Raw genomic sequence first — 72,089 nt, 5'->3', positions numbered from 1 at the left:
GTAGGCATCATCATACGTATTCAAGCCCAGCCAGTCCGGAAGGCCGATCCCAATGGTGGAGAAGGGGTCTACCGGAACGGCCGCACTATTGTGGATGTTGTGCAAAATGATGGCGGTATTCGGCCGGAGGTATGCAAGCCAATCTTCGTTGGCACCGACCCAGACCTATATATAAGACGGTGGGCAGCGGAGAAATTACGGGATGGAAATGCAATAACTAAGTACTACATGATCAAACTCCATTACTGACCTGCTCATCGGACAAAATCCGACTACCTCTCAACGTCGGCAACTCTAGCGGAGTCAATGTGCAACCATGGCCAGGGAGTGGTGGACTGTTTGAAGGATTGTACCATAGAAGAACCTTCTCCTCGAGGACGCATGGAAGACCAAGAAGCATGGCCTGTTTAAGTAGCGTCTTGAAAAAGTTGGTGCAGGAAGCACCGAGTCTTGCGGCGGTGAGGACATCGGAGCAGCGTGCGATTTCTCCCACAGGATCGTCGTCCAAGGTCTCCCAGCCCCGATGAGGAGGAGAACCGCCTGGCGAATCCATGGGAGCAGCGACGAACTACCTTCTCTTCGGGGGGAGGGGAACTGGCGAGGAGGAGATAAGAGCGTAGTAACCGCAGGGCCTCGTCCCTTCCAACTGTAGATCGTTCCTCAGCGAAGGGGTGAAGCTATTATTTACTACTAGTACTCCCTCCGTCCAGGTGCATAGGGCACCTAAAAATGGCACCGTGAACTAGGCATATGTTGATTGGACGCTCATCACGTCTTTCTCTCCCTGTAGTTAATCCCGCATTAAGTGTAATGATGGTAGGACTAACCATGCAGAGGCTAACGGATTGTTTCACACAATTCTTTAGGTCCAGCTTGCATGCATGCAAAGAAAAAGTAAATGGTAGAGGCGGCTGATTGGTTTGCATATGGAAGGGAGGTAAATGTGAAGCTGAAAACGCTAAGTGCATTGGGGTAGGCATACGAGTCATTAGTGCTAACTAATGAAGGGCGACTAATATACTTGAAAATCCTAAATTCTCTTAGGTGCCTTATGCACCTGGACAGAGGGAGTACTAGCATTATGGAACATTATGGGATTGCATTATACTGTAAATAATAGCACTAGTAAGAAATTTTTGGCACTAGGTAGTAGTTTTTGGCGTGGATTAAGAAATTTTGGGTATGTTTTTGCCATTTTTTGTACACGCCAACTAGTGTCAAAAAATGTCTTACATTATGTGACAGAGGAGTACGTACTCGTACTGTAGCAGTGCTAGTACTAATTTTCTCAACTAGTAGTGCGATGTACTGTACTTCTAGTCTAGTCTAGTATAGTGCACCCGTTTTGAACTCTTGAATCTCAGGGCCAAGGAGCTACAGTTGGAAGTGGAGGGTACTACTGTTCTCTAGAACCATCGTTGTACTATCAATGTAGGGGAAGTACACCTGCGTAGTGGCCCAGTGGGTACTCTCGGTGCTCTATTCAGTTGCTCCTCTCACGTAGATGGCCTACTCAGCCGCTCCTCTCACACACACACTAGCAGCCTGTTTATCAGCGACGGTTACTGCGGGGGCAGAACATTTGAGTTATTTGATACAGCGAGACTAGGCTTTTCGCTTCCATTTGTGGAGGTGTAATGGATCTCGTCGAACTTTGTTAGTAGTTCCTTTTATGAATGAGATGAAGCAAAGCTTTTGCCTCCGTTTCAAAAAAAACACGTCAAGAGGAATTTCTTTTATAGTAGAGCCGATAATGGAGTGAAGTCCATGCGTGCAATGCCACAAGCTACAGAGTAGTAGTAGAGCACTTTACGTACAGAGCCATATTGCACAGTTCCCAATGCACCGCCAGGCTTTTCCGGCTCCTCGGGCTTAATTGGGAGGCACTAGTTTAAATATGCTACTAGCTGACGAGGAAGCTGCAAGCGAGGTGCGGCTAGGGCGAGCACGCGAGCCACAGGATGCTGGTAAGGAAAACCCGTTCACGTGGCTAGGCTGTCCAATGCACCCAGATTGTGGGGCCGCATGTCCGTTTGACTTCAAAACTCAAACTACCCATGTAAAATATTGCCTCGCAGCAAAGTGTAGTAGTACTATTTTTTTAAAGGCCGCCGTGCGTTCGGCCGGGATCGAACCCACAAAACGAGGTATATACTCCCACGACCACTAGTAGTACTCGTTGGAGTACAACGCAACCTAGAATCGCCTTTTGTCGCTAGTAGTACGTACATTGTTCCTTACAAGAAACCCCAAAGAGCATGGTTAATAGTATAGCCAGCTGCTGGCTATAAGCCAGTGCCATGTCATCTACAGCCCATCTTATAGCCAACATGTACAATAATAGATCAAAAGAGTGTACTACTTTTTTATTATGTGGCCCACTTCTCATTCTCACAAAGTTCCTAGGAGCACGTGCTAGAGCTGGCTCTTCACGAAGAGCCCGCTTACCTTCTCTCTCATCTTCTCTTTCCTCCAACTAAGCAGAAATATACTAGTTTTTTTCTTATAGCCCGCTGACTCAGCTCTATTGTACTTGCTCTAATAATGCAAGAAACCACTAAATGCCAAGAAACTACTACCACTTGCATACGTGGCAGACTTAAGATAAGACTACCTTATCAACCATTGTACATGCTCTTACCAACAAAAATCCTCGAGTGACCTCCTACCTCCGGCCCGTCCACCTAGTCATCCTCGGCTATGGGACGCAGCTACCACCACCGGCAGAAGGCGAGGTCAAAATCGCCAGCGGTGTGTAGCCCATGTTGCGGCAGCCCGGATGCCAGCTTCGTCCGGCGCTCGCGGCCGCTAGCTAGCCAAGATAGCTCCGTCCAGCTGCTTGTCTGCAAGGTTTGCTAGCTAGATTGGCACGACAGCGCAGTGGCTTGCTCGCGCGCGCCGCGCTCAGGCCAGCCATCTGGCTTGAGCGAAGGCCAGCGCCGTGGCTTGCTCGCTCCTGAGTCACGCTCGGGCCAGCCTGCCAACCCGTGCGGAGGCCAGCGCGGCGTTCGGCCTGTCCGGTGGAGCAGCGGCCAACTCGCTCATCACCGGCGCCACCGACGAACATGCATCGTTACTGTTTGAAGTAATGTTCAGGAAAAATAATGATTTGAGGGGGAATAACAGGATAGAAGGTCAGATGTGGGTCCCTCGTGTCAAAGGTCAAACAAAATGTGTTGGTTTAAGCTGCCTCGTCAGCACGGACGTGTGGGCCAACCCTGTCGTAAATGGGTTTAAACGAACCTAATCGGTAGGAGTATTAGGTAGTTTTTGGCGTGGATTAAGAAATTTTGGGTATGTTTGTGCTATTTTTTGTACAATAGATTCTTCCTAGGGCTGGTTGAAAGTGGTAATTTTTTGTTAAATACTCTACATATTGTAAGTAGGAGTGAAAGTTAAGCTTTGGAAGCCAATAACAAGGCTAGTTACATAGTGCATATGTGTACATGATTGAAAGTAAATATCAACCATGAGTGACTAATATCTTGATGGAAAACTTGAAACTATGGAATACTAGGAAAAAAGGCATGGTTGGAAATACTAGCAATGTTCATGTCCGTTGCAACGAATCATAATTAGAATAATACTTATTCACAAACTTGGTACAAAACACTCTAATTTTGATATACATATGTCACTAGAGATATATTATGTTTCAATTAGAATATATTCTTTGGGCTGTTTTGGTGAGGTCAGGGAGGGATGTGGTTGGTTTTAAGATTCTAATTATCGGGTTTTCTGCAAATTGGTAGACAAGTGGGATGTTGGTGAGAAAAGGCAACAACTTACCTCACAATCATTAGATCTAGATCTAATGGTCAGAAACGACGGATGGCAGACACACTAGCATCACCAACTTAGTCTTGTGTAGGAGTACTAGCAAGATCCGTGCATTGCACGGAACATCAAGATGCATTTAAAAAAACACTTGTTGTGATTGACCCTTGCAGGAGTAATCCCATGTGTAAAAACTAATGATATCTCGAGAAATATGAGATAAGGTGAAGAGGAGTGGGGTGTGGTGGTGGTTGGTGGTCGGACTGAGTGGAGGCATGGGGATTGACGACGCCGGCAGCGACCACCAGGCCAGTTTGTTCCAGAGGCTTCCTTTCTTAATTGCTCAATAATGAGGTTTGTTGGAGATAATAATGAACGAGGGAAGGCCTTGTCTGCAAATGTGGAGAGGTGTGCGGGTATCTTTTAGTTTAATTTCCATCCGTCAAATATAGAACGGACGGTCTATATTGAAAGATGGCACACGTACCATCATCACCAACTCGGTTTTTTATAAGAGAAGAAATATAAGTATGGAGATACAAACGTATTATCGATACTTGCTTCCGTAAACTAGCATCTACATTCTATTCAACGCCTCGGCATGTGGGGCCTTAGCACAATGACTTCTCGACTGTGTAAAACAAAGATTTTCCCGTCGCCGACAAGGAGGGGGTGACGGCGGCGCGCTTTTTGGCTTGCTCTAGTCCTAGTAGTCATACTGGGTGGTCTAAGCACGTGTAGATTTATTCTTTTTCACGTCTCGTGTTCGCCGTACTACGATGATTGTTGATGAATAGACAGTAAGTTATTCACGGGGAAACCCTTGTTGAGCGTGTTTGCGAGAGAGAGAGAGAGAGAGTGTGCGTGTGTGATACGTTAGAGACCGAGGCAATGATAACAGATTCTTTGTGTCTATGTGTGTGGAGGATAGAGAGACATGTACATGGGGCTTTGTGTTGTGTAACGTGGAGAAACATATACATAACTAGAGAGTGAGTGTGTGAGATACACATGCGGACATGAGGAGAGATGAGGATCCAGATAAATGGGTGTTTGTGCGTGTTTGTGTGTGTTTATGCACGTGTTTGTGTGTGAGAGGGAGAGAGTGTATGTGGAGTAGAGAGACCACTGATAATGTAAACCTAGTATCAGGGAAGGGGGAATGGTGGGACATGTGTAGTAAAGAGATAGCACGGGTGCGGGCGGGGGGAGCAGACTATTTGGAAGAGACATCGAGTGTGTGTGTGGGAGAGGGGTGTGAGAGCAAGAGAAAGAGAGAGCTAGCGATGGAGAGAGAGAGAGAGAGAGGATGAGAGGGGCGAGAGGGGTCGTTTGTGTCCATAAATGGCGTATAGATTGGGAGACAATGTTGATGCTGTCCGAAATTGGCCTATGTACGGAGACGCAAGGGAAGCGAGTCATCGTGTGTGTGATAGGGACTTCATGAGAGATCTAGAATAGATGGTGTAGAGAACAATGTGCGAAATCGAGAACGATTATACATTAGGGAGCTATGCAAAGAGTCACGACATATATGTATACAGGGAAGGAGCTGGGGCGGATCCGCATGTGGGAGAGATAGAAAGAGGAGAGTGGTACACAAGGAGACAAAGTGTGCTTGTTTGCAGTGGGGTGGTGTGTGAGGTGAGTGCGCGAGAACCACATAATTAGGGAGATAGACATTTGGGGGCGACGTTTAGTGTGTATGGGAAATATACACTCTACATAGTGCATGTGCTTGGGTAAGAGAGATAGCAGGAGACCTAGAGAGTGAGGGAAGAGATGTGTGCATGCCCGAGAGACAAAGTGATAGAGACCTATGTTGGGGTCCGGACTTTACAAGAGAGAGGGGTGTTAATGTGCTCGTGTGTTGGTGTTTGGGGGAGAGAACGACTTCTCTATGTGTGTGTGTGTATGGTGGTGGGGGGGGGGGTTGACTTCAGATAAAGAGTGAGGTGTCTATATTTGAGGAACTTTAGCGTAATTGAGATATTGTGCACTCATGGTTGATCAATTTGTTTCACAGTTTGTACTATGAGATAATGATACTTTTGAACATGCGTGATATACCTTGATGACCAGAATTACAAACCTAAGATTGGAATTTTGGAATTCGACTCCATCATTAGATTTTGTAATTCATTTAAACGGAGGTACATTTTTTAAGCCATGATTTCGTGATTTCAAATTCATATATCAAACCTAGAGATATACACATACGGGCATGTTCAAACTTTATAATCATCCACTTTATTCATACACATACACAATTTTGCTTTTGTCATCATATTTAGGATAAACGCATTTGGAATTTCATTTGAATTGGACTGTATGATGGTATTTGTTTGTAGTAGCTCAATGATCCATATTTGAATTGAATGGACAATCTAAGTTTCGAGTTGGAGACATTGATTTCAAAACTTGCATATTTTTTTGCATGCAAAACAAACAAATTGTCGGCCATGATATCATAGTCGGCCGTACGAGAGCAGAATACTTATAATTTTAGGCGCCAAAAGCTTTCAAACTTCCCGCTCACATCGAAATATCACGCGCCCGAAAGTTTAGCCCTACGATATTCCTGTTTTACTGCTGCCACATGAAAAGAAAAGGGCTGCTTTGGTAACTCCACTGTTTCCCCCTCTTTGCCCCCAACATTCTTCCCCAGAGCCCTTCCCCTTCCCCTCCCCGACCCCCCAACCAAGGCAAGCCGCTGAATCTAGTCCTCCGCCACAGCGGTGGACCTCACACCCCGTCAGATCTACCTTCCGCACCTTGGAACCCCCAACTGCCAACTCACCACTTCACCAGAGCCGCTTCAGCGACTGGCTTGTCCATGCTCCAGATCTCCTTAACCGCCATCATGGTCCACCGCACTGGATCTACTTAACCAGCGCCCTCGTCCACCATAGCGTAGGCCCTTCACTGACTCCCTCGTCCGCCCCTTCGCTGGCCCTTCATACAAGCCCTCGTTCGCCGCAACAGATCCGCCTCACCGAAAGCACTGTACAATGCGCCCGCCAAAGCCTTAGTCCACTGCACCAGACCCGCTCCACGGACACCATATTCAACTCCACCGGCCCTGCTTTACCGACGCCTCAGCCCCTTTCAACTCGGCCCCTAGGGATTTCAACTCGGCCCCATTTAATCCCGATTAAAGTCCACTAGTGGTATGATAGTTCAAAAGATTTTTTGTTTTTTGAGGAAAATGAACTAGGGAGGTAGCAAAAACTAACTAGATGGGACTGGCGGATGTCATTTATTTGCCACTTACATCCCTAGTTTCATCTTACCATTTTAATTTCTTTTCGGCTGATGCTGCTTCGAACCATTTAAATATAGTTTGCCATGCTCGGCAATAATTCATCCGTCGTTTACCATGTAAGCTTACTGCCTGGATCATACGATAACTATCTCTTACTGATGTCTAGTGGAAACCTTTTCAGGATGCTGTTCACACTAGGACATAATGTACAACCCCAGAATCTATTTGTGGAAGCAGTGCACCATCCATGTTACTAGATGGTAGCAGTTCAGAGGCAACACCACCGGAGAGCAGTCTGAGCACATATATTATAGTGCTTGATGCTCTACTAGAGGCAGAAAGAGATCGTGTGGCTGTCATGAATGAGGTAATCTTTATCTTGAGGCTGGAAATTACGGAATTAGCGGCACACATTATGCAAGCAACCCAAGAATTGGAGGAAGTAAGAATGTTACATTTGAAGACGGAGGAGGTCCTGCTGTTTCTGCTATCTGAAGCCCAAGGTAATCCCGGTTCTTCTTCAGATACCAGTTGAAATTGTCATTAGATTATTGTACTTGCATGTTGTGTCATGTCTCTAAATGGATTATGTTGCAAGACCCCCTATGTTGTCCATGTGTTGTAATGATCCGAATTTTTTAGGCGAGGTAATCCTCAGTACTTGTATGATTGACATAAGGCGAACTGTTTTTCGTGTGAGCATATTGTATTGGATGAAATAATTGTTTGACTCAGAGTGTAGCCAACCTACTGAATTCGAAGATCACGGCATTTCTAAATCATAATCATATATAAAGGTGGAATAAATCTTTGTTGTGGTTTTGAAGAAATAAATAACAAAATGTATAATTATCTGTGGATATTCGTAATCGAATACAAATTGGATTTGAATTTAGTTTGCCAGTTCCCAGGGCAAAACGTGAATGCTAATTCTCCCAAGTTTTGAACGAAGCGGCTAAACACCCACTATAATTTGTGGGCTGCCCGAAGCAAGTGTTTGCGAGATGGAAATTACTGTCTACCCCTGACACTTGACATCCTTATCGACCGGATTTACACTGCTGTCGATAGGGGTAGACTAGTAACTTCAATCAGACATGACACGACGGCCTCTGAGCCCATTCAGACACGGTGGGCGCCAAACTTGGGCGGCAAAACACATTTGATTCAAGCTCGTCCGAAAGACATGTGTCTCTTCCTCCATTTCCCCATTCATACACGGTGGGCGGCAAAACAAACTCTCCTCGTCCAAAATCGGTGTAGGCTAATATTTTAAATAGGGGCAGATGTGTAACTTCCATCAGACGTGACACAACCACCCTACCTGTCAGCCCTGTTCATACACCGTGGGCGGCAAAACACCCTCTCCTCGCCCGAAATAGTTACCGGCAAATATTTGGGAGATGCGAGATTACCGTCCTATCCCCAACCGACACGATGTTCGAAATTTTAAACGGGGTATAAGTTCGTAACTTTCCCCCATTTCAGAGAAGCGCGTCCCAAAGTTTGAGATCCCCCCTCCCCTCCATTTCCCCATTCATACACCAACGGCGGCACGACAACCTCCGCACTGCGGCCAGCCTCCTCCGTCCGCCACCCCATCCTCCACCTTGCCGGAGCCGCTACCCCTACCCCGTCGTCCACTGCAAGAGATGGACGTCTCTCATCCACGGCGCTGGACCAGGATCCTTTCATTGCCTCCTCTCACTTCATCGGCGCCGTCGTCCACCTTGTTGTTGCTGCTCCTATGACCGCCTCGTCCACGGCAACAGGATATATCCCCCGACCCGGCCGTCTGCCGTCTAAAGTCTTCTTCCCCACCGCCGACAGCCATCGCACCCGCAGCACCCTCGACGTATCAGCACAGGCCTACACGGCGTCGCAGGAGAGGTGGTACTCTTCCATATGTGCTTAAGTTATTGATCTCACCCGGAAAATATATCATAATTTGTTTACTGTACTTTTCTTGTCTGTACCAAATCGTAGTGGCTAGTTGAAAGCAAACATTGGTTGCGAAGTAGCTTTGTCTGGTTTGCACCTTCAGATCCGCCATGGCACGGGCACTATACTCATAAATCTTATGGTTTCCCCCTATATATTCACTACCATCATCGTAGGTGCTTCGTGTCGCGCTAGCATTGCTCTTCAAGACCTCAACCCAAAGCTTACATGTTGAAATATGAATCTGATATAATGCTCATATCACTAAAACAGAGAATGTGTAATTGGTCACCTAATGTTCCCATATTCATTTCAAAAAGCATGTGCGCCACCCACTGGTCCAGCTAGTTCCACTTTCCTGATTTTACTCTTGATGCTTAGGGTTTTCCCCTTTTATCTACTCTACTATGATATGTGTAGGTGCTTTCTGTCGTACTAGCATTACTCCACCCTTAAAGCTAAACAACACAACACTCAAAATTTCGAAGCTTAGTTGTTCAAATATGATTGTGATATGATACTGATATTAGTTAACAGACACATTTAATTGATTAGCTAAAGGTCCCACTTGAGTTTCCAAATGCGTGTCGCGACATATAGAGAGACAGCAGAATTGCATTTCTTTGTCACTTGTTGACTGTACTTTCTTGTCCATACCAAATCTTAGTTGTTATTTCAAATCAAACATCGGTTGCTAACTACCCTTTGTGCAGTTTGCAGCTTTAGATCTGCCATCCCATTGCCACGGTCAATACTATACTCATCATGCTTACGGTTTCCCCATTTTATGATGACCACGATCAGCCTACGTGGTTTATGTCGTAATTGCACTGCTCCACCCATCGAGCTAAACAAGCTTAGTTGTACAAATTCAAATTTGGTATTATGCTGATATTAGTAAAACTAAGAGATGTTTAATTGGTCAGCTAAATGTTCCTAATTTAGTTTCGAAATGCATGTGAGCCACATATGGAGAGACCGTAAGGAATAGTATTTCTCTGTTTGCTTTGGTTCATCATGGGTGGCCAACCGACATTGTATTGAAAGACTTGTAATATCTTCAATCTGCTTGCTCTTCTGCTCTTCTTTAAGACGATCCTCTTCTCTTGTGGTCGACTGGTCAGGTCGAGTTGTTCTCCCTTAGTATATTCTGAATCTGTTAGGTCAGGTCGACTTATTCTTCTTTACTATATGTTGAAGTTGTCATCTGCTAAGTGTCGTCACTTCTCGAGGTCTCATATTTTGAGTAGTAAGCCACATTATATTAATGCACACACCAAATTACAGCATGCATGGCATCTCTAAGAAGAATTGCAGAGATAGCACAAAGGGGTTACAGGGAGGTAGTATTGGATTGGAATCACTTCTGCATTACAAAGATAATCTCACTTGTTTTCATGTTTTCATGCATGTTAGATATTGAACATTATCAAAATGAATATGAGAATGGGCGCACGAGAGGAATATTGCGGAATAGTCCACTGGCTAACAAATTTGGCATGGTGGAGGATGGCCTATCTTATTCACCCATCAAGGTGCTTGCTCTAACTTGGCAAGGTTGTATTGGTCGCACATATTTTGCATCTGACCTCTTGCATTGCTTCTACTTTGTTACACCATCTTCTTAGTTTAAGCATCATATATGAGTATATGCCATACCTATCCATTTTCTGTACCTATTCCATGTGTCGTCATACTAGGTTTTTTCCAGTCAATGTTGTTCTTTCGTAATAGATGTCCAAAAGGAAGAGGGTGAGTGTAGATACTCAAGGAGTAAAAACTAGGTATTTGGAAAAGGTAGTGATACTTGTTAAATTAGATAGATCAACAGCCACAGAAAACACAGGCCCAACTGTACCACACTTTACCCCTACTCCAATGGCCAAACCCCTATTAGACCTGCTGAGAGCCCAGCGTCAGGTATTGTCTATGATATCAATTCAAAATTTGAACTCCTAAATTTTTGCATGTGCCTTGCCTTCTATCTTGTATGAAAACTAATTTCAGATGAATCTCCTTGCTCAAAGGATCATACGATCTCACAACAATACTTAATTAATTAATTGCTCTTGTCAGTACCTCTCGCCCTTTTGCTTTGTAACGCTGTACTTAATTAATTGCTATTTTATTATGTACCATCAGTCTGCACCTGAGCTTCATTATCCTCTGTTTCTTCCAATATTATTTGATCTATATTTACTCTTTCCAAAATGTAGAATAATGGCAATGGAATTTATTGAATTATCCTTCCATCACCATGGAGAAGGGCTTTGTCTAGCCCGTGTTAACATGTAATGTAAGTTCATCCTTCTCAAGCCTTCAAACTTTGTTCTAGTATAGATTTGGATTGGCATCATTTCCTCGACTCATGTTTACTTTGCAGTTTACATCTGATTGGATGTTTGCAACAACTACCAATTTTAAATTGTAGTTGTAAAAACATGTTCCTTATGCAGAACAGATCCATTTATTTGCTTATATAACTGTGAAACATGTTACATGTCTCCTTGTTTCTCTTTCAGAGTCGTATCTCTTATGCCAGACAGAACTTTAGGGAAGATAGTGAGCCAAACCATCTTGAGGACAGCGAGATGACCCCAAGGTCCTGTCTTGATGAAGACAGTGAGTTGAAGCTACTCACCAACAGGTGTGAGACAACCTCTATGCAGTCACTGCCTCAATCGGTTCAACTTCTTCAGTCTCAACTTAAAGCGGAAAGACTTGCTTCAGCTCAGCTCCGACTTGAAGTCAAAGATGTAATGAAGATGTCAGAGGATTGCCTTGTGCACTATCGTGCCATACAGCTAGGGATGAAGCATCTATGTTGACACAACTAAGATCTAATCAGCTTCTTCGGCTGTTTGCGGGGCCCGACCTGGCCAGCCTAGTGCCTTCTGAAGTGCTCTCAGTTTTGTATATTCTTTTGTCGGCGCGTTTATTTGCAGTGGTGGCAAACTTTGATGACCAGTGGATGTAATATGTGTAATAGCCATGATAGCCTAGCGTAAGTTGCTTGCTTATTTATTTCCTGTTGTCTTGTTTATTTTTTTGCTTGTAGTCAGCGTAGTTCTTTTTCCGCGGTTTGCTAGTGGCTGCAATAACCTATTTTTTAAAACTAGGACACAATAACCATGGCTAATATTTACTGTAGTGACACTGGCCTCCTACGGGCCGTAGAAACATGGGCCTTCTACGGCCGTAGAAACAATGGCCTTATACGGGCAGTATGATCGATTGGCCAAACATGGGCCAATAACAGGCCGCATTATGGCCGTAAACGGGCTAGAGTTGGAATCGTCCCTTCATGGGCCGACCATAACGGGCCATTGTTAATAGGCCGTATTTGATGACGCTATGAAAACGGCCCAACGTATTAACAGACCACAAACGGGCCGACTGTAACCACAGGCTGAATTTGGCCCACAAGCGGAAAATGACAGTAACGGGCCGTAAGTAAACGAATGCTGGAAACTCTGAGAAGGCCGAAAGATAACATGGGCTGGAAATGGCCCAACGGAATAATGGGCCGTTAATGGGTATAACGTGATACACTATTTATTACGGGCCAGTTTCACCACGGGCCGTTAATGGGTGTAAAGTGATACACTATTCATTACGGGCCAGTTTCACCACGGGCCGTTAATAGGCCAAGAGTTACATAGGGCCTCATATGGGCCGAAAGACGTCATGGGCCAGAAGTGAAAACAGGCTGGAATCATATTGGGTGGCCCAGATGACGCTACTGGGCCTAATTTGGATAGGGTGTAACGGGCCTTGGGTTAGCGGGCTGTAAATGGGCTATATGCGAACAGGCTGTTAACAGGCTTTACATGGGCCGACCATTTCATAGGATTGGGCCTCTGTTGGGCCGTGCCACGTGTCGACGTATCATAGGAGCCTTCTGTCCAATGAGTGGATGCCATCTGTCCCAACGATGAGCCGACACGTGTTTCCTCCAGCCAATGATGCTTTTAGACGTGGAAAATCCCCATTGGTCGGGGCTGTTAACGGGTTATCGGATCCAAAACCCGATGGCTTAACGACGTTCCATTATGGTGGATGCCACATGTCGGTCACCCTTGACGAAAGCACTTCTGTGACGCGGGATTTATCGTCATGGAAGTGGACACTTCCGTGATGATAATTTTGGTAATGTCATGGAACACTTCTATGACAGCACAGGTATGACTATCTTGATTTTGTCATAAAATCGTCATGGATGTACATGCATGACAGAAAATGCGACCTACTGTGACAAACACGTATCATCACAGAAGTGTATTTTTTTGTAGTGAGTGTACCATCAAGAGGAGCCCACTATTGACCTCTTTCGAGATTACTTTCACATCAACCTCCAGACTGAGATGTCAGATGGGCCCAGCCTTGAGCTTGGAGGTGTTTCTATCCAAAGGCGGAGAGACGTAACCGTTTCTTCTGCTGCACTGCCCAGCCATCCCAAGGACTAGAACTATACTTGGTTCTACTGCAGAGACACATCCCCAGCTGGAGACAATCCCTTGCCGGGTTACCGCCCCTACCGGCTCACCACCAACGGCATGCTTCCAGGTCAACTGACTGCTGCAGAACGTGGTCAATATGCTGCTACTTTTTCAAAATTAAGGGCTTTGATCGCCAATGGTTTAACTGGAATTGATCTAGTCCACTGTTGGGTTGCCTGGAGGATTTTACCACTGAGCCGGCGGGGCGGCTTAATGTACCAACATACCGGCAATACAAAAGACCCACAACGCTTCAACCAAACACGATTGACTGATAAAGAAATCAATGTCATAGTTAAGTCGCTGCTCGAGAAGTCATTGGAAAACTGCAGCAAGCGGGTTTGTACCCTTTCTGCGCTCTTAACTCGGCTCCTCCTGTAAGCATTCCAAACCTTCATCTTGTTTATCTATCTTTTGTGCTTCATATCCTTTTAACCTTTACTTATGTTCACATGTGTATAGGCCGACTCTCCTTTCTGGAGCAAGAAAGTAAACACCGCCCAGCCCATCAAGAAGACTAGGGTAGTTAAGTCTTGTGGCAGTAATCGCAGCAAGAAAACATCACCACAAGAACTCCTTGAGCTAGATGAGTCAGAGGTAGAACTTGACTCCCTTGGCCTTTTCTTTATGCAACTTATTGATGCCGATTCCTCTCAAGACGAAGTGGAGACAAGTCACGCTGATGCTCCATAGGTAATTCCTGTCTCCTCCGACTCAGAACCTTTGCCAAGAAATAAAACATGGCGGGTCGTCCGGAAAGTAAGATTTTCACACCCTATTGCTTATTTGGATCACAATTTTCTTTTGAAGAAACAACAGCATGAATCAATGCACCCGACTCGGAGTGGCGGCTTTGAAGATCTTGTCTCTGGCTTACCCAATACACCAGCTCCTCGCAAGTGTCGTAGTGAGGTGCCCCACAGCCCGACTCTGTCTCTTCCAAAGGCCGGTCTCATGCGTCAGCCACTTAGCCCTTCTGACTCAAACTATCAGGGAACACCACCATCATCTGGCGACTCATGTGGAATCCAAATGCCCGCCTTCATTGTTTCCCACGGGTAAATATTTTCCTTTATTGATAAAGCACTTGTGGTGATATACTCACAAACTTTGCTATATTTGTCATAGGGACAAAGCCAAGACTGGTAAGAAGCAAAAGGTGGGCGATTCTTCCAAAGCCCCTAAATTTTTGAGCCAAAGAAGAAAGAGACGGAAATTGCTGAGGCCCCCATCCAAGACCCCGAAGAGCCTGTCAATGACCCGCCATCGCAAACTGACGCTGCGGTCTTTGAGCCAATGGACACTGATATTAACCCGGCTGCCCATCAAGACCCGCCAAGTCCTAGGACGCCCACTCCTGCCAAGTCCAGTGACAAGAGCCCTGCCACTATTGATATTGATGACATCACCATTACCGGGCCTGCCTTTAATGCGCCCGAGGACTCCAGAGTCCTAACCAAACATTCGGCTAAGGAAGAAACGCCTTCGCTGGAGAAACGCAAGGAAAAATTGGACTTGGAGAGTTAATCCTCTTTTAATGCAGGCGAATTATATGCGGGCTATTTAAGCTACATGCACATAAGTCAGGGACATGGAGGCTAGGTTGATCCAATTGATGAAGCAAAAGTATGAGGTATGAACACATCAACCCTCTCTTTAGCCTTACACACACACATATATATATATATAGTAGCCCCCAAGTCTTAAGTATAGGAATGGTATTGAGTATGCTTGAGACTTGTGAAGAACTCAAAAATGTAGCCCCCAAGGGGCGTCTTATCTGAATAAGATGAGTCGGGTCTTATATTCATTGCTAAGAACCGAACCTATAACCCCCAAGGGCCGGCTGATAACCCACAAGTATAGGGGATCACAACAGTTTTCAAGGGTAGAGTATTCAACCCAAATTTATTGATTCGACAGAAGGGGAGCCAAAGAATATTTGCAAGTATTAGCAGCTGAGTTGTCAATTCAACCACACCTGGAGATTAATTATCTGCAGCAAAGTGATCAGTAGCAAAGTAGTATGATAGTTTTGATAGTAGTATCAACAACAATAGTAATAGTAATAGTTATAACAATGATTTTGTAGCAAGTGTAACAGTAACGATAGCAGCAGTAACTTAGCAAGAACAATATGAGAGAAATTCGTAGGTATTTGATCGGTGAATTCATTGGATGATATTCATCATACAACAGTCATAACCTAGGGCGATACGGCACTAGCTCTAGTTCATAAATGTAATGTAGGCACATATTCTGTAAATAGTCATACGTGCTTATGGAAAGAACTTGCATGACATCTTTTGTCCAACCCTCCCGTGGCAGCGGGGTCCTATTGGAAACTAAGGGATATTAAGGCCCCCTTTTAATAGAGAACCGGAACAAAGCATTAACACATAGTGAATACATGAACTCCTCAAATTACGATCATCACCGGGAAGTATCCCGATTTTTGTCACTCCGGGGTTTACGGATCATAACACATAATAGGTGATTATAACGTGCAAGATCGGATCTAGAACATAGATATAATGGTGATAAGATAAATGGTTTAGATCTAAAATCATGGCACCCGAGCCCAAAGTGACAAGCATTAAGCATGTCAACATCATAGCAACATCAATCTTAGAACATAATGGATACGAGGGATCAAGCCCTAACAAAACTAACTCGATTACATGATGTATCTCATCCAACTCCTCACCGACCAGCGAGTCGATGAAGTAATTACTCACTCCCGGTAGGGAGCATCATGGAATTGGCGATGACAAAGATTGAAGATCCCCCTCTCTGGAACCACAAACGGGCTCCAGATCTGGCCTCCCGATGAAGAACAGGAGGTGGCGGTGGCTCCGTCTTGTGAAACACAATGATCTTTCTCCCTGATTTTTCTCTCTGAAAATGTGATTTTATAGTATCAGGGTTGAGGTCTACGGGGCCACCAGGTGGGGACAACCTAGCTGAGCATGCTAGGAGGGGGAGGCTCCCTGGTGGGTTGTGCCCACCCAGGTGCCCCCCTCCGGTGGTTCTTGGCTCCAGAAATTCTCTTTTATTGTATAAAAAAATCCTCGCAAAGTTTTGTTCCAATCCGAGAACTTTTATTTCCGCACAAAAAACAACACAATGGTAGTTCTTCTGAAAACAGCGTCAGCCCGTGTTAGTTTCATTCAAATCATGCAAATTAGAGTCCCAAACAAGAGGGAAAGTGTTAGGAAAATTAGATACAACGGAGACGTATCACCGGCTCATCTGAATAAGATGAGCCGGGTCTTACAATCATTGATAAGAACCAAATGCATTGCCCCCAAGGGCCGACTCATTAGTATAAGATGTGGTGGGTTTTATAATCATTGATAAGAACCAAATTCGTAGCCCCCAAGGGACATCTCATCTGAATAAGATGAGCCGGGTCTTATAGATTGAAATGACTTACATTTGCCCCCAAGTGCCAAGCATATTGTTTGCAATGTGCTTGGGACTTGAATACTATTGCTGATTGTGAAATGAATCATCTTAACATTATGCACCACTCTTTGCAGGATGCATTGAGTGTGGGCGAGTCAAATATCACCGAGCTGAAGAGAAGTCTGGAGACCCAGCAAAGTGAACACGCCAAGGTTCAATTAAGCATGTAGTCATCATTGGAAGATATTAAGAAGATCAAGGCTAGGTTTGATGAAGAGAGAGCCGCCTTGGAAACTGAAAAGGCTAATCTAGTAAAAAGAGTAGAAGATGCTAAGGCTCAGCTTAGGCCGACGACTGAAGAGTTGTTCGGCTTAAAGCAACATATCTCTCGCATGACAGCCGCCATCTTTGGTAAGTGTAATATGCAACTCATCATCTGTTTGTCAAATTCTTTAACTCGCCTAGCAACTTATTATATATATATATATATATATATATATATATATATATTGTTAACTCGCCTGGTGACTCTTACGTAAAATCTTAACAGGCCCCAGAAGTACTAGTATTGGCCAAGATATGTTGTTAAAGCTGAAGGCGGTTTATTCACTAACTGAGTAACCATACTCTAGAACTCTACCCAGCCTTGCAGCTTTGTCAAATGGAAAAAAGCCTCCGACCCTCATCAAGACTGCTTTGGACCAGCTTTCAATGGTGCCGGCTCAAATTGAAGAAATTAAACTATCAGCCGCCCGCGCAGGAGCCATTGTTGCTCTAAGCCAGGCCAAAGCATGGCAATCCAAGCTAGATCCGAATGAAATGGCCACCAGGTGTCCAAAGTTCAAAGACGATGGGTTGATCTTTGAAGAAGAAGACTTCAACAAGTGCGTCAAAGAGATGCGGCCCTTGGCGTGCAAGCTTACACAGGAGTTGGATCTGAACAAGTACCAGCCGGCTTATGATAGCAGCAATGCCAAGATTAAGCCGCCAACCCATGATGTTGTAGACCTTACCCCGCCAAGGCATAAGCATACCTTTGCTCCTGATCTCGATCTGTCTCTTATCTTTAGTGATGAAGCTACCTTCGAAGTGTAAACCGACATCGACTGGACATCAGCTACTCTCTAGATGACAGACGAGGAAGAGCTGGTACGGGATGACCCGGAGGCCTCTACCTCAAGGTGACAACAACCCACCAGGCTAGAACCCGTACGACGCTGACACCCGCTCAACGGAGTGATGTAACTCCAAGAAAAACTTAGTCAAAAACTCCTTGGGCTCAACTGTAGCCATGTAATAGGTAGTTAAAAACAATTATCTATTCTGCCATACCTTCGTGCATGTTTTTCCAATCATGCTTCAACAATGCAATCCTTTTAACTTGAGTATTTTAATTATGCCAAAATATCTTCAAAGGCTTGACATGTAATTTGTAATAGATCCAACTGTGTCTTGTTCTGGCGACTTGAAGTCAAACCAGGGCGAGTTAAATAACCCAACAATCTAGGGCGACTTATAGTCGTATCCAATTTTGGAGAAAATAACCTCGGCGGCTTAGAACCGCAACAAACTCAATATAGAGTAATTTGACCTGGATCAACATGACCCGGTACTTCTCAGCTGTAAGAAGGCTTCTGCAAAATAGAAATAGAGAGTATGCACAACGCAAATATTTGTTAAGCCAGCGTATAAGGCATGACCATAATAGATTAACTTTTGAAAAAAAATCATTTTTTTGCTTCAAAGAAGCTTGGCATAAAAGCATGTAATCCTGTAAGCTGGCTCTCACGTGACATAAATCCGTTGTTTAAACCTTAACTAGTTCAGGATCTTATTGAAAGACTCTTATGTTCTTCGCTAGATAAGAACTTTGGAGTGATTATTCATCGCACGTTGAGGGATGGTTATAGGATCCAATTATATTAGCATTGTTGAGAGATTGCACTAGAGAAAGTACGGACCCCAGCCCTCATTTTCAAGCATTGCAATACCATTTATGCTCCATCTTATCAGTTCCTACCTTGCTGTTTTTATTGTTCCTATTACAAAAATCGATATCTACTATCATTAATACACTTGTATCACCATCTCTTCACCGAACTAGTGCACCTATATAATTTACCATTGTATTTGGTGTGTTGGGGACACAAGAGACTTTTTATTATTTGGCTACAGGATTGATTGAGAGAGACCATCTTCATCCTACGCATCCCACAGATTGATAAACCTTAGGTCATCCACTTGAGGGAAAATTGCTATTGTCCTACAAGACTCTACGCTTGGAGGCCCAACACGAGTCTACAAGAACAAGTTGTGTAGTAGACATCAAGATCTTTTCTGGCGCCGTTGCCGGGGAAGTGAGTGCTTGAAGTTTTGTGTGATTGAAGTTTCAAGTTTTGGGTGAGATGTCGATATGAGAAGAATAAGGAGTGGCAAGAACCTAATCTTGGGGATGCCCAAGGCACCCCAAGGTAATATTCAAGGGATACCCAAGCAACTAAGCTTGGGGATGCCCCCGGAAGGCATCCTTCTTCTAAAAGGAAGAAAAAGAAAAATGATAGGACTTTGCATGCTTCTAGTGAACCTATTGCTGAAACACCTGAGAATCCAAATGATATTTCTATTTTTGATGCTGAAACACAATCTGGTAATGAACATGAAACTAGTGATAATGTAAATGATAATGTTCATGTTGATGCTCAACCTAGTAATGATAATGATATAGAAATTGAACCTGCTCTTGATCTTGATAACCCAAAATCAAAGAATCAATGTTATGATAAGAAAGAGTTTGTTGCTAGGAAACACGGTAAAGAAAGAGAACCATGGGTTCAAAAACCCATGCCTTTTCCTCCCAAACCATCCAAGAAAAAGGATTATGAGGATTTTGAGCACTTTGCCGAAATGATTAGACCTATGTTTTTGCGTATGCGATTAACTGATATGCTCAAAATGAATCCTTATGCTAAGTACATGAAAGAAATTGTTACTAATAAAAGAAAGATACCGGAAGCTGAAATTTCCACCATGCTTGCTAATTATACTTTTAAAGGTGGAATACCAAAGAAACTTGGAGATCCAGGAGTACCCACTATACCATGCTCCATTAAAAGAACCTATGTTAAAACTGCTTTATGTGATCTTGGAGCCGGTGTTAGTGTTATGCCTCTCTCTTTATATAGTAGACTTGATTTGAATAAGTTGACACCTACTGAAATATCTTTGCAAATGGCTGAGAAATCAACTGCTATACCTGTCGGTATTTGTGAGGATGTGCCTGTTGTGGTTGCAAATGTTACTATTTTAACGGACTTTGTTATTCTTGATATTCCCGAGGATGATAGTATGTCTATTATTCTTGGAAGACCCTTTTTGAAAACTGCAGGGCTGTTATTGATTGCACCAAAGGCAATGTCACTTTTCATATTAATGGTAATGAGCATATGGTACACTTTCCGAGGAAACAACCTCAAGTCCACAGTATCAATTCTATCGGAAAAATTCCATCGATTATTTTTGGAGGTTTTGAATTTCCTCTTCCTACTATCAAGAAGAAATATGATATTCTTATTGTAGGGGATGTGCATATCCCCGTTGAGGTAACCTAGTGTTATTCGAAAATTCTCCGGTTCCATGTTATTCGGAATGAGTTTGTTAACAAGACTTGATCAACCTTGTTAATGGATTCCTTTTGATGATCATGAGATGGATGAATTTAGAAAACACAACTCTTTGTACCCTCTTTCTACTTTCTGTTATTTATATTAAATAAAATAAAAATAGTATTTTCTGTATTTATCTGAATTATCCATGCAATAAAAAATACCCAGAAAATAAAAGTTCTCCAAATGCCCTGAAATTTAAATATGTTTTTTTCTGGAATATTAGAGAATATTTGGCACTGAGAACACAGCAGGGGGCATCCACCTGGCCACGAGGGTGGAGGGCGCGCCCCCCTGCCTCGTGGGCCCACGGTGGCCCTCCTCCACTTATTCCTGCACCCACACACTCCTTCTTCCTCCCACAAACACCATTATCCAGCTCAAGCACGAGTTCTAGCTCATTTTGCTGCGATTTTCGATCTCCTTGCTCAAAGCACCTCTCACAAAACTACTTTGGGGGATTGTTCCTTGGTATGTGACTCCTCCATTGGTCCAATTAGTTTTTGTTCTAGTGCTTTATTCATTGCAAATTTGTGCTGCCTAGGTGACCATGTTCTTGAGCTTGCATGTCAAATTTCTGTGGTTCCAAGTAGTTTTGATGCATGATATATGCTCTAGGCACTTGTAGGAGTAGTTGCTATCAATTTTGTTGAGTTCGGTTCACTTTTATTTGAAGTTACTAAAAATTTCAGAATTTTTCAGAAAATAATGAAGAGATTTTTGAGGGGATCATCGAGCCAAAGCTCGAAGGAAAAGCAAAATGAAGAAGCAAAGAAGCCCAAATATAATCTGCCTCGCATCGCGGAGGTTTGGTCGTGTGAATGGCCTTGTGATGATTTCTTAAGAGCAACCGGGATTTATGATGGTTTCTATGAATTGGCCGGGAATGCAGGCCTCACTGCCTTCCTCCATGACCAGCGCGAACAGTATCTCTTACTCACCAATATCTTTGTGCAAAACTTCCATTTCCATGCTAGGAGCTCACCACCTACGGTGGAGTTTTATTTATATGATGAGCATAAGGAGATGTCACTTTGTGATTTTTGTCGGGTTTGTTTGATCCCTTTCGAGGGCATCATAGAGGAACGACATCGCGGCGATGTGGATGGGTTTGTTGATACCATCACTGTAGGGGAAACAAGGAAGGTTTCCGATGCACAAACTACTAGCATACACTTTCCTGTTCTACGTTACTTTGCTATATTTGCTAGTCGATGCTTAATTGGGCGTGGAAACTGTGGAATCCGGAGTGCCCCTGATATTGTTATTTTGTGCCACGCCTTATTTCGTGATGATACATTCAACATGGTTGCTATTATTGCAAAGCGGTTAAATATTAACCGTACTAAGGGCCCCGTCTTTGGAGGCATCTTTGCCTCACGCCTAGCTGCACATTTTAACATACCTATTAGGCATTATGAGAAGGAAGAAAAATTGTTGCCTCCTGTTTATTTAGATTATAAGAGTATGGTAGCACATGATTTTATTGTTAAGAATAGGGGAAATGAGCTCAAATACAAATTGTTCTTTGATAAACATCATCCTGAGACTATTACCCTGCCTGCTCCTTCTTTGTTTGATTTATATGCACGCAAGTACCTTGTTCTGTTGGAGGCTATTCACGCCTACTGGAAACCTACATCAGCCACAGAGCCAGAGTCGGAACCACAAGTTGATCCTCCACGACAGTCAAATTACCAGTGGGATCCGGAGATGATGGCCAACCAGTGGCAATCAGAGACTTCTTCTTCTCAGTACGACCCCAACTATTACTATGGATATCCACTAGGACAACGTGGCCATAGACCAACTTAGGCCAAAAGCTTAAGCTTGGGGGAGTACGTATTTCCCACCGATGTTACATTCATGTTCACACACTCCTCGCTAGTTTGTTTCCTTTTTATGCTTTCTTCTTGTGTGTTTAGTAAACCTTAAGAAAAACCAAAAAAATTAGTTTTAGCTTTTAGCTAGTTTTAATTTCCATGCTTGTAATAGTAATTAAAAAGAAAACCCAAAAAGATTTCATGTTCTTATTTTGCTTGTTGGGAGCTTTCCCGTGTAAATAGTTTTATTTCTTTTCTTTTATTTGGGGGTCGATAGGAGAAGACCATGATTAAATTGTTAAAGTGGCTCTTATATGCATTATTGTTGATCTGACAAAAGAGCCCATATTGCCTTGTCTTCTCCTGTTTATTGAATGCTTGCAGATTCCAGCTTAGTCCAATGCACGTGCACTATTATTATTATTCACATCATTCGGTCGTGCAAGTGAAAGGCAATTATGACGATGTAGGATGGACTGATTGAGATGGGAGAAGCTGGTATGAACTCGACCTCTCTTGTTTTTGTAAATATGATTAGTCCATCATTCCTGATTCAGCCTATTATGAATAAACATGTTTGCAATGACAATTAGAGATCATAGTTTCTTATGCCATGCTTAATTAGCTAGGAGCTTATAATGGTTTACCTTGCGTTCCAACATGCTATTAAAATGGTTGTGATGTGGTATGATAGGGTGGTATCCTGTTGAATGATTCGAGTGGCTTGATTTGGCACATGTTCATGCATGTAGTTGAAACAAAATCAACATAGCCTCTACGATATTTATGTTCACGGTGCTTTATATCCTACTCATGCTTGCATTCGGTGTTGATTAATTTTAATGCATGTTCATGACTGGTGTCGCTCTCTAGCTGGTCGCTTCCCAGTCTTTTTATAGCCTTCACCTGTACTAAGCGGGAATACTGCTTGTGCATCCAATTCCACAAACCCTAAAGTTATTCCATACTAGCAGAACGCCCGTGCGTTGCTACGGGCTATCCACAATGTTATCTGTAACACTCGGGTTCAACACAAAAAACCTCATCCAACAATGTACCTTCTTTTTTTCTGTCGGAACCTCCCATTCCCGATCGGCTTTCTGCCGTAGCGGGACATTTCTCACTGGAGCCACCTCATTTAGAACCAGATGACGTCGACCTCATCTTCGCTGTGCATTGCAATAAAGATGAAAATTTTCATGTTTACAATATAATAGAGTGGGTTAAACTAACAACATACTATTGACACAAAGCAACAAATAACTACGGATAGCATTCTCAAACGTCCATTCAACTTTGCAAATGCACATCCACATTGGAGGAGAGTGGCAACATGAACGTATTCCTAGTCGCCAATAAGCCACACCTCCATCCCACATATGCTAGAAGGGATAATTTTCGTTCTTCTCTTCCTCGTCTTTCCCTACACCTTCTACTCCTCGCGTCTTCGTTAACCCGTTTCATTGGCGCCAACTAGCAACACGTCAACATTAGTGTGTTCGTCATCAACGCCTCATCTTCTTATTTCTCATTTCTCATGAGTTTTAGTTCTTGTTCCTACTTATTTTCAAGAATACCCTTTCTTTTCTCTCTCTCTTATTATTTGGAACACTCTTTTCTTTCTCCAACACCATGGACCATTTGGTGGCTTTAGTTCTTTTTCCTTCTTGTTCTTGGAACACTCTTTCTTCTTATTATCGCATGAACCACCTGGCCAATTTTGTGTCGTCTTGTCCTCACCCACGAATATTTTGGCAACCGTCAGGGTGTGGACATCCTGCGGAGCATAGTGTTCATCCATCTAGGTGAACGCTAGGTCGCCCATGTCGCAAGAGCATGGTGGCCGTTGTCCATGTTGACAAGCGGTGCTCGGTGATTGGCCATGCAGTCGAGAGCCCGTTGATCGTCCTTGCCCACGAGCACTTTCAAAATGACTCGATGTGATTAACTGCTTGCTTAATTGATTGAGTACACAAATAATTAACGACCTACCTAATTCTTTGAATGCCTAATTAACTGTCAACCAAATCAATTAATTATCTGACTAATTGTAAAATATCCCTACTTCCAATTATCTGTAGGCATAAATAATTGTCTAAAAATTAATTAATTGCATTAATCACTCAACTTCCAAATTGATTCGGTGCAAACAAATCCTATTTAAATGGACCTAATTAATTGCATATGTAATTAACTATCTCGCTAATTTATTGCATCAATGGTTTGATTTCGAAATTGACTTAGTGCTCAGTTTTTAAAATATTTTCGCATGAATGGTTGCTACAAACGCCAAAGATGACGACTACCGATTAATGTTACACACATTCCCTTAACGAATTTCTTGACATTTAAATGGACGCACTTGATTTGAGAATGTAGCTTGTCTGGCTCTACAAGAAATATAATATGACCGAGTCCACGTGGCGGTCTGATGACCCGCCTCCCCCACAGCCGTCCTCGACCCCGTGATCGATGCCCTGACATTCTCAAGCACCGTGCCAGCATTAGGCCCGGCCACTACATCTTCCATGGTGTCCTGCACGACGCCCCTTCATAGGGGCACGCGGATGCATACACCCATATGAAACTTGTGATTCTCAATTAATAGTAGATATAATGATAATAATAAATGGCATAGCCCGTGGGATTAGTGATTACTTATGAAGAAATATCTCATTTTATTATGGAAGGTTATCAAGATAAATCTTATGTCTGTCTTTTAGGAAGGTGATCTCACATATGTGGTGCAATTTCTGAATTCTTAATTACTTAATGTTTACATAATTGAATTGAATCAACATCTACCAAAGGAAGCATGAAACAAGATCCCCCTAATGGGATTTGGTTTTTTAATGGGAGGGAGAAAAACCAGTGGGAGGAGGTGGGACGAAGAAAAACCGGACAAAAATAAACCGTACCAGGCTACCAACTGCTCCATTAGGAGTAGAGATGAGTCCACCATACCTACCTATATACGGTATCTACCCACCGTTCCAAGTAAATTTGTATGTGCCAAAACTCTAAACCTTCAAATGAATATCCCATTTTGTATGCTTGAATATCTCATGTATCAACTAGGGATGTCTGTATCTTCCATGTTAGGCGGGTTATTATCAAGAGGAGTGGACTCCGCTCCTCACTCACGAGAAAATGGCTGGTCACCGGGATGCCCAGTCCCATGCTTTATGCAAATCAAATCAAAATAATTGCAAAAAAACTCCCCCTGGGACTCTTGTTAGTTGGAGGCACTCGTTGTTTCGAGCAAGCCATGGATTGATGTTTGTTGGTGGAGGGGGAGTATAAACTTTACCATTCTGTTTGGGAACCGCCTATAATGTGTGTAGCATGGAAGATATCGCCATCTCTTGGTTGTTATATTGACAATGAAAGTATACCGCTCACAATATTATTCATCTCTATTTCAAAACCGAGCTTTGGCACCTCTACAAATCCCTGCTTCCCTCTGTGAAGGGCCTATCTATTTACTTTCATGTTGAGTCATCATCTTCTTATTAAAAAGCACCAGTTGGAGAGCACCGCTGTCATTTGCATTCATTACTGTTAGTTTACATTGAGTATGACTTGACTGGATCTCTTTTACCATGAATTACAATGTCTAGTCAGTCCTTGATCTTTAAAGGTGCTCTGCATTTATGTTTTGCGGTCTCAGAAAGGGCTAGCGAGATACCATCTTGTTATATCATATTATGATTGTTTTGAGAAAGTGTTGTCATCCGAGATTTCTTATTATTGCTCGCTAGTTGATTATGCCATTGATATGAGTAAACATGAGACCTGAGAGTTATTGTGAATATGGTCAGTTTATAATATTTGCTGAAAACTTGAATGCTGGCTTTACATATTTACAACAACAAGAGCAAACTGAGTTTGTAAAAGTTTTTCTTTATTACTTTCAGTTGTCAACTGAATTGCTTGAGGACAAGCAAAGGTTTAAGCTTGGGGAGTTGATAGGTCTCCGTCGTATCTACCTTTCCAAACAGTTTTGCCCGTGTTTTGGATTCTAAGTTGCATGATTTGAATGGAACTAACCCGGACTGACGCTGTTTTCAGCAGAATTGCCATGGTGCTATTTACGTGCAGAAACAAAAGTTCTCGGAATGACTTGAAACTCCACGAAGTGTATTTTTGGAAATAATAAAAAATACTGGCAAAATATCAAGGCTAGGGGCCCACACCCTAGACACGAGGGTGGGGGGCGTGCCTACCAAGCCCTAAACACTCTCGGGAGGGCTGATCTGGAGTCCGTTCGGGGCTCCGGAGAGGGGAATCTGTCGCCATCATCATCATCAACCATCCTCCATCACAAATTTCATGATGCTCACCGCCGTGCATGGGTAATTCCATTGTAGGCTTGCTGGACGGTGATGGGTTGGATGAGATTTATCATGTAATCGAGTTAGTTTTGTTAGGGTTTGATCCCTAGTATCCACTATGTTCTGAGATTGATGTTGCTATGACTTTGCTATGCTTAATGCTTGTCACTAGGGCCCGAGTGCCATGATTTCAGATCTGAACCTATTATGTTTTCATGAATATATGAGAGTTCTTGATCCTATCTTGCAAGTCTATAGTCACCTACTATGTGTTATGATCCGGCAACCCCGAAGTGACAATAATCGGGACCACTTCCAGTGATGACCTTAGTTTGAGGAGTTCATGTATTCACTATGTGTTAATGCTTTTGTCCGGTACTCTATTAAAAGGAGGCCTTAATATCCCTTAGTTTCCGCAAGGACCTCGCTGCCATAGGAGGGTAGGACAAAAAAATGCCATGCAAGTTCTTTTCCATAAGCACGTATGACTATATTCGGAATAGATGCCTACATTACATTAATGAACTGGAGCTAGTTCTGTGTCACCCTAGGTTATGACTGTTACATGATGAACCGCATCCGGCATAATTCTCTATCACCGATCCATTGCCTATGAGCTTTCCATATATTGTTCTTCGCTTATTTACTTTTCTGTTGCTATTGTTACAATCACTAGAAAATACCAAAAACATTACTTTTGCTACCGTTACCTTTTTCTACCGTTACCACTACTATCATATTATTTTGCTACTAAACACTTTGCTGCAGATACTAAGTTTCCAGGTGTGGTTGAATTGACAACTCAGCTGCTAATACTTGAGAATATTCTTTGGCTCCCCTTGTGTCAAATCAACAAATTTGGGTTGAATACTCTACCCTCGAAAACTGATGCGATCCCCTATACTTGTGGGTTATCAGGCGTATCACAAACGTCTTGTTATATTGAATCAGTTTTGTTCTCTTGCCTCAACACAAACAGTTCATTCGAGTGAACCGCATGTCGTATATGGCATGCACCTTCATCTGGCTGCATGTTTCTTTTGTGTTGCCTAATCACAAATAGTTCATCCGAGTGAACCGTATGATGTACATCGCGCACACCTTCATCTAGCTATCTGTTTCTTTTGTTCCCCCTCATCGCAAATGGTTAACTGAGCCGAACTGTATGCCCTGCATCGCACACGCAACTAAAATCTGAACCATGTTTGATGCATCCTCCATCGCAAATGTTTTGCACCTTTTTTGATAGTTTTTTACACCACCGTTTGTGATTATGGCATCGCACACAGTTTTGTCGAAGGGTCTCTGATCGTAGTGTCGCGTTAGCAGCATCATGCAGTAGTGTACCATATTTAGGGGATTATGTGCATTTTCTAGGCATTAATGGATATAATTCAAATTTGAACATTTGGTGCTTGAAAAGGTGCACAAGAACGGTCTGGAAAACCATGCTCGTGTTATTTAGTACATTCTCATGCCTTTTACAAGCAATGGACAGATATTTCAAGGAAATGTGTGGCAATAGTCAACCATAAACACATTGTTTACTCGGTTAACAACTATACAAAAAATGAAACACATGGATGGAAAACATGACGCCTGGCATGGTGCCATGGTATGGCCTCACCATGCCCTGGTAAAAATTGGAGAATGTTTTCCTTATGTCGTGATGCGCGCCTTTCATAAATCGAACCATCACCGAGGAAGTTTCATGGTTTTAAGGGGGAAATCACCAAGATTGAAGGGGGGGTCCAAATTTCCTTTGTCCTTTGTTCTTTGTCCACGAGTTTTTTTCTATGATGAACATACAACCCACAAATCACCGTGTTCAAATTTGGCACTTTTCCGGGTTCATTTGCCATATTTAGGGGATTATGTGCATTTCCTAGGCATTAATGCGTATAATTCAAGTTCAAACAATCGATGCATGCAAGGTTCCACAAGAACAGCCTAGAAAACCATGCTCGTGCCATTTAGTAAATTCTCATGCCTTTTACAAGGAATAATGGATAGATATTTTGTTGAAATGTGTGGCAATAGTCAACCACAAATGATTGTTTGTTGGGTTTTCAACTATAGAAAAAATGAAATAAATGCTTAAAAAACATGACACCTGGCATGGTGCCATGGTATGACCTCACCATGCCCTGGTAAAAATTTGAGAAGGTTTGGCTTATGTCGTCATGCTCGCCCTTCATAAATCGAATCATCAACGAGGAAGTTCCATGCTTTCGAGAGGGAAATCCTCAAGATTGAAAGGGAATCCAAATTTTTTTCGTTCTTTGCCCTGGAATTTTTTTCTATGACGAACATACACCCTGCAAATCACCGTGTTCAAATTTGGCATTTTTCCGGGCTCATTTACCATATTTAGGGGATTATGTGCAATTTCTAGGCATTTAGCGCATATAAATCCAATCCAGCTACAGGTGCATGGGTGTGGTGTGAGGGACGTGGATTGCCGTTCGATCGCCGTGCATCCAATGGTGCACACGCGTGATCCTCGTGGCTGGGATTCCGGCCAATCATAATGCAACACACAATAGGCTCAACACACACTATTTCCGGAAGCGACGGAGATGAACCGTGTGCGATAATGAACGAGCAAAATTGTAAGGGAAGCCAAATTTCTATTGTTGTTTGTCGTTGAGCTCTTGAATACCACCGCACTGTACGGCTGCCCGGCCCCTCCGTCCCAGAGCAATGGTAAGGAAGCAATGGTATCCCGCCACGTCGCATTCCTCGCCGCCCGCGACCGTACACATGGTAAGGAAGCGATGGCATCTCGCCGTGCCGAGTTACTCGCTGCCGGCGGCCAAACAGTTACATGGGCGGACTTTGAGGCTGCCATGGCCGAATGGGTGGTGGATCTAGAGGCGGCCAAAGCCGCACAAAAGGAGCGGAAAAGGCAGAAAGCAGTCTAGAAAAGAGAGTCCCGCCGCCGCAAGAAAAAAGAGGTCACACGCCGTGGTGAGGAGAGCTTGGCGGAGATCGAAGCACGGTGGGCTGCTGCCTACAAGGCCGGGAAGGAGAACGCCGGCATCTGGCCAGCATGCCCTGATGGCAGCATGTGAGAAGTAGTTTAAGTTTGTAGTATTAGAGCAAATTACTAGTAGTACTTTAAGTTTGTAGTATTAACGTACAATGTTGGTAAGAACAACCTTTGAGGGCTTTGAGCGTTGATAAGCATGTGTGCCCGTGTGCGTTATTTGCGTTAATCATTAGAAGATCACAAAACACATGGTTTGTATGTCGTACCCGTCTGCATTTTTTGCGTTAATGACCCATAAGTCAGTTACCTGTGCGATATTTCCTAATTAACCAGGCGTACCATTGGCCGAAAAAAAATCAAGTACACATGTACATTTTTTGAGACGGGATCTGCCAACTTTATTTTTTCTCGCACACAAGTATTTTACGTGCTTCGTCTGTGTTGTGTGTTTTCCCCGCCCAAGTTTCAAGTTTCGCACCAAAAATTTCATTAGGCGCACAATTTTAGAATTTATTCCTCCAGCCACATCCCCTGCCCCTCAGTATCCCCCTCCCTCGCCCCTCCCCCTACGGACATCTCAAACCGCCGCTGCCGCAACCACAACTTCAACCACATCTACGTTCTGCTCGGATCCAGTCAGGTAACCCACCGATCTCTATCACGTCCCTGGCCTAATTGATTAAATGGTGCCTGCAAAACATCCTCATGCCTCCAAATCCCCCCCCCCCCGCCAGGAGCTGATGGCGGTCCATGGCGCGATGGCCGTTGTGCATGTTGAGGAACACCTCACCTCCGCCGCCGCCGGCGACATGGTGCAGGCTCTGGCCGAGATGAAGTGCCCCAGCGACTACCCCCCAGGACTTAGCAGGTAAGATCTGACCAGCTAAATCTTACCAATACCACTTGCAATGGCTATGATTTTTACGGTTGATGTATTAAGCATGTTTGTGCCTTGTTTATTTCAGTACTGCACACTGTGTGATGTTCAAATATTATCGTGTCTAGCTCAATTTCACCAATACCAGCAACAAACTTACAATACATGACTCAGGATATCACTAGAGATGATGCCCATTTGCTATTTTTAGTGGATGCTAACCCTGTTGTACTTAACATGCTTGTACATGTACTTATGCAGGGTCATAACGGCCGATGCTTTTGTTTGCCGTCAAGGTGAGCTGCATCCCATGTCTTATAGTATTTTACATAATTTGTGCAATTGCAATTTAACTTGTACCATTTACTGGTTGCCTGTAGGTACACATGTCAGTGGCACTGATCCACGCTTCGACCCGGAGGAACAGTTCGCCTCCGCCATCGCTGACATTGGGAGAGCTCTGTCCAAGATGAAGTGCCCCAGCAACTACCTCTTAGGACTTACCAAGTATGTAGTCACCAGTTCAATCTTACCAATACCGGTTGCAATTAATGGCTAAGTTCTATATAGTGGATGTTTTAAGCATGTCCTATTAAATATGCCTAACACATTTTTCCTACTTTCCCTACGTTTTTTATAGACATCTGGGCCATTCTCTGCTCTGGCAGCACCTACCTTGTGATGTTTAACTATGCCAATTGCATTTTTATCACCGCCGGTTTCAATGTCTATTAAGGATGTTGCAATTAACAGTTGAATCCATTTTTAAACAGTTGTATTTCAATGGCTACAAACTTACAAAACATGACTTAGGATGTTGTTAAGCCTGTTGCAATTAACAGTTGCATCCATTTTTTAATCTGTCCATTTGCTACCATGCTACTCTCCTCAATGAAGATATACTAGAGATGCTGCCCCATTTGCTATTTTTGGTGGATGCTAACCCTGTTTTACTTAACATGCTTGTCCATGTACTTACGCAGGGTCATAACGGCCGATGTTGTTGTTTGCCGTCAAGGTTACCTGCATCCCATCTCTTACAGTATTTCACATCATTTGTGCAATTACAGTTTAACTTCTACCATTTACTGGTTGCTTGTAGGTACACATGTCAGTGGCACTGATCCACACTTCGACCAGAAGGAACAGCTCGCCTCCACCGCCGCTGACTTTGGGCGGGCTCTGGCCAAGATGAAGTGCCCCAGCAACTACCTCTCAGGACTTACCAAGTATGTACCCACCAATTCAATCTTACCAATACCAGTTGCAATTAATGGCTATGTTTTGTATTGTCGATGTATTAAGCATGTTGTGGTAAACATGCCTAACACGTTTGAGCTATTTTCCCTACCTTTTTATAGACAACTGGGCCATCATCTGCTCTGGCAGCACCTGCCCTGTGATGTTTAACTCTTCCAATTGCATTTTTATCAGTACCGGTTTCAATGGCCATTAAGCCTGTTGCAATTAACAGTTGTATCCATTTTTAAAGAGTTGTATTTCAATGGCTACAAACTTACAAAACATGAATTAGGATGTTGTTAAGCCTGTTGCAATTAATAGTTGTATCCATATTCTAATCCGTCCCTTTGCTACCGTGCTACTCTTTCGAAATGAAGATATCAGTACAGATGCTGTTGTTTTATTACCATTTGCTATTTTTGGTGGATGTTAACCCTATTGTAGTTAACATTGGCTTTCCATGTACTTACACAGGGCTACAATGGGCGATGATGTTGTTTGCCATCGTGGTTAGCTGCATCCCATGTCTTATACACCATCTATTCCTAAATAAATGTATTTTTAGAGATTCCAATATAGACTACATAAGGAGCAAAATGAGTGAATCTAGATTTTAATCTAAACTATATCTATAATTATATATACATCTGTTGATAGTTCATCTTGAAATCTCAAAAATGTACTTGTACTTAGGAACATAGGTAGTTGTATTTTACATCATTTGTGCAATCTCAGTTTAGCTTCTAGCATATACTGGTTGCTTGTAGGTACATATATGAGCGGTATTGATCCACACTTCGTTCCCTTTTGCATATGGGGCAATGAGATATTCATGAACAAGCGTCAAGTGAGGAAACTAAGAAAGATTGTTAGGAAAAAGAAACGGGTGATTGGAATTAAGCTCTTTATTTACACTTTGTCGAAGACAACAGTGAACTTTAGGATGGTAAGTAATGTGTTGCCTTTTCCCCCTACCCACAACAAGTTACTCTATTAGACCTCAATATCTAATATTTTTCTCTTTCCAGTGGTTTCTGAAGCTATTTACTAATGATTACCATGCAAACTACATGACTGGAGTGGAGGCAACTAAGGTTAAAGTATATAATTCATGCTATCATGATAATGCTCTAGAAGTCTTCCTGAAGGCGGTGAAGGATGGCCGGGAGATCGTCACAAGGGGTTGGACAAAAGTGGTTCGTGCCTATGGCATGCAGGAAGGCACATTATGGGCATTCCGCTTCTTCAACACTGTCGGGAGTCAAAATGATTTACACTTGTCTCTTCACCTTTACCGCCTTTAAATATCGTGGTTCATCATAGTTAAAAACCGTTTGTTTAGGACCGACACGCACCAGTGTAAGTTTTCCTCCTTCCCTTTCCTCTAGATTTCATTAGGGTTTCCTGCAAGTTCGTCGAAGTTCATCCTTGTTCTTCGCTATAGCTTGTCACTTTGATTCAAACTTAGCACTCCCTCTGCACGGTGGCAGTCGTGATACTTGTCTTTATTACTAGATCATCTCCTTCGCGTAAGAAAAACCAATCTGAACATATGAATAGCTCGAGCACTGTAATTTAGGTCAAAAATATTTTCCATTATCCGAAGTGTCACAGATTTGAAATCCTAGCATCAATCTGTGAAACTTGTTTGCTTCAACACTTAGTAGAATTCGCTCTTGATAGATCTTGAATACCATTGCTGTCATGGCGGCTTACATCACCAGTTATAATTTAGTCATATGTCATTAGGCCCCATTTAAGCCGCCAATCTGAATATATACTGCAGCTTTCATTTCCGGCTTAATGAAACAACTTAAATCGGCAAATTTCCTTTATTTTAGGCTTCATCCTTCACAATGCCGAAGACAGTCACTTCATGCAATTGGGTTCCTCCTATCGTCACTGAAAACACGCTCAAGGACTTTGTTAAAATCGGCTTCTTACTAGCAAAAGACATTCTGCATTGGCGCGCTCCCAAGCAAAATGGAAAAAAAACCTTAGCTGCAGGATGGTGAGATCATTGTTTTTATTGATCATATGAACTGGGGCTTCTCACCACCCGGATCTAAATTCTTCCGAGATGTTCTGCACTTCTTTCAATTGCATCCTCAAGACATCGGGCTCAACTCCGTGTCAAACATGTGTAATTTTCAAGTCTTCTGTGAAGTATACCTTCAAGAGGAACCCAGTGTTGAACTCTTCAGGGAATATTTTTATCTGAACCGGCAGAATGAATTTACCAACGGACCCAACTTAGAACTTGGCGGGGTCTCAATTCAACGGAGAAGATATGTTATCTTCCCCTACGCTCACCTACCAAGTCACCCCAAAGATTGGAACCAAACATGGTTCTATTGCAAAAATACATCTCCGGCTGACGAGAATCCTCTGCCAAGTTATCATGCCCAGTGGCTCGTGCCAAAGCATCATCTTCCTGAAAATCTTACCACTGTTGAACGTGCAACGCTTGCCCGCACTATTTCAAAGGTCAAGGCCCTGCTGGGAAATGGGTTAACCAGTGTTGACTTGGTTCAGTGTCGGGTTTCTTGGCGAATCATACCCTTGAGCCACCGCCCCGGCTTAATGTGCACCTATACGGGTCCAAAAGATCCATTGCGCCACAGCTCCATGTGCTTAACTGATGATGCCATCAATGAAATGACAAAAACCCTTCTGAATGAGAGCCTGGAGAGCTGCAACAAAGTGGGACTGGACCCTTTCTGCAAGCTTAACCCTCCACTAGATGTAAGTCTCTAAATAACTTATTTCACCTTATTACTCAAATGATCAATTAACTCAATTTTGATGATTTTCACAGGCTAAATCTGATTTTTGGAATAAGGAATATGACCATGAAGCTGCCAAAAAGGCGAGGGCCAAAGTGAAAGCCGCCAAGAAGAATAAGAAGAAATTGAGCGCTTCTGAAATGTTTGAGCTAGACGACAGTTCTGAGTCGAAGGTATCCCTTGATTCCCTTGGCTCCTTTTTCAACCATCTTATTGACACCGATTATTATCAGGATGACACGGGGGCCAGTCAAGCGGTCGAAGAATAGGTAACTATTATTTCCTCCAACTCAGCGCCTTTGCCAAGACAGAAAATTCGACAGGTAACCCGGAAAGAAAGCTTTTCACACCACTTAGCTCATTTGGATCCTCACTTTCTTTTGAAGCAACAGCAACACGAGAACCGGCTTACCATATACTCCAGCTCTGCAGAAACGTCGAAATGAGGTCCTTCCAAATTTAAACTCTTTTTATCCACTGGCGGGTCTCATTCGCCAGTCGCTTAATTATTTTGATTGAAACTATCAGGAGGCTTCTTGCTCTTCTTCCGGCGACTCATCATAAACCCAGCTACCGGCTTTCAAAAATGCCCTTGGGTAACAACAATTACTTATTATTCTCTGCATCCTTATGTTCTCATAATTGTACTGACCTCTCATAACCCATGCAGTGGAAAAGCAAAACCTAGCAAGAAGGCAAAGGTGATCAAGCCGGCTAAAGATCCTAAAGTCCATGAGCCGGAAAACAAATTCCAGCATCTGACACCTCCGTGCTACAACCTGACGAGCCTGTCTATGATGTTCCACCAGAAGTTCCTGACCTCTCTAGTGACCTCAGTCCTGTGAACACTGAATCAACAAGCCCAATTAAACCGTCGGGAACACATGCCGACGATGTTGTGATCACTGGCACCGGCTTTAAAGAACCAGGAAATCCTACTGTCTTTTCCAAGCACTCCGGCAAACAGGTATTCATTGAAAAATGGAAAGTGAGGTTTGATATCGCCAATTATTCTCAATTGAGTACTGGTGAAGTACTTTCTGGCTACCTCAACAAAGTGCACGCCAGCCGCGACCTTGAAATTGATATGGTGAAGCAGATGCATCAAAAATATGAGGTATGAATTCCTCTCCTTAATAAGTTATGTATATCCTGCCAGCCCCCCAAGTCTAGTGTGTACGATAGGATTGAATGTGATGTAGACTTAGAATAGTTATGAGTATAAGAAGCATCTTGGATAGAACCCTTCAAAGGCCGGCTTTCACTTTCAGAATTGAACCAGGCCTTTAACAATTAACATTGCCTCCATAGCCCCCAAGGATCGGTTTAATCAGCATGAATGAACCGGTACTGTTCACCATTGTTTATAAATGAAAGCTTACTTGTGTAGTCCCATGAGCCGGTTGTGGTTGTTCATAGCACAACCGGGTCATCATAAAATTAAAATGAAATGTGAGAAATAGGCATTAGCCCCCAATTACCAAGTGCTCTTGCTTGCAAAGCGCTTGGGACTTATTTATATTTGGCCATTTGTATGAAGAATGTTTCTGTACGCATTAGCCCCCAAGTGCCAAGCATTGTTGCTTGCAAAAGTCTTGGGACTTTATTCTTGTAGCCCAAATATGAATATGATTTCAACTTTGTGCATACACAGGACGCCACAACTCAACTTCAATCAGAATTGGCTGATGTGAAAACTCGACTGGAGCTTCAAGAATCTGAGGCCCGAAAAGCCGACTCAAAGTTCAAATTTAGTCTGGAGGAGACAGAAAAACTGAAGACCGGTTTTGATGCTGAAAGAACGGCCTGGGCCGAAGAGAAAACCGCTCTTACACAACGGGCTAAAAAAGCAGAAGCTGATCTTCAAAAGGTGACCACTGAGCTTACCGATTTAAACACCGTGTATCCCAGATGGTTTCTGCTATCTTTGGTGAGTCGCCTTGCCGGCATCAAAATTGAATCTCTTCTTTTATGTCATAAACCGCTGTTGATCACTCCACAATTATTACACAGGTCCAAGGAGGAGCAACCTTACTCAAGACATGTTGGTGAGGCTTCAAGCCGTATATACGCTTGTTGAACAGCTATATACCAGAACTCAGCGCACGTTGGCCATGATTTATCCAACTAATCATGCCCCCACTCTGTTGAGTTATGTCTTGAAGAAACTATCCGTTTTGCCGGCTAGTATTGAAGAGATAAAGCGGTCATTTGCAAGAGCCGGTGCCGTGACGGCCTTGAGCCGGGCTAAGACATGGTTACCAGAGGTAGACCCGGCCGAGCTATCTTCTGGATACCCAAGCATGAAAGAAGATGGCATGCCTTTTGACCAAAAAGACTTCGTTGCCTGTGTGAAGGAAATACGTCCTTTGGAGACTCTGATTGCTGATGAGACAAATATATCAAAATATCAGCTGGCTTATGATACAGAAAATCCGAAGATGCCTACGCCGGCTTATAAAGTGATGGATCTGATTCACCCAATCCGTAAGCATACTTTCGCCCCTGAAGTTGATCTGTCCGACCTTATAGATGATGAAGCTGAATTCCAAGCCTTGTGTGGCATTGATTGGTCATCACCAAACTTCCAGGCGGTGGAGGAGGAGGAAGAAACGGAGAAGGATGATCCAGAAGCTTCAAGTCGTCAAGACCAAGAATATTGACCCGCGGGGCGGTTCAAATATTTGATCTTCTGAAAAAAAAATACATGATCTTTTTGGCTCCCTGAGTCATGTAATAGGCTAGTGAAACTTTGATCTGTCGTGCCATCATGTACGTTTTGTTTTGCGCAAACTGCTGATCCGCCAGTTGAAAAACGAGCACTTTATGCTTATGGTAGCATCGACTTATGCAGATCAGATTTAGCAATACCCTGCACACAAACAGATCTCAAGTGCCCTGGCGGTTTACCGCAGGGTGGGTCACCATACCCTGTACTCAACCACTGGGGACAACTAGTCCATAACCAGGGTCGGTAGAACCGCAATCTTTATATAATTGGTAGTAAAATATCATACATGTGGTACTTGATCACACCGCCGGCTTATCATACCAGTGCAGTAAGGGTGACAACCCAAAGATTGAACACATGATGCCTTGCTTAATTGTCGTATACTGCCGGCTTTGCAACGTCTTATACAGCAAGGGGTAATATCCCAAGACTTAGAATATAATGCTTCCAAGTATCATATACTGGCGACTTATAGTCTGCCATCATGGCGGGTTATAAAAAACTCAAAGATTCACAAATATGGACAAACAGGGCTGCTTGGCCCGATTTGTGAAAACCATATGGTGAGAAAAAGGAGTAACATAAATCCAAGATAAAAATCCATAAAAAACGAGGCTGCCATAAATTGCCAAAACCAAACTTTTAAACATAAAACTTTAATGAAACTAGCATGATAGCCACTGGAGTATCCTCGCTTTCTATAAGCTGGCTCTCACATGACCCAATCGATGTTTTAACCTGGATAAGTTCATATATGACTTATCGAGAGTACACGAGGTCGGAGTAGCATCAAGCAAACAGGCAGGTTTAACCAAGTTTCAATGAAGGCGGCTTAGTATCCTGGGTTCATCCTTGCTATCTGTAAGCCGTGCCCTCACATGACAATCTAGCGTTTTAACCTTAACGAGTTCAGGGTCTTGTTTTAAAAGATTGACTGTTAAGAGTTCGGTGGGTCAATCAGGATTACCTGATGGAGAAGCAGCTGACCTATAGGCAGGATGACCCGAAAGGTTTACGTCCCCTTTGGTGAATACACCTATGTTTGAACAAGATAATCCTGTCAAGAGGGTAGTAATGCTATGTTCTCTTTGGTGGATACACCTATGTATGAACAGGAAGCCCCCAAGAGACTTATGTGTGAGCTATGCTCGCTGGGTACCTATGTTTGATATGTGCTTGTGCAACAAAACTCTCTTTGGTCCTGGTAAACCGCGCGTCGAGCCACGAAAGTAATCATATGATGTAACAATAAAAACTCGGATGCTGAGATTTGAAACAACAGAGGCTCTGAACTATCAGAGGTGCTGATTTTATTATATTCCTCATAATATATACAGTGATATAAATATATGCATCTCAAGAGCCAGTAGCTCAGGTGTAATAAGGCCTAAGATGAGAAATATTCCATGGCCGGCGGGTCTCCACCTCCGACGTGCGTGAGTCCTTGTGGTCTCGAACATCGATAAGATAGTATGAACCATTGTTCATATTTTTGCTGACCACGAAAGGCCCTTCCCAAGGTGGGGATAGCTTGTGCATATCAGTCTGATCCTGGATAAGCCGGAGCACCAAGTCACCTTCTTGAAAGGTTCTAGTTTTAACCTGGCGGCTGTGATAACGACGCAGATCTTGCTGATAAATCGCTGAACGAGCCACGGCGAGGTCATGCTCCTCATCTAACAGGTCAAGTGCCTCTTGACGTGCTTTTTCATTGTCAGCTTCAACATAAGCCTCCACACGGGGTGAGTCATGACGGATGTCACTAGGGAGAACCGCCTCTGCTCCGTAAACCATGAAGAAAGGCATCTAACCCGTAGATCTGTTGGGGGTAGTATTGATACTCCATAATACTGAGGGTAATTCCTCCACCCAACAACCCGGCATCCTCCGTAAAGGAACCATAAGCCGGCGCTTGATGCCTCTTAGGATCTCTTGATTGGCTCTCTCAGCTTGACCATTGGACTGGGGGTGAGTGATACGTCCATTTGCATCATGCTTTTATATCGATATTTATTACATTATGGGATGTTATTACACATTATGTCACAATACTTATGCCTATTCTCTTTTATTTTACAAGGCTTACATAAAGAGGGAGAATGCCGGCAGCTGGGATTCTGGGCTGGAAAAGGAGCAAGTATTAGAGACCTATTCCGCACAGCTCCAAAAGTCCTGAAACTTCACGTAAGTCATTTAAGGAATATATAAAAAATACTGATCACAAGAAGTTCTAGAGAGGGCCACACCCTGGCCACGAGGGTGGGGGGCACGCCCTACCCCCTGGGCACGCCCCCTACCTCGTGGGCCCCCTGGTAGCCCTCTGATGCCCATCTTATGCTATATGGAGTCCTTCGATGAGAAAAAAATCATAAGCAAGCTTTCGGGACGAGACTCCGCCGCCACGAGGCGGAACCTTGGCGGAACCAATCTAGGGCTCTGGCAGAGCTGTTCTGCCGGGGAAACTTCCCTCCAGGAGGGGGAAATCATCACCATCGTCATCACCAACGCTCCTCTCATCAGGAGGGGGCCAATCTCCATCAACATCTTCACCAGCACCATCTCCTCTCAAACCCTAGTTCATCTCTTGTATCCAATTCTTGTCCCCAAGTCTGGGATTGGTACCTGTGGGTTGCTAGTAGTGTTAATTACTCCTTGTAGTTGATGCTAGTTGGTTTATTTGGTGGAAGATCATATGTTCAGATCCTATATGCATATTAATACTCCTCTAATTATGAACATGAATATGCTTTTTGAGTAGTTACGTTTGTTCCTGGGGACATGTGAGAAGTCTTGCTATTAGTAGTCATGTGAGTTTGGTATTCGTTCGATATTTTGATGAGATGTATGTTGTCTCTCCTCTAGTGGTGTTATGTGAACGTCGACTACATGACACTTCACCATTATTTGGGCCCAGAGGAAGGCATTGGGAAGTAATAAGTAGATGATGGATTGCTAGACTGATAGAAGGTTAAACCCTAGTTTATGTGTTGCTTCGTAAGGGGCTGATTTGGATCCACATGTTTCATGCTATGGTTAGGTTTACCTTAATACTTTTATTGTAGTTGCGGATGCTTGCAATAGAGGTTAATCATAAGTGGGATGCTTGTTCAAGTAAGGACAGCACCCCAAGCACCGGTCCACCCACATACCAAATTATCAAAGTACTGAACGCGAACCATATGATCGTTATGAAACCTAGCTTGACAATAATTCCCATGTGTCCTCGGGAGCGCTTTTCTCTATATAAGAATTTGTCCAGGGTTGTCCTTTGCTACAAAAAGGATCAGGCCACCTTTCTGCACTATATTTACTTTTGTTATTTGCTGCTCGTTACAAATTATCTTATCACAAAACTATCTGTTGCCTATAATTTCAGTGCTTGCAGAGAATACCTTGCTGAAAACCGCTTATCATTTCCTTCTGCTCCTCGTTGGGTTCGACACTCTTACTTATCGAAAGGACTATGATAGATCCCCTATACTTGTGGGTCATCAAGACTCTTTTCTGGCGCCGTTGCCGGGGAGTGAAGCGCCTTTGGTAGGTGGAATTTGGTAAGGAAAAATTTATACAGTGTGCTGAAATTTACTGTCACTTGTTACTATGGAAAGTAATCCTCTGAGGGGCTTGTTCGGGGTATCTTCACCCCGACCAGTAGAGCAAAGAGTTGATCCTCAACCTACTGAACCTACTGAAAATGAAAATGTCTGCTTTGAAATTCCTTCGGGTATGATAGAAAAATTTCTAGCTAATCCTTTTTCAGGAGATGGAACATTACATCCTGATGAGCACCTAATATATGTGGATGAAGTTTGTGGATTATTTAAGCTTGCAGGTATGCCCGATGATGTTATCAAGAAGAAGGTCTTCCCTTTATCTTTGGAGGGAGATGCATTGACATGGTATAGGCTATGTGATGATATGGGATCATGGAACTACAAACGATTGAAATTGGAATTTCATCAGAAGTTTTATCCTATGCATCTTGTTCATCGTGATCGTAATTATATATATAATTTTTGGCCTCACGAAGGAGAAAGCATCGCTCAAGCTTGGGGGAGGCTTAAATCAATGTTATATTCATGCCCCAATCATGAGCTCTCAAGAGAAATGATTATTCAAAAAAATTTATGCTCGGCTTTCTGATAACAACCGCACCATGCTCGATACTTCTTATGCTGGCTCTTTTATGATGAAGACCATTGAATTCAAATGGGATTTATTGGAAAGAATTAAACGCAAATCTGAAGATTGGGATCTCGATGAAGGTAAGGAGTCAGGTATGACACCTAAGTTTGATTGTGTTAAATCTTTTATGGATACCGATGTTTTCCGTAAATTTAGCACTAAATATGGACTTGACTCTAAAATAGTAGCTTCTTTCTGTGAATCTTTTGCTACTCATATTGATCTCCCTAAATAGAAGTGGTTTAAAATCAGCCTCCCATAGAAGTAAAAGTAGCTGCACCTATTAAAGTTGAATAAAAGACTATCACTTATAATGATCCTATTGTTCCTACTGCTTATGTTGAGAAACCACCTTTTCCTGTTAGGATAAAAGATCATGACAAAGCTTCAACTGTGGTTCGTAAAAGCAATATTAGAACCTACACACCTCCTGAACAAGTTAAAGTTGAACCTAATATTGCTATTGTTAAGGATCTCCTGGCTGATAATATTGATGGGCATGTTATTTATTTCTGTGATGAAACTACTAGAATTGCTAAACCTTGTGCTAAAGATAAACATAGACCTGTGGCAGGCATGCCTGTTATTTCTGTTAAAATAGGAGATCATCGTTATCATGGCTTGTGCGATATGGGGCTAGTGCTAGTGCAATACCTATTGCCTTATACAGAGAAATTATGCATGATATTGCACCTGCTGAGTTAGAAGAAATTGATGTCACCATTAAACTTGCCAATAGAGATACTATTTCACCAATGGGAATTGTTAGAGATGTTGAAGTCTTGTGTGGGAAAACTAAATATACTGCTGATTTTCTTGTTCTTGGTTCCCCACAAGATAGCTTTTGTCCCATTATATTTGGTAGACCCTTCTTAAACACTGTTAATGCTAGGATAGACTGCAAAAAGGATGTTATTACTATTGGTTTAGGTGATATGTCTCATGAGTTCAACTTTTCTAAATTTCGTAGACAACACCGTGAAGAAGAATTGCCTAGTAAAGATGAAATTATTGGTCTTGCTTCTATTGCCGTACCTCCTAGTGATCCTTTAGAACAATATTTGCTAGACCATGAAAATGATATGTTTATGAATGAAAGAAGGGAAATAGATGAAGTGTTCTTTAAACAGGGACCTATTCTGAAACACAACTTGCCTGTTGAAATCTTAGGGGATCCTTCTCCACCCAAGGGTGATCCCGTGTTTGATCTTAAACCTTTGCCTGATGATCTTAAATATGCTTATCTTGATGAAAAGAAGATATATCCTATTATTATTAGTGCTAACCTTTCAGAGAAGGAGGAAGAAAAATTATTGAAAATTCTGAAGAAGCACCGTACAGCTATTGGATATACTCTTGATGATCTTAAGGGCATTAGTCCCACTCTATGTCAACACAAAATAAATTTGGAAAAAGATGCCAAACCAGTTATTGATCACCAGCGACGACTGAATCCTAAGATGAAAGAAGTGGTAAGAAAATAAGTACTAAAGCTCCTTGAGGCAGGTACAATTTATCCCGTTGCTGATAGTCAGTGGGTAAGTCATGTCCATTGTGTTCCTAAGAAGGGAGGTATTACTGTCGTTCCTAATGATAAAGATGAATTGATTACGCAAAGAATTATTATAGGTTATAAGATGGTAATTGATTTCTGCAAACTAAATAAGGCTACTAAAAAAGATCATTACCCCTTACCTTTTATTGATCAAATGCTAGAAAGATTATCCAAACATACACATTTTTGCTTTCTAGATGGTTATTCTGGTTTCTCTCAAATACCTGTGTCAGCCGATGATCAATCTAAGACCATTTTTACTTGCCCTTTCGGTACTTTTTCTTATAGACGTATGCCTTTTGGTTTATGTAATGCACCTGCTACCTTTCAAAGATGCATGATGGCTATATTTTCTGATTTTTGTGAAAAGATATGTGAGGTATTCATGGATGATTTCTCCGTTTATGGATCCTCTTTTGATGATTGCTTAAGCAACCTTGATCGAGTTTTGCAGAGATGTGAAGAAACTAACCTTGTCTTGAATTGGGAGAAATGCCACTTTATGGTTAATGAAGGTATTGTCTTGGGGCACAAAATTTCTGAAAGAGGCATTGAAGTTGATAAAGCTAAAGTTGATGCTATTGAAAAGATGTCGTGTCCCAAGGACATCAAAGGTATAAGAAGTTTCCTTGGTCATGCCGGTTTTTATAGGAGGTTCATTAAGGACTTCTCAAAAATTTCTCGGCCTCTGACTAATTTATTACAAAAAGATATACCATTCGTCTTTGATGATGATTGTGTAGAAGCCTTTGAAATACTTAAGAAAGCATTAATCTCTGCACCTATTGTTCAGCCACCTGATTGGAATTTACCTTTTGAAATTATGTGTGATGCTAGTGATTATGTTGTAGGTGTGTTCTAGGGCAAAGAGTTGATAAGAAATTAAATGTTATTCAATATGCTAGTAAAACTCTAGACAATGCTCAGAGAAATTATGCTACTACTGAAAAAGAATTTTTAGCAGTTGTATTTGCTTGTGATAAGTTCAGACCTTATATTGTTGATTCTAAAGTAACTATTCACACGGATCATGCTGCTATTAAATATCTTATGGAAAAGAAAGATGCTAAACCTAGACTTATTAGATGGGTTCTCTTGCTACAAGAATTTGATTTGCATATTATTGATAGAAAGGGAGCTGAGAACCCCGTTGCAGACAACTTGTCTAGGTTAGGAAATGTTCTTGATGACCCACTACATATTGATGATAGCTTTCCTGATGAACAATTAAATGTCATAAATGCTTCTCGTACTACTCCATGGTATGCTGATTATGCTAATTACATTGTTGCTAAATTTATACCACCTAGCTTCACATACCAACAAAAGAAAAAGTTCTTCTATGATTTGAGGCATTACTTTTGGGATGACCCACATCTTTATAAAGAAGGAGTAGATGGTATTATTAGACGTTGTGTACCTGAGCATGAACAGGAACAGATCCTACGCAAGTGTCACTCTGAGGCTTATGGAGGACACCATGCTGGAGATAGAACTGCACATAAGGTATTGCAATCTGGTTTTTATTGGCCTACTCTCTTCAAGGATGCCCGTAAGTTTGTCTTATCTTGTGATGAATGTCAAAGAATTGGTAATATTAGTAGACGTCAAGAAATGCCTATGAATTATTCACTTGTTATTGAACCATTTGATGTTTGGGGCTTTGATTATATGGGACCTTTTCCTTCCTCTAATGGATATACACATATCTTAGTTACTGTTGATTACATTACTAAGTGGGTAGAAGCTATTCCAACTAGTGGTGTTGATCATAACACCTCTATTAAGATGCTTAAAGAAGTTATTTTTCGAGGTTTGGAGTCCCTAGATATTTAATGACTGATGGTGGTTCACATTTTATTCATGGTGCTTTCCGTAAAATGCTTGCTAAGTATGATGTTAATCATAGAATTGCATCTCCTTATCACCCACAGTCTAGTGGTCAAGTAGAATTGAGTAATAGAGAACTCAAATTAATTTTGCAAAAGACTGTTAATAGATCTAGAAAGAATTGGTCCAAGAAACTTGATGATGCATTATGGGCCTATAGAACTGCATATAAAAATCCTATGGGTATGTCTCCGTATAAAATGGTTTATGGAAAAGCATGTCACTTACCTCTCGAACTAGAACATAAGGCTTATTGGGCTATTAAAGAGCTCAATTATGATTTCAAACTTGCCGGTGAGAAAGGTTATTTGACATTAGCTCACTTGATGAATGGAGAACCCAAGCCTATGAGAATGCCAAATTGTTTAAAGAAAAGGTTAAAAGATGGCATGACAAAAGGATACAAAAGCGTGAGTTTAATGTAGATGACTATGTATTGCTATACAACTCCCGTTTAAGATTTTTTGCAGGAAAGCTTCTCTCTAAATGGGAAGGTCCTTACGTTATCGAGGAGGTCTGTCATTCCGGTGCCATAAAAATCAACAACTTCGAAGGAACAAATCCGAAGGTGGTGAACGGTCAAAGAATCAAACATTATATCTCAGGTAATCCTATAAATGTTGAAACCAATATTATTGAAACCGTAACCCCGGAGGAATACATAAGGGACACTTTCCAGAATGTTTCAGACTCCGAAAAGGAATATGTATGTGGTACGTAAGTAAACCGAATCCAAAACAGTTCTAATGGCAATTTTTCTCTGTTTTGGAATATTTAGAAAAATAGAAAAATAAGAAGCAGTCCGGGAAGGACACAAGGGATCCACGTGGGTGGAGGGCGCGCCCTACCCCCTGGGCGCGCCCCTGCCTCATGGGCACCTCGTGTGCTCTCCAGACTCTATTTTCTTGCACGTTATGTATTTTTGTCGGTAAAAATTCATTATATAATCCCCCGAAGGTTTTGACTCCCGTATCACACAATTATCCTCTGTTTGTTTCGAGCTGTTGCTGCTGGAGATTAGAGCAAGATGTCTTCGCAAGAGTCAGTTGGGGAGAGCCGGGTGTCTCATCCGGCACCGAGATCAATGACAAAACAACAATGTTCACAACTTTGGGCCAGCAATGGAGGAAGATATGGAGGCTGATTTGAAGAGGATATGTGCCATGGAGGAGGATCAAGAAGTCACTTCTCGCTTCCGAGCTGGATTCACAATGGGGGAACTGCAGAGCTCGGCTATCCCAAACTCGGTTATCCCTTCCAATGTTAGATTTCTTTCTTATGAGAATATGAAAAAGAGTGTCACTTGTTCTCCCATAGCTATGCAACACCCTTGGGTGCAGGGAGCTTTGGCTGCTACAGGAAAACTTCGAAAGGAAATAATGGACCTCAAGCAACAAGTCAATAATCTCGAGGAGGAGAATCGTATCCTGAGGGGCATCATCACCAAGAATATCACATCACCACCCCCGAAAAGGGAGATATAATCACAAGGGTATGGGCACTCCCCTTGGTAATTGCCAAGCTTGGGGGAGTGCCCCGGTATCGTATCACCATCACTTCTATCTTTACCGTTTTTCTTAGTTCGATTCTTTTGGTAATATCTTGATCTAGTAGCATAAAGTTTTAGTATGATCTAGTTGTGAGTTTTGCTTTATGATCCTTCTATGTAATCGAGTCCGTGAGCTATATATAATAAAGATTAGTGTTGAGTCAAGGGCTTGATTATTTTGCCATAATCTTGAGTGAATAAAAGAAAAGAGAAAGAAATAAAAAGAAACAAGGAGATCATATGGATCTTATGGAGAGTAATGAGCTCACATAGAAAGAGTATGATGAATAAAATTTGTTGAGAGTTGACAAACATAGTTTTGGTCATCGTTGCAATTAATAAGAAGTAATAAAGAAAGAGAGGTCTTCACATATAAATACACTATCTTGGACATCTTTTATGATTGTGAGCACTCATTAAAATATGACGTGCTAAAGAGTTGATGTTGGGCAAGGAAGACAACGTAATGGGTTATGTTTTCTTACATCTGAGATAAATTATATTGTCATGGATCATCCAACATGATTGAGCTTGCCTTCCCCCCTCATGCTAGCCAAATTCTTTGCACCAAGTAGAGATACTACTTGTGCTTCCAAACACCCTTAAACCAGTTTGCCATGAGAGTCCACCATACCTACCTATGGATTGAGTAAGATCCCTCAAGTAAGTTGTCATCAGTGCAAGCAATAAAAATTGCCCTCTAAATATGTATGACTTATTAGTGTGGGAGAAAATAAGCTTTATACGATCGTGTGATATGGAAGAAATAAAATCGACAGACTGCATAATAAAGGTCCATATCACAAGTGGCAATATAAAGTGACGTTCCTTCGCATTAAGATTTTGTGCATCCAACCAGAAAAGTGCATGACAACCTCTGCTTCGCTCTGCGAAGGGTCTATCTTTTACTTTTATCTCCTACCTTACATAAGAGTCATGGTGATCCTCACCTTTCCTTTTTTACATTTTATCTTTTGGCAAGCACAACATATTGAAAAGATCCTGGTATATATGGCTAATTGGATGTGAGTTTTCATGAACTATTAATGTTGTCATTACCCTTGAGGTAAAACATTGGGAGGCAAAACTATAAGCCCCTATCTTTCTCTGTGTCCGATTAAAACTCCATACCCATAAGTATTGCGTGAGTGTTAGAAATTGTGAAAGACTATATGATAGTTGAGTATGTGGACTTGCTGAAAAGCTCTTATATTGACTCTTTCCTATGTTATGATAAATTGCAATTGCTCCAATGACTGAGATTATAGTTTGTTAGTTTTCAATGAAGTTTATGATTCATACTTGAAATTGTGATTGAATTGTTACTCTAGCATAAGAGATCATATGACAAGAATTATATAAGTTGTTGTTCTAAGAATGATCATGATGCCCTCATGTCCGTATTTTATTTTTATCGACACCTCTATCTCTAAACATGTGGACATATTTTTCGATTTCGGCTTTCGCTTGAGGACAAGCGAGGTCTAAGCTTGGGGGAGTTGATACGTCCATTTTGCATCATGCTCTTATATCGATATTTATTGCATTATGGGCTGTTATTACACATTATGTCACAATACTTATGCCTATTCTCTCTTATTTTACAAGGTTTACATAAAGAGGGAGAATGCTGGCAGCTGGGATTCTAGGCTGGAAAAGGAGCAAATATTAGAGACATATTCTGCACAGCTCCAAAAGTCCTGAAACTTCACGGAAGACATTTTCAGAATATATAAAAAATACTGAGCGCAAGAAGTTCCAGAGGGGTGCCACACCCTGGCCACGAGGGTGGGGGCACGCCCCCCTGCCTCGTGGCCCCCCTGGTGGCCCTCCGATGCCCATCTTCTGCTATATGGAGTCCTTCGATGAGAAAAAAATCATAAGCAAGCTTTTGGGACGAGACTCCGCCACCACAAGGTGGAACCTGGGCGGAACCAATCTAGGGCTCTGGCGGAGCTATTCTGCCGGGGAAACTTCCCTCCGGGAGGGGGAAATCATCACCAACGCTCCTCTCATCGGGAGGGGGCCAATCTCCATCAACATCTTCACCAGCACCATCTCCTCTCAAACCCTAGTTCATCTCTTGTATCCAATTCTTGTCTCCAAGTCTGGGATTGGTACCTGTGGGTTGCTAGTAGTGTTAATTACTCCTTGTAGTTGATGCTAGTTGGTTTATTTGGTGGAAGATCATATGTCCAGATCCTATATGCATATTAATACTCCTCTGATTATGAACATGAATATGCGTTGTGAGTGGTTACGTTTGTTCCTGAGGACATGGGAGAAGTCTTGCTATTAGTAGTCATGTGAATTTGGTATTCGTTCGATATTTTGATGAGATGTATGTTGTCTCTCCTCTAGTGGTGTTATGTGAACGTTGACTACATGACACTTTACCATTATTTGGGCCTAGAGGAAGGCATTGGGAAGTAATAAGTAGATGATGGGTTGCTAGAGTGACAGAAGCTTAAACCCTAGTTTATGTATTGCTTCGTAAGGGGCTTATTTGGATCCACATGTTTCATGCTATGGTTAGGTTTACCTTAATACTTTTGTTGTAGTTGCAGATGCTTGCAATAGAGGTTAATCATAAGTGGGATGCTTGTCCAAGTAAGGACAGCACCCAAGCACCGGTCCACCCACATACCAAATTATCAAAGTACCGAACGCGAATCATATGATCGTGATGAAACCTAGCTTGACGATAATTCCCAAGTGTCCTCGGGGGCGCTTTTCTCTATATAAGAATTTGTGCAGGCTTCTCCTTTGCTACAAAAAGGATTGGGCCACCTTGCTGCACTATATTTAGTTTTGTTACTTGCTGCTCGTTACAAATTATCTTATCACAAAACTATCTGTTACCTATAATTTCAGTGCTTGAAGAGAATACCTTGCTGAAACCGCTTATCATGTCCTTCTGCTCCTCATTGGGTTCGACACTCTTACTTATCGAAAGGACTACGATAGATCCCATATACTTGTGGGTCATCAGTGAGCCACTGATGATACATCAAGCCGGATATGCTCACGTTGACGAAATTCTTTCATAGCACCCTTGGACATATTAGTGCCATTATTAGTGATAATGCTATGGGGAAAGCCAAAACAGAAAATCACCTTTTTGATGAATTAAACTGCCACCGCCACGTCATACTTACTGACCGGCTCTGCTTCCACCCACTTTGTAAACTTGTCAAGCGCCACCAGGAGGTGTGTCTTTTTATCTTTGGACCTCTTGAAAGTCCCAATCATATCAAGCCCCCAGACTGTAAACGGTCAAGTAATTGTAATCATCCTCAATTCTTGAGCCGGCACATGAGCTCGTCGTGAAAACTTCTGACAGCCATCACACTTACTAACTAGATCCTCAGCATCAGCATGAGCCATCAGCCAATAAAATCCATGATGGAAAGCCTTGGCTACAAGAGATTTAGAGCCGGCATGATGAACACAATCTCCTTCATGAATCTCTCGTGGAACCTCACAATCTTCTTCAGGAGAAACACAATGTTGAAACGCCCCTGTGATACTGCGATGATGCAACTCTCCATTGACAATAGTTATTGACTTAGACCGCTGGGTTATCTGCCTGGCCAAAGTTTCATCCTCACGTAACTCACCCCGGGTCATATAAGCCAAATATGGAACTGTCCAATCAGGAGTAGCACGAAGAGCCGTCACTAGTTGTGCTTCCGGGTCAGGAACAGCAAGATCCTCCTCTGTAGGCAATTTGACAGAAGGGTTATGCAGAATATCCAGGAAAGTGTTAGGTGGCACCGGTTTATGTTGGGATCCTAACCGACTCAAAGCATCAGCCGCCTCATTCTTCCTGCCATCAATATGTTCAACTTGATAACCCTTGAAATGGCCCGCAATAGCATCAACCTCCCGAAGATAAGACGCCATGAGCGGATCCTTAGAATCCCAAGTGCCAGAAACTTGTTGAGCTACTAGATCTGAGTCGCCGAAACATCTCACACGGCTTAAGTTCATCTCCTTCGCCATCCGAAGACCATGGAGCAAGGCCTCATACTCAGCTGCATTGTTAGTACAAGGGAACATCAACCGGAGAACATAAGAGAATTTATCACCTCATGGGGAATTCAAGAAACTCCAGCCCCCGAGCCTTCCAACTATCTGGATCCATCAAAGTGAATAGTCCAATATGTGTTATCCGACTTCTCCTCAGGCATCTGCAACTCTGTCCATCGTTGATAAAATCCATGAGTGCTTGAGACATGATGGTTGTACGAGGCACATACTTTAGACCACGGGGTCTGAGCTCAATGGCCCATTTGGCTACCCGACCTGTGGCTTCTCTGTTTTGAATGATATCCCCTAAAGGGGCAGAACTAACCACAGTGATAGGATTACCCTGAAAATACCGTTTAAGCTTCCGGCTAGCCATGAAAACCCCATATACAAGCTTTTGCCAATGTGGGTACCTCTGCTTGGACTCAATAAGCACCTCACTGATGTAGTAAACCGGCCATTGAACCGGATATTCCTTGCATGTTTCCTTCCTTTCCACCATAATGGCTACACTGACTGCTCTACTATGGGCCACCACATACAACAACAAAAGCTCCTTATTAATGGGAGCAACAAGAATGGGCGGCTTAGCCAACTGCTTCTTCGAGTCCTCAAACGCTTGATTAGCAGCATCACTCCAAACAAAGTGATATGTCTTCTTCATCATCTGGTAAGGAGGGATAGCCTTCTCACCCAACCAGCTTATGAGCCGGCTTAAGGCCGAATACGACCCACCAAATGTTGGACATCATTGATACACGCTGGCTTAGCTAGAGAGGTGATAGCCTTTATCTTCTCTGGGTTAGCTTCAATACCCCATTCTGAAACCAGGAAACCCAAAAGCTTGCCGGCTGGTACACCAAAAACACACTTTGCTGGGTTAAGCATCATCTTATAAACCCGGAGATTGTCAAAGGTCTCCTTCAAATCATCAATCAGGGTCTCCTTCTTCCTATACTTCACCATAATGTCATCCCCATAAGCATGAACATTACGCCCGATTTGATTGTGAAGGAAATTTTGCACACACCGTTGGTAAGTCGCCTGGGCACTCTTGAGCCTAAAAGGCATGGACACATAGCAGAAGGCTCCAAACGGAGTAATGAAAGCTATCTTCTCCTGGTCCTTAATTGCAATCTTGATCTGATGATAACTAGAATAAGCATCCAAAAAGCTCAAACGGTCACAACCCGCCGTAGCATCAATAATTTGATCAATACAGGGGAGAGCAAAGGGATCAGCCAGACAAGCCTTGTTTAGATCTTTGTAATCCACACACATATACCAAGTGCCATTATTCTTAAGTACTAATACCAAGTTAGCCAACCACTCAGAATGAAAAACTTCGACAATGAACCCAGCCACCAAGAGCCGGGCCACTTCTTCACCAATGGCCTTATGCCTCTCTTCATTAAAATGACGAAGGAATTGCTTGACCGGCTTAAACTTCGGATCAATATTAAGAGTGTGCTCAGCGAGTTCCCTCGGTACACCTGGCATGCCAGAAGTTTTCCATGCAACGATGTCCCGGTTCTCGTGGATGAACTCGATGAGCATGCTTTCCTATTTCGGATCTAGATTAGCACTGATGCTGAACTGCTTGGATGAATCGCCAGGAACGAAATCAACTAGCTTGGTGTCATCTGCTGACTTAAATTTGAAGACTGGATCATGCTCTGTAGTTGGCTTCTTCAAGGATGTCATATCTACCGGGTCAACATTGTCTTTATAAAACTTCAACTCCTCTGTCGCGCAAACAGACTCAGCATAAGCAGCGTCACCTTCTTCACACTCCAAGGCTATCTTCCGGCTTCCATGCACCATGATGGTCCCCTTGTAACCCGGCATCTTGAGCTACATATAAACATAACAAGGCCGTGCCATGAACTTGGCATAAGCCGGCCGCCCAAATAGAGCATGATAACGGCTCTTGATATTAACCACTCAAAGGTCAACTTCTCAGATCTGGAATCATACTCATCTCCAAAAGCAACCTCCAAAGATATCTTACCGACTGGATACACTGGTACAGCGAGCTCCTAAACAAACGGTTTAAAACCCCTTTTCACGACGGCATTTGGAACCGTTGCCAAGTGAGTGTGGGCGATGGGGGGTCCTTCCCACACGACCCAGAAATCATCGAGGATAGGCCCTCGTGGGACCCAGGCTAGGCCCGTGTGCGATCAGGCGAGGCATGGAAACCCAATCATTTCCATAGGTATGTACATCCCACACGGTGAATCCCAGAAATCATTTCCATAGGTATGTACATCCAACATGGTGAATCCCAGAAATCATTTTTGTAGGTATGTACATCCCACACGGTGAATCCCAGAAATAATTTCCGTAGGTATGCTCATCCCACACCGTGAATCACAGAAATCATTTCCGTAGATAAGTACATCCCACACAGTTCTTTGTGTGGAAACGTGTGTGCAAGGTGGCCTAACGCAAACAGTTCCTTACCGGAAGTTGTGTGTGATTGTTAGTTGATCGAACATGCCTACTTTCTAGAAACCGTGAGGGTTGTTTGAGTTCATCCCCACGGTACTGTCTGAGTAACCGTGTGCAATAGAAAACCCCAATAAGCAGGGTAATTAGCCTATTATTGATAATCCATGTACTAATCAAACTGATATTTCTTATAAAAGACGCCAGATATTTCATATCCGTATAAAAGCAACCAGGATTTCATAATCGAATTACATCAGATAGCTTCGGCACTCAGTTACGCCATTACAGAACAGCACCAAGTTTCACATGCAACATCAAAAACCTTTGGAAAGTAGCATCATACATGGTAAATAGACAGATGAATCTCATCTGGGAAACTGCAGAAGTGGAAGGCAAATATTGAGCCTTTAGTGATGTTGAATGTCCTTGCAACTTTAGGCCAGTGGCTATGGATAATTGCCCGCCCAACCTTCGTCCTCTTCAGCAAGACTTCAATATTGTACCATGGGTGTTGAATGAATACCTTCCTCGCCTCTTGACCATGCAGGTGGTTTGAGAGGTAATCATCAGTGAACTGCTCTGGAAAGTACTGAAAACAAAGCTATGCATAAATCGTTGTTGTAAATTTTGAAATGGCACAAGGGGTAAAAACAAGGTAAAAGAGTTGGTACCATCCTATAGTTGACTGATGTCTTCTTCATTGTGCAAACAAAGATCTTGCTGTTATTCGTTGCATTCTTCATCCTAACAATATTTTTGAGTTTCTTGACTTGACTGATATTCATCAACATCTCATTTCCCATATGCAAAATGGGTCGAACAGTGGGTCTAAGCCTCTGATAGCAGGACCTACATGTGCAAGACCAAATTGTAAGAAACCTAAATATTAAAATGATTCCTGCAACTGCACAATAATGTGCTATTAGCCAAAGGACACTACTTGAACAAACCTCGATGGTAAACTGCAGTGTCTCCCATTGTTTCCCTGCAACACACATAAGGAAGATCTTGATCAGGTTAACTGAGAGTTGCCATAAAATCAGTAGAATATGTATTGAGCCAAATTCGATTGGTGTCACATGCATAACAATACAAAATTGTACCCACAGCAAATGAAAATCAAATTGCAAAACTGAACCAAACAGTTAAATGGACAGCAGACCACATGAACCAAAATAGTTAACTGAGCACGACATTGCAGAATAGAAACATGTACTAGAAGCTAAGACAGTTAACAAAACAAAGAATGCTTGAGAACAGTAGTATGAAATGTAGCAATTGTTGGACCAAAGTGTTAACTGAACATTACATTTTAGAGGATCAAACTATTAACTGAACATCAGATCGCATATTAACATTACAGAGGACAAATCACTAGAAGGCACTGGCGGTGGCCTCGAGAAAACATCATGAACTGTATTTTAAAGTATACAACCGTGTGGCGGTGTCGACAGCGGCGGCAAAGACGAGGTGCTCCTCCAAGATCTGGCCGTCGACACGCATGTCAGCCATAACGACCTCGTTTGCGCATGCGGCCGCATGCTACTCAGCTCCATGTTATACTGCATGAAAAATGGTTGTGGGTGGTGCTTAATTGGATGGGGGCAGTCATTTCGGTGGAAGGTGTTGCTCCATCAGTCAGGGCATGTGGGACGGGAAAGGAGGATGATAGTGTGGGTGGGGTGTGGATTAACTGACCATATCGACGAGGCCGCGCAGCAAGAATAAGGGTCAGCGGCGAGGAGGCCGCGCAGCAAGAAGAAGTGTCACCGGCGAGGAGGCGACACTGCAAGAAGAAGGGTCGCTGACGAGGAGGCGGCACTGCAAGAAGAAGGGTAGCCGGCGAGGAGGCGGCGCTGCAAGAAGAAGGGTCGCCGACAAGGAGGCTGAGCTGCCAGTAAGCAGCAGTGAAGGTTTGAACTTGGAAAGCAAGGAGGAATAGTGGAAATGTGGCATTTGGTAGGAGGGAGGGGGCGGGTAGATAGATATTTCCGTGGTGGCAAAAAATATTCGCTCGGTGCCGCGAGAAACTGGCGCGCAAGTGTGGTTCAAGCGGGGGCGGTGGACTGTAGACGACGAAGCTTCCTGCGTAAGCCAGACAAGACGGTGCGCCAAGATATTTTATATGGAATCCCACATGATTCTTTCTAGTAAACTGTTTGTGGTATACCTGATTTTTTTATTATGTTTTCGAAGACAAAATGGTGTTACGGAGGGAAAGGATGGTGCTTGAATTGCTAGAACATTTACATATAGTGAACATGCAACTAGTACATGAGTGTCGTGTTTAAATCCGGAATTATTCCGGGTTCGTTTGGCATTTTTATGCATTAATTGAGTTTCTAGGCATTTAATGTGCATAATTCAAATTTGAACTACAAGCACATGCTCCAATGCACAAAAGTATGTTGAAAAATCACATGTGTGTCTTTGGGTGAATTTATAGGTCCCATGCAAGAAATGGGAATAAAATTCAAACATCTCGGCGTCGTGGCCCGGCCGAAAAGATTGAGAAACTTGGTTTTTTAATTCCTGTAATCCAAAACACGACTGAAAATCATGGAACTTGGCATGGTCTCACGACATGGCACCAACATGCTGCGCTAATTTTTTTGGCTGAATTGGGACAAACTTTGGTGTAAGCTTCTTGCAAACCGGAGCTTCCCTCAAGAAGGCTCCTGGTTCCGAGTCGTGTGTGAAACGACATACGTACACTGCCTTCTCCCGCCTTAATTTTTTTGCACAGGCAGATTAGACCAAATAGAAGTATCATGCTAAATTATGTAATTGTTCTGTGTTTGTTTCGCCTTTTTATACATTAATTGACATTTTGGGCATTTAATGTGCACGATTCACATTTGAACTACCAGCACGTGCTCCAGTGCACCATAGTTGTTTGAAAAATCACATGTGTGTCCTTGGGTGAATTTCTAGGTCCCATGCAAAAGATGGGAGTGAAATTCAAACATTTGGGCGTCATGGCTTGGACAGAAAGATTGAGAAACTTGGTTTTTTAATTCCTGTAATTCCAAAACATGCCCGAAAATCATGAAACTTGGCATGGTCTCATGACATGGAACGAACATGCAGTGGTAATTTTTTTGGCCGAATTGGGACAAGCTTTGGTGTAAGCTTCTTGCAAACTGAAGCTTCCCACAAGAAGGCTCGTGGTTCCGAGAGGGAACGTATCACCTCCGTGTGCGAAACGACATACGTACACTGCCTTCTCCTGCCTTAATTTTGTTGCACAGCCAGATTATACCAAATAGAAGTACCGTGCTAAATTTTGGAATTATTTCGGGCTCATTTCGCCTTTTTTATACATTAATTGAGTTTCTGGGCATTTAATGTGCATAATTCAAATTTGAACTACAAGCACAGGCACCAGTGCACCAAAGTTGCTGAAAATCACATGCGTGTCCTTGGGTGAATTTCTAGGTCCCATGCAAGAGATTGGAGAGCCGATCGCTAGCAATGAACCGATGCGAGTTCGAATCCCCCTCCTCGCACTCTTTAACTCCGCCTATGTTGTCTCAACATAGCCGGTCCCAAGCCCGGGTAAAGGAGGAGGGTTGTGATAGGCTTGGCGAGCCAACGTAAAATCTCAGCCACTCTTATGGAGATGAAACCCAAAAGATTTTCGTTGGGGCGTAACCCTCTCAGCGACGCGCCACATCGGAGATGGAGAGATATAGGGAGCATAAGAAGGACTTGCATATGGTGTTCATTGACTTGGAGAAGGCTTATGATAAGATACCGCGGAATGTCATGTGGTGGGCCTTCGAGAAACACAAAGTCCCAGCAAAGTACATTACCCTCATCAAGGACATGTACAATAATGTTGTGACAAGTGTTCGAACAAGTGATGTCGACACCGATGACTTCCCGATTAAGATAGGACTGCATCAGGGGTCAGCTTTGAGCCCTTATCTTTTTGCATTGGTGATGGATGAGGTCACAAGGGGTATACAAGGAGATATCCCATGGTGTATGCTCTTTGCGGATGATGTGGTGCTAGTTGACGATAGTCGGACGGGGGTAAATAGGAAGTTAGAGTTATGGAGACAAACCTTGGAATCGAAAGGGTTTAGGCTTAGTATAACTAAAACCGAGTACATGATGTGCGGTTTCAGTACTACTAGCTGTGAGGAGGAGGAGGTTAGCCTTGATGGCCAGGTGGTACCTCGGAAGGACACCTTTCGGTATTTGGGGTCAATGTTGCAGGAGGATGGGGGTATTGATGAAGATGTGAACCATCGAATCAAAGCCGGATGGATGAAGTGGCGCCAAGCTTCTGGCATTCTCTGTGACAAGAGAGTGCCACAAAAGCTAAAAGGCAAGTTCTACAGGACGGCGGTTCGACCCGCAATGTTGTATGGCGCGGAGTGTTGGCCGACTAAAAGGCGACATGTTCAACAGTTAGGTGTGGCGGAGATGCGTATGTTGAGATGGATGTGTGGCCACACGAGGAAGGATCGAGTCCGGAATGATGATATACGAGATAGAGTTGGGGTAGCACCAATTGAGGAGAAGCTTGTCCAACATCGTTTGAGATGGTTTGGGCATATTCAGCGCAGGCCTCCAGAAGCTCCAGTGCATAGCGGACGGCTAAAGCGTGCGGAGAATGTCAAGAGAGGGCGGGGTCGACCGATTTTGACATGGGAGGAGTCCGTTAAGAGAGACCTGAAGGATTGGAGTATCGACAAGGAGCTAGCTATGGACAGGGGTGCGTGGAAGCTTGCTATCCATGTGCCAGAGCCATGAGTTGGTTGCGAGATCTTATGGGTTTCACCTCTAGCCTACCCCAACTTGTTTGGGACTAAAGGCTTTGTTGTTGTTGTTGTTGTTGTTGTTGTTGTAATGCAAGAGATTGGAGTGAAATTCAAACATCTGGGCATCATGGCTCGGCCAGAAATATTGAGAAACCTGGTTTTCTAATTCCTGTAATTCCAAAACAGGCCTGAAAATCATGAAACTTGGCATGGTGTCATGACATGGCACCAACATGTTGCGGTGATTTTTTGGCTGAATTGGGACAAGCTTTGGTGTAAGCTTCTTGCAAACCGGAGCTTCCCACAAGAAGGCTCGTGGTTCCAAGAGGGAACGTGTCACCTCCGTGTGCGAAACGACATACGTACACTGCCTTCTCCCGCCTTTTTTTATACAGGCAGATTAGACCAAATAGAAGTACCGTGCTAAATTTTGGAATTATTCCGGGCTCGTTTCGCCTTTTTCATACATTAATTGAGTTTCTGGGAATTTGATGTGCATAATTCAAATTTGAACTACAAGCACATTCTCCAATGCACCAAAGTTGTTTGAAAAATCACATGTGTGTCCTTGGGTGAATTTCTAGGTTCCATGCAAGAGATGGGAGTGAAATTCAAACATCTGGACGTCGTGGCTAGGTTGAAAAGATAGAGAAACTTGGTTTTTTAATTCCTGTAATTCCAAAACACGCCTGAAAATAATGAAACTTGGCATGGTGTCATGACATGGCACCAACATGCTGCGGCAATATTTTAGGCCGAATTGAGACAAGCTTTGGTGTAAGCTTCTTGCAAACCGGAGCTTCCCTCAATAAGGCTCGTGGTTCCAACAGGGAACGTGTCACCTCCGTGTGCGAAACGACATACGTATACTACCTTCTCCCGCCTTATTTTTTACAGAGCTAGATTAGACCAAATAGAAGTACCATGCTAAATTTTGGAATTATTCCGGGCTCGTTTCGCATTTTTTATACATTAATTGAGTGTCTCGGCATTTAATGTGCATAATTCAAATTTGAACTACACGCACATGCTCCAGTGCACCAAAGTTGTTTGAAAAATCACATGTATGTCCTTGGGTGAATTTCTAGGTCCCATGCAAGAGATGGGAGTGAAATTCAAACCTCTGGGCGTCCTGGCTCGGCCGGAAATATTGAGAAATTTGGTTTTTTAATTCCTGTAACTCCAAAACACACATCAAAATCATGAAACATGGCATGGTCTCATGACATGGCACCAACATGCTGCGGTAATATTTTTGTCTGAATTGGGACAAGCTTTGGTGTAAGCTTCTTGCAAACCAGAGCTTCCCTCAAGAAGGCTCGTGGTTCCGAGAGGGAACGTGCCACCTCCGTGTGCGAAACGACATACGTAAACTGCCTTCTCCCACCTTATTTTTTTACGCAGCCAGATTAGACCAAATAGAAGTACCGTGCTAAATTTTGGAATTATTATGGGTTCGTTTGGCCTTTTTATACATTAATTGAGTTTCTTGGCATTTAATGTGTATAATTCAAATTTGAACTACAAGCACATGCTCCGGTGCACCAAAGTTGTTTGAAAAATCACATGTGTGTTCTTGGGTGAATTTCTAGGTCCCATGCAAGAGATGGGAGTGAAATTAAAACATCTGGGCATCGTGGCTTGGCCGGAAAGATTGAGAAGCTTGGTTTTTTAATTCCTTTCATTCCAAAACACACCTGAAAATCATGAAACTTGGCATGGTCTCATGACATGGCACCAACATTTTGTGGTAATTTTCTGTCCGATTTGCGAAGGCCCACACACTAACAATCAACAAAGTCATTTTGGAACAAGTGTTGTCACGTTACAAATCAGAAACACAAGTTATTTTGAAACCGTGGGTGTTCGACTTACCAATTACAAGCGGCCATGCTCTCCCTTTTTTTATTGGCTAGGAGGTGTCGTGTGGGGTAGCTATTTGAGTAAGGGAGGCGTGCGATCAGACCCCTGCGTGTGCTCATCGGGAGGAGAGCCCTTTGACCGCTACCCGCCACGCACCTCCCTCCCAACGTCTCCATTAATGGCACCCGAGCACCTATTCTACGGTGTGGCTATATGTCTCACTGGACTGAGATTTAAGAGTGAAAAATGAAAATTTGAAAAGAAAGTTTTGCACGGATCTTGATGTAAGATCCGACGGACCTATATAGCATCGACTGTGACTTATAGCAAGCATGATGAATATAAGGACGATGACAATGGAAAATAATTGTCTTACATATTTAGAAACATAATTAAAAAAAGCCACATACGGCAACACCCGAAATACAAGGGCAAAAGAAGAAGGAAGACAACTATCTGGCTCGCTGATCTCTACTTTCTTGATGCGTTGCTGCAGGCCGCGGGAACTAGTCTCCGCGGAGAGTGGCGAGCGGCGACGAGCTCTTTCTTGTCCTCAAGATGCTACTTGAGAGCATCCACGGATTCCTCCACCAGCCTTCTACGCTCGATGTGCAGCTTGTTATTCTCGTCCATAGGTTTCTCGACGATGACGTCGGTCCTCTTCAACAAGGCAGTGGTCTGCTCCTGCTGCTCCGCACTTCCAACGATCTTCGCCCTCAGCAGGTCGCGCTCGGCCCGGAGCTTTGCATTGCTCTCATTTAGTTGTCGGATGACGTCGGTAGACTGTTCAAACGAGGCTTGCAGGTCATCCTGCAACCTCACCCACCTGCAGATCTGATCCATCTGCCTATGGACGAGGGCACGCATGCGCTTGTAAGAGTCCTCGCCAGCCCGCGAGGCATTTTCCCAGGCCGCCGCGGCAAGGGAGGACATCTCTGCTGCATTCACGTCACGACGGGACATCTCTTCTGCTTACGCGGCGCAGCCGGACCAGTCTGCTACATCGACGGTGTGGCGGGTCATCCGGGATGCTTCGGCGGCACGGCGGGACCTCTCTCCTGCTACGGCCGTGCGGCGGGACATTTTGGATGCTATCGCGGTGAGGCAGGACATCTCTCGTGCTCCCGCTTCCAGGCTCGCCTCTCCCTGGTTGCAATCTTTCGACCCAAAACTCACGATGGCCATGGCGAACGCAAGGGAACGATCATGAATGACTTGTTTGTTTTTGACTTTTTGTGGATGAGGAGTTGAGGAGGAATGTGCAGTTATCTTGGAGTAGTAGTATTTATAACCACGTAGTAATACGCTCCTGAGTGGGAATCCCTTTAGGTTTTGATCGGTGTGAACAGGTTTGCAATTTGGAATGTGACGGGACGCATGCTCAAAATTTACTAACGGTTATAAGTGCGACACTATTCCCAGAAGGCGTAACATGGGCACGTACGCCTTCTCGGCCGTGTACATGGTGTTTGCACCATAGGATGCACCGCAATAGGCAATGTCAGCACACGTCTTTTAATTAGAATGGTGTGCCCATCTAGCGCACACACGTTGATCTATCTAACTATTTCAGTTTGTTGTGGCTAATCGCAAACTGTTCATCCATGTGAAGTGTATGCCATCAATCGCAGACACTTTGATCTGGCTTACCCATTTCTGTTATGTTGCCTAATCGCAAACAATTAATCCTTCTAAAGCGTATGCCCTCAATCACACACACCTTGATCTGGCTGACTGTTTCTTTTGTGTTGCCTAATCACAAACAGTTCATCCGAGTGAACCGTATGCTGTATATCGCACACACCTTCATCTGGATGCCCGTTTATTTTGTGTTGCCTAATCACAAATAATTCATCTGAGTGAACCGTATGCTCTATATCGCACACGGCTTCATCAAGCTTCCCGTTTCTTTTGTTCTGCCCCATCGCAAACAGTTCATTGGACTGAACCGTATGCCCTGGATCACACATGCAACTAAAACCTAAACCATGTTTGATGCATCCTCCATCACAAACATTTTCACCTTTTTTGACAATTTTCATACAGCACCATTTGCGATTATGGCATCGCACACAGTTTCTCGAAGGGTCTCTGATCGTAGTGTCGCATTAGCAGCATCCTGCAGTAGTGATATGCCGATTTACCAGGCACCACCCTGTGAAAAATAGTGTTTGACGGTTTAAGGTTTTTGTCGTTCAACCCCATATGAGGGAGAGTTTCATAGTAAAGTATATTAATGCTGATGCCTCCATCCATGAGCACCTTAGTGAATTTGTATCCTCCAACCTAAGGTGCCACCACCAGCGCCAAGTGACCCGGATTATCAACTCGAGGCGGGTGATCCTCACGACTCTAGACAATGGGCTGCTCAGACCACCGTAAATAACGGGGAACCGCTGGTTCAATGGCGTTTACTGCCCTTTTATGAAGCTTTTGATCCCTCTTAAATAAACTTGTGGTGAATACGTGGTACTGCCCACTAATCAGTTGCTTCGGATTACTTTGATAACCAGATTGCTGCTGCTGGTTCCCCTGACCAGATTGCTGATTATAACCGCCCTGATTGACTTGGTTGCTTTGATTGCCTTGGCCCTGAAAATCGTAATGAGAACCGCCACCACCGTAACCCGGACCATGAGAGCTGGAACCTGAGCCGCCATTCCGCCCATAGATGCTTGGACGGCTTCTCACGAGATCTGTGCTTTGGACACGACTGATTCATCAGTGCTTCGAGGTTGATGTTTGACCCTTCAGCCTGAGTCGGACCTCCTTTGCGCCGCTGGTTATAATTCCGTGCACCAATGTTAGCCACGAAGTCCAAACTCCCCTCAGCTCTGCGTTTACCATTGCCACCTTGCTGCCCTTTCACGCTGCTACTCTTTTTTCCCTTACCCAGCCTTTCCTCATCAGACTCGGGGTCCTTGGTACTATCAGAGTCGTCATATTTGACAAGAGCCCCCATGAGCTCCCCCATATCATTACAGTGGCGCTTAAGCCGCCCAAGTTTCTTCTTAAGGGGCATAAAATGACAATTCTTCTCTAACATTAAGACTGCTGAGTCGGCGTTGATTTGATCTGATGAGTGCAGGATAGCCGAGACCCGACGCACCCAATGGGTTGTTGACTCGCCCTCTTCTTGGACACATGCATCCAAATCCACAATTGACATAGGCTGCTTGCACGCATCTTTAAAATTCTGGATAAACCGGGCTTTTAACTCGACTCATGATCCAATAGAGTTAGCTGGCAACCCTTTCAACCAAGTACGGGTCGTTCCTTCCAACATCATGGTAAAGTACTTAGCACATGGAGCATCATCAACATCCAATAGCTCCATTGCCATCTCGTAGCTCTCAACCCATGCTTCAGGGGGTAAGTCAGCTATGTAACTGGGCACCTTATGAGGACTCTTGAAAGCCTTCGGCAAACGTACATTACGTAGAGTTGAACTAAGCATGGCACTCCCAAGGTTCTGGAGGTCACACCTATCTCCACCGAAGTTGTCGGATAAACCGAGGGAGGCTGATGAGCCGCTTGTTGAACCGCTTGCTGAGCCGCCAACTCAGCCTCTCAACATGCTCTGCCCTGGTCCACCAAATCCTGAGCACCATCACGCGCCGGGTCATGCCCACGAGGCTGGTTACGGTGCCTGTCACTGCTTGAAACGGCCGGTGAGTCAATGTGTCTGCTGTAACTCTGGCTTGGGCGAGGGGTTGAGTGAATCCTTTCACGACTGTAAGAATAAGCCTCCTACTGCACCAATGCTGTCTGAAGAAGCTCTATAGGCCTCCTCGTTTCAATCGCAGCTGGAGACTCGCCTTCAACTGGGAGAGTCGCCAATCATGTCGCCGCAGCGATCATATTATCCAATGGGTTAGAATGATGACCCAGTGGCGTCGGTACGTACTGTGGCGGGGTATTATTCAGACGAGGCGGATATGTTGTGCGTGGCTGAGCCGGCGCTCCAGTCCTAGGCATGGCTACCACCCGGTTTACCTCTGAAGGTCACTGGTCCCTGCACCAGGTGTGATGAAGAGGTTCCTCGCCTCATAAACCAGAGGCAGACTACTTCGGTGCCTTCTCCTCATGACTTCATTTGAAGCATTCTGATCCAACGAGAGCCGGAAGGAATCAACCTGTATCCGTTGTGCCTGAGCATCCAGAGCAGCTCGCTCCGCAGTCATCCCCGCGTTCTCAGCCGCCAGATCTCCCTTGGCCTGAGCTATGTCATCTCAAAGTTTTGCAACTTCCATGTTATGCTGAGCTTGATTTGCCGGATTAACCTCTGTTGTCAACAATGTTGTCAAAGTGTCCAATAAGTTGGACAAGACCTGAGCCGGCGGGCGCACAGGGCCTCCTGCCCCGGCCGCCCTCGCCGTTGCTGACTCGAAAATCATTGCCGCTACAGTCGTAGAATTTTGCGTTGGCTGTGTACCGGCCATGAAAATTGCGACCCTATTCGGTGGCTCATAGGGGTCCGGAATACTATCGCCATCAGAACATCCCCCAAGCCGGCCGTCTTGCAACTGATACATTGAATTAGTCTCGCATGTGGACGATGCACCATCTGAGTAGATGGTCGTCTCACAGCCAAACATGGATCCTTCCTCAAATTCCGCCCCATGGATGAATCCAACCAAGGAGCGCTTCACGGCGGGTTGAACTTGGGCGGGTCGTGCACGCTGAGCCATCTCGATGATGTCAGTGCAGATGTTTGGCTCAGGGTCCGGTTCGCTGATCTTGCCAATCAAGACGTGAATCCCACCAAAGGGGACCCGGTACCCGTACTCGATTGAGCCGGCCTCAGGGCCCCAGCCTGCATCGTTGATGTAGAGCTTACCGCGATGACTCTTGGTCATCCGGCCCAGAGCGTATCCTTTGATCCCTTCAAAGTTGTGTTGTAAGAACTCAAAACCACCGTGCGCTGGCCCCATGGTGGGTGCCAACTGTCGTGGAATTGTCATGGCAGATGTCCTAGCAGAAGGACTTAGTCGTGGAGCCATCGCAATAGGGTTATCTTAAAGGGGTTCAATGGGACAAAGGACACAAGGAGTTTATATTGGTTCGGCCCCTTACGGTGAAGGTAAAGGCCTAATCCAGTTTGAGGTGGTATTACTTATGTCTCGATTAGCAGGGAGCGAATACGCTTGACCTAGCTTTCGATATGTTCTCTCTTGCCCTAAGTCACCGCCAGGACGTCCCTTTATATACACAGGTTGACGCCCATCGACTTACATAGTCCCGGCCGGCTCATAAACGACGTGTCCGGCCTGGTGACTAATTATACTTGCCTTCCAATACAAGTTATACATATATGGCGGTTTACACTTATGGGCTTTAAGCCGCCTTTGGGCTTTGGGCCCTTTAACAAGTCTGCTTCATGAACCACCATCTTAACATCTTCATGGGTTTTGTCTTGATGAACCGCCATTGGGATAACCCGTCCCCTCCTAGGCGGGTCATACCCAATAGTCATCTCCCCAACAGGCGTGTTTTGGATTTACAGGAATTAAAAACCAAGTTTCTCAATCTTTTCGGCCGAGCCACGACGCCCAGATGTTTAAATTTCATTCTCATTTCTTGCATGGGACCTATAAATACACCCAAGGACACACATGTGATTTTTCAACCAACTTTGGTGCACTGGAGCATGTGCTTGTAGTTCAAATTTGAATTATGCACATTAAATGCGCAAAAACTCAATTAATGTATAAAAAGGCCAAACGAACCCGGAATAATTCCAAAATTTAGCACGATACTTCTATTTGTTCTAATCTGCCAGTGTAAAAAAATTAAGGTGGGAGAAGGCAGTTTACGTATCTCATTTCACCAACGAAGGTGACACATTCCCTCTCGGAAGCACGAGCCTTCTTGAGGGAAACTCTGGTTTGCAAGAAGCTGACACTAAAGCTTGTCCCAATTCGGCCAAAAAATTTACCGCAGCATGTTGGTGCCATGCCATGACACCATGCCAAGTTTCATAATTTTCAGGCGTGTTTTGGATTTACAGGAATTAAAAAACAAAGTTTCTCAATCTTTCCGGCCGAGCCACGACGCCCAGATGTTTGAATTTCATTCTCATTTCTTGCATGGGACCTATAAATACACCCAAGGACACACATGTGATTTTTCAACCAACTTTGGTGCACTGGAGCATGTTCTTGTAGTTCAAATTTGAATTATGCACATTAAATGCGCAGAAACTCAATTAATGTATAAAAAAGGCCAAACAAACCCGGAATGATTCCAAAATTTAGCACGATACTTCTACTTGGTGTACTCTGCCTATGTAAAAAAATTAAGGCAGGAGAAGGCAGTGTACGTATCTCGTTTCGCACACGGAGGTGACACGTTCCCTCTCGGAACCACGAGCCTTCTTGAGGGAAGCTCCGGTTTGCAAGAAGCTTACACCAAAGCTTGTCCCAATTCGGCCAAAAAAATTACCGCAGCATGTTAGTGCCATGTCATGAGACCACGCCAAGTTTCATGATTTTCATGCGTGTTTTGGATTTACAGGAATTTAAAAACCAAGTTTCTCAATCTTTCCGGCTGAGCCATGACGCCCAGATGTTTGAATTTCATTCTCATTTCTTGCATGGGACCTATAAATTCACCCAAAGACAAACATGTGATTTTTCAACAAACTTTGGTGCATTGGAGCATGTGCTTGTAGTTCAAATTTGAATTATGCACATTAAATGCCCAGAAACTCAATTAATGCATAAAAATGCTAAACAAACCCGGAATAATTCCAAATTTGAACACGACACTCATGTACAGTTGCATGTTCACTGTACGTAAATGTTCTAGCAATTCAAACACCATCCTTTCCCTCTATAACACCATTTTGTCTTTCAAAACACAATTAAAAAATCAGTTATACCACAAACAGTATACTAGAAAGAATCGTGTGGGATGCGATATAAAATATCTTGGCGCACCATCTTGTCTGGCTTACGCAGGAAGCTTCATTGTCTACAGTCCACCCCCCTGCTTGAACTACACTTGCGCGCCAGTTTGTCGCGGCACCGAACGAAAAAAAATTGCCACCGTGGAAATATCTATCTCCCCACCCCTCCCTCCTACCAAAAGCCACATTTCCATTGTTCCTCCTTGCTTTCCAAGTTCAAGCCTTCACTGCTTCTTACTGGCAGCTCAGCCTCCTCGCCGATGACCCTTCTTCTTGCAGCACCGCCTCCTCACCAGCGGCCCTTCTTGCAGCATCGCCTCCTTGCCGGCGACCCTTCTTCTTGTTGTGCGGCCTCCTCGCCGTCGACCCTTCTTCTTGCTGCGCGGCCTCGTTGATATGGTCAGGTAATCCACACCCCACCCACACCATCCTCCTCATTTCCCGTCCCACATGCCCTGACCGACGGCACGACACCTTCCATCGAAATCACTGCCCTCTCCTCCAATTAATTTCCGCCCACGGCCATTTTGCACGCAGTATAATGTGGACCTCAGTAGAATGCGGCCGCACGCGCGCACGAGGTCGCTATGGCTGCCATGCGTGTCGGCCGCCAGATCTTGGAGGAGCTCCTTGTCTTCAAAGCCACCGTCAACACCACCATGCGGTTGTCTACTTTAAAATACAGTTTGTGCTGTTTTCTCAAGGCCACCTCCAGTGCCTTCTAGTGATTTGTCCTCTGTAATGTTAACATGCAATCTGATGTTCAGTTAATAGTTTGGTCCTCTGAAATGTAATGTTCCGTTAACACTTTGGTCCAACAATTGCTACATTTTGTAGTACTGTTCTCAAGCATTCTTTGTTTTGTTAACTGGCTTATCTTCTAGTACATGTTTCTATTATGCAATGTTGTGTTAAGCTAAATATTTTGGTTCATTTGGTCGGTTGTCCATTTAACTGTTGGTTCAGTTCTGCAATTTGATTTTCATTTGTTGTGGGTACAATTTTGTATTGTTATGCATGTGACACCATTCGAATTTGGTTGTACTCAATACATATTCTACTGATAGTATGACAACTCTCAGTTAACCTGATCAAGATCTTCCTTATGTGTATTGTAGGGAAATAATGGGAGATGCTACGGTTTACCATTGAGGTTTGTTCAAGCAGGGTCCTTTGGCTAATTACACATTATTGTGCAGTTGCAGGAATTATTCTAATATTTAGGTTTCTTACAATTTGTCTTTCACATGTAGGTCCTACTGTCAGAGGCTTAGACCCACTGTTCGACCCATTTTGCATATGGGGAAATGAGATGTCCATGAATATCAGACAATTCAAGAAACTCAGAAAGATTATTAGGATGAAGAAACTTGCGACGAATAACAACAAGATCTTTATTAGCATGATGAAGAAGACATCATTCAACTATAGGATGGTACCAACTCTTTTGCCTTGTTTTTACCCCTTGCGCCATTTCAAAATTTACAACAGCGATTTATGCATAGCTTTGTTTTTAGTACTTTTCAAAGCATTTCACCGATGATTACCTCCCAAACCACCTGCATGGTCAAGAGGAGAGGAAGGTTTTCATTCAACACCCACGGTACAATATTGAAGTCTTGCTGAAGAGGACGAAGGTTGGGCGGGCAATTATCCATAACAACTGGCCTAAAGTTGCAAGGACATTCAACATCATTGAAGGCTCAATATTTGCCTTCTGCTTCTGCAGTTTCCCAGATGAGATTCGTCTGTCTATTTACCGTGTATGATGCTACTTTCCAAAGGTTTTTGATGCTGCATGTGAAACTTGGTGTTGTTGTGTAATGGCGTAACTGAGTGCCGAAGCTATCTGATGTAATTCGATTATGAAATCCTAGTTGCTTTTATATGGATATGAATTATCTAGCATGTTTTATAAGAAATATCAGTTTGATTAGTACATGGATTATCAATAATAGGCTAATTACCCTGCTTATTGGGGTTTTCTATTGCAGACGGTTACTCAGACAGCACCGTGGGGGATGAACTCAAACAACCCACACGGTTTCTAGAAAGTAGGCATGTTCGATCAACTAACAATCACACATGGCTTCCGGTAGCATGTCATCCCTGACTTGGAATTCTATGCACTTATGATTGGAACTATTAGCAAGCATCCGCAACTACTAATGTTCATTAAGGTAAAACCCAACCATAGCATTAAGATATATTGGTCCCCCTTCAATCCCGTATGCATCAATTTCTATGCTACGTTGAAGCTTCTGTCACTCCTGCCCTCCAATACATAGTCCTATCAACATACAACTAACCCTAGGGTGTGATCCACGCGCGCAATCATATGATGGGCACCAAAGGACAGCAACATAACCACAAGTAGATTAAATTAGTCATAGAAATTCATCAACCATCGATAGGACAACGAAAATCTACTCAGACATCATAGGATGGCAACACATCATTGGATAATAATATGAAGCATAAAGCACCATGTTCAAGTAGAGGGTACAGCGGGTTGCGGGAGAGTGGACCGCTGTAGATAGAGGGGGGAAAGGTGATGGAGATGTTGGTGAAGATGGCGGAGGTGTTGGTGTAGATCGCGGTGATGATGATGGCCCCCAGTGGCACTCCGGTGCCACTGGAAGCAAGGGGGGAGAGCCCCCCTCCTTCTTCTTCTTCCTTGACCTCCTCCCTAGATGGGAGAAGGGTTTCCCCTCTGGTCCATGGCCTCCATGGCACGGGAGGGGCGAGAGCCCCTCTGAGATTGGATCTATCTCTCTGTCTCTCCTTGTTTCTGCGTTCTCAGATTCTTCCCTTTCACTGTTTCTTATATTCCCGGAGATCCGTAACTCTGGTTGGGCTTAAATTTTAACACGATCTCTATCCGGATATTAGCTTTCTTGCAGCGAAAGAAGGGCACGAACCACCTTACAGGTGGCCAACGAGGGTCAGGGGCGCGCCCAGAGGGGCAGGCGCGCCCCCTGCCTTGTGGCCACCTCAGGCACCGTCTCGCGTGGATTTTTCTTCCCAAAAATCATATATATTCCAAAAAAATCCCCGTCAGTTTTTATCCCGTTTGGACTCCGTTTGATATGGATATTCTGCGAAACAAAAAACATGCAACAAACAGGAACTGGCACTGGGCACTCGATCAATATGTTAGTCCCAAAAATAGTATAAAAAGTTGCCAAAAGCATATGAAAGTTGTAGAATATTGGCATGGAACAATCAAAAATTATAGATACGATGGAGACGTGGCACCGTCCAGTATGAAACACGGGCGGCCGACTAGGTCGATACAAAAGCCTATCCATCTTAAAGCCCATTTGTGTTTTTTTGTGAGGAAAAGCCCATATTTCTTGAAGAGGGTGGTCCCAGAAAAACCATCCTTCCTCCTCGCCTCCACTTACTACAGCTCGCTGGACTCTCCTGCTTCCGTCTCCCCCAAATCCCCCCCCCACCGCTCCCCATCTTCCTCACTTCGTACAGAAAACCCCCACTCACCTTCTTCCTCACTCGTACAGAAAATGCATGCTCCTCTTCTTCCTCGCTCCTACAGAAAACCCCAGCCATCCTTCTTCCCCACTTGCACTGCCACTAGGCTCGTCTCTCGCTACTCTGCTCAAACCCATTAGCTCGTCGCGATGCCTGCAAGGAAAATGGAGTCAGCTGGCCCCAGCGCCAAGAAGATGAGGCTCCCGCCAGCGATGATGTCGGTTGTAGATCCCGCACCCGGCAATGCGGGGAGAAGCGTCGTGCCCCCCCCCACCCAGATCTGAGGAAGCCATAGAATCTCCACAGGACGCGTCAATGATCTCCCGAATGACATCCTTGGGGAGATCATCTCCCTTCTGCCCACCAAGGATGGCTACCGCACACAAGTCCTCGCATCTCGGTGGCGCACTCTCTAGCCCATCACGGCTCTTAATCTTGACTATCGTTAGATATCTGTACTTCCTGAATTTGGACTCCTCAGATCAATCATCTCCTCTCACCAGGGCCCCGTTCAACGCCTCTGCATCCCGACATGTTATCTGCTGTCCATACCCTGCATGGTGGACGCCTGGCTGACATCCACTGAATTCGAAAAACTCCAACAGCTTGAGTTCTACCATTACTACGAAAAATATATGCCGTGATCCCAACTCCATGTATTTGTGCCCACACCACCATTGTCCATCTCGTGGTTTTCCTCCTCTCTCCCCACCCTCAGCATAGCCCAGTGTCATCTACCAGAAAATCGGGTACTAATGATTTGACTCCCACTACTAAAAAGACTTTCGCTTGTGGTGGTTGATCTGTCTGAGGCCTCACTACACAGCATCATGCAATCTGGTTGCCCTGCCCTGGAGCGCTTGCTGCTTGTTTTCGGATTAGAAATGTATGTCCATTATCTCCAAATAAAGTCGTCTCACCTTAAAAGCATTGGAATTTATTTTGAAGGACAACAGCTCATCATCGAAGATGCCCCTTCACTTCAAAGGTTGCTCCTTGATTACTGTTATAAACCTTCACAAATAAATGTCGTCTCTGCGCCTAAACTTGAGGCCTTGGCTGTAATTCGTGATCCGTTTGAACATCACGACATGGTGTTTGGCTTCACACTTATTCAGGTATTGTATATTATCATCTACACTTTTGTAATCACAAGTTGCATTTTTCATTTGTGCACATAAGTTTTATATCATCTTGGAGTACACTTTGGATAATAATATTATGTTATATGCTCAATGAAGAGTTCGTCCATCGATAGCCTATCAATGGTGTTGGACTCTATCAAGATCTTATATATCAGAATGTTTAGTATTGATCTAAACATAATTATTGGCTTGCCGTGATGCTTTCCATGTCTGGAGAATTTGTATATAGAGGTGACTATTTCATGCACATTGAAAGCCCATATATAATGTACTAGAATTACCGTTCGGCTGTCGCTCTATCGACATGCTCTTTTTTAGACCTTAACTGTTTTCAGTCTTCATGTCTACGTAGGCAGTAACACATGGAGAAAAACATATGACCAATCGGTGGTGTAATAAGCACCGGGATTTTCTCCGTTCTCATGACATTCTTTTGAGGACAATAACGATGAAAACTTATGCATCCAATTAGGCAAACAGAAACTTCATCACATTCTTCCTGTTGAATGCGAGGTTACTATTGTCCATGAGGCTTAAGTTTTTCAACAAGAAATTTCTCACAGATGGATATGTTGAACAACAAAAAACAAGTTTCAGGCCGACAAATGGGCTTCTGAACATGCTCAGCTTCTGTTTACAACAACTTGTCATCATATGCCAATAAACTTTTTGGCACAGGATGTAGATTTTAGGGATTAGGCCAACCCATTTGTTTGTGACTGTCAAAAACAGTGGTTGGGTTAGATGTTATTGCCATGCATGTTTAGTCTGGGTTTTGTCTAAACCTGATGAACAATTAATCCTTCGGCTTTTGTACCGTTTGTAGGCTTGAGTTAGATGTTGTTGCCATTTTCAACTCGGCTATGACTGTCATATTTTGTTTGAAACAACGCAAATGGCTTGCC

The sequence above is a fragment of the Triticum aestivum genome, chromosome 2A, assembly GCF_018294505.1.
Source record: "Triticum aestivum cultivar Chinese Spring chromosome 2A, IWGSC CS RefSeq v2.1, whole genome shotgun sequence".
Lineage (NCBI taxonomy): Eukaryota > Viridiplantae > Streptophyta > Magnoliopsida > Poales > Poaceae > Triticum > Triticum aestivum.
The sequence above is the reverse complement of the archived record's forward strand: the minus strand, read 5'-3'. Positions refer to the sequence as shown.